The sequence below is a fragment of the Diadema antillarum genome, unplaced genomic scaffold (genome assembly GCF_040938485.1).
Source record: "Diadema antillarum isolate AM-2024a unplaced genomic scaffold, OU_Dant_1.0 seq00000178_RagTag, whole genome shotgun sequence".
Lineage (NCBI taxonomy): Eukaryota > Metazoa > Echinodermata > Echinoidea > Diadematoida > Diadematidae > Diadema > Diadema antillarum.
Window position 1 is genome coordinate 128,655 of NW_027271245.1, and position 63,562 is coordinate 192,216.

General features: G+C 37.3%; 2 protein-coding genes across 2 annotated transcripts in view; one reads left to right on the forward strand and one right to left on the reverse strand.

The window, feature by feature from the left end:
* Positions 1-617: 617 nt before the first annotated feature.
* LOC139728414 (protein DENND6B-like) lies at positions 618-31,967 on the reverse strand. Its single transcript, XM_071639359.1, has 16 exons — positions 31,781-31,967; positions 26,865-26,903; positions 24,857-24,899; positions 23,928-24,043; positions 15,888-15,968; positions 14,419-14,524; positions 12,350-12,492; positions 11,058-11,174; positions 10,091-10,248; positions 7,967-8,058; positions 6,647-6,715; positions 5,596-5,660; positions 4,654-4,797; positions 3,351-3,460; positions 2,627-2,804; positions 618-973 (listed from the first exon to the last, which is right to left on the reverse strand). Exons 1-16 carry the CDS (start codon positions 31,964-31,966, stop codon positions 851-853), a joined length of 1,770 nt encoding a protein of 589 aa, XP_071495460.1. The 5' UTR covers position 31,967; the 3' UTR covers positions 618-850.
* Positions 31,968-48,901: 16,934 nt separating this feature from the next.
* LOC139728435 (beta-glucuronidase-like) overlaps positions 48,902-63,562 on the forward strand; it is a 25,873-nt gene continuing 11,212 nt past the window's right edge. The window contains exons 1-9 of the mRNA XM_071639378.1: positions 48,902-49,230; positions 50,172-50,354; positions 50,880-51,055; positions 51,806-51,948; positions 52,640-52,833; positions 54,602-54,742; positions 61,274-61,449; positions 62,422-62,571; positions 63,494-63,562. The exon at positions 63,494-63,562 is cut by the window's right edge and continues 19 nt beyond it. Of these exons, the coding sequence (XP_071495479.1) occupies positions 49,015-49,230; positions 50,172-50,354; positions 50,880-51,055; positions 51,806-51,948; positions 52,640-52,833; positions 54,602-54,742; positions 61,274-61,449; positions 62,422-62,571; positions 63,494-63,562 (1,448 nt within the window). The 5' untranslated portion in view covers positions 48,902-49,014. The remainder of the gene's footprint in view (positions 49,231-50,171; positions 50,355-50,879; positions 51,056-51,805; positions 51,949-52,639; positions 52,834-54,601; positions 54,743-61,273; positions 61,450-62,421; positions 62,572-63,493) is intronic.

The following is a 63,562-nucleotide window of genomic DNA, read 5'->3' on the forward strand; positions in this document are numbered from 1 at the left end:
TTACCTCATACAGTCTTGATGAACATCTAAGCTTATTCTACAAATTTCCCTTCTAAGTTTTTTGGAGCTATTGACATATTGTGGGACACCAAAAACCAAAATGACAAAAGAAGACATAATGTTAATAGTGCAGTCACCCATAATTCCTTAATCATTGCATTCATATCACAATGTGACAGTCAATATAATTGACAAACACATTTCTTTATCCTCTGTGCTGCTATAACTGAATTTGATTTAAGCACCCACTCTCAAGAGAAATACAATGATGTGGCAAAGGCCTTACTGAATGTGTGGACAGAATAAACACAACATTTTTTCTCAAATGACTTTTGAAGTAAAATCTGCATAATCATACAAGCTCAATCAAGAGCAATGAGGATTACAATATTATTAACATTTAACTTCCCGTTCAGATTTCCGTGCAATAGATTTTACATGCAAATCAGGTGACAGTGAGAAGAAAGGAAGCTAGAAAAGAAATTCCACTCAGGCTTTGAAAAGGGGGAAAAGTAGAATTCAAACCTTTGCAATGACAACAAAAGAGAAAGATGCAGTGGAATATATCTCATTGATAATGCCGGCATTGGTGCAGCAAGTAACACACAAAAACTGTGACTCCAGTCATTACTAATCAGAGAGTTGTGCTAGAGGTAATGCTGATAGTAAAAACATGTAGGATTACACAAGACATGATCTGTAACTTGGCAGTATACTAAACAGTGGCCTGCACTTCATCAACTCCATCGCTTGCAGGGCTGGATGGCATGCATTGACCCCATGGGAGAGCATCTCGCACCTCGCATCCGAGACGCAGATGGCGACGTAACACACGTCAAGGTGCGCCGCGTCAGTGCCTCTGCAAGACACTCTGCAAATCCTCCGGCAAGTTGGTGATGATGGACGCGATGTGGGACTCCAGCTGGGCTCTCAGTTCTGGCTTCACTGTGATGGTATTGTCACGTACGCTGGCCTGCAAAGAGAGTGTACAGCTTGTGAAAGGCACACGCATCTTTTTCCTCTTCTTCGTATGGCACAACGTGCCTTGTTGATATCATTTGCTGATCATTACTTGCAGGCCTCAAATTTCATCAAATTTGGGTAAAGGCCACTTTTTTGGGGGGGGGGGCACAAGTAAGTAACAAAATATTGTGACTGTGAACGGTTTGAATTTGAAAGGGGCACTACGGCCAGTGGGAGGGGCATGGCGGCAAATTGGCAATGCTCGGGGATTATTTCAAGCGCTGTACTTGCCACCTGGGGCATCATTCTCCCATTTTCTAGTGTGAGTATGTGAATGGACAACTTCACTAGGTTAGCACCCTGCTCTTTGCGAGGAAGTGAAGTGGATCTTATAAGTACATGAGTCATGACTCCGTCAGACACAGGTCCTTCATTAAATGTTCTATCCAAGGGACAACGTCTTGGGGGGAACAACATGACGACTCGCAGCACTGCTCAGATAGGCTGAGTGAGAATCAAGCCTGAACCATTTGATAGCAGACAAACATGCTTCCAAATGAGCCACATACCACTCTAAAGTACACATAATTGTCATTTCATGGATGAATGTTCCACAAAGGTAGCCAATGCTATTAAACAGCAGATTTTATCAAATTCAATCCTTCATTTCAATTTCTGATTTGCAACTATGCTGTATGCAAAGACTTCCATTGACAAATATGCACAAGCACACACACACACACACGCAAATCAAATGCCCAAATGGAAACTATTGAACCCCAAATGCATTTTCCTGGCCCCCAATGTGTGATATTGTATGATACAAGTATTACACGGTACATTGTATCATTAAATTCAGTCCTATGCCATGACTTTCTTCAGAACATACCACTCAAATAATTCTGGAGATCTTTTCACATGAACTGAAAGAAATTGCCTTAATTCAAAATTGCAGCAAAATAATATTGCATTGAAAAGGTCAGTGAAAGTAAGGAACATGCATCAACATCGTTCATATCCCCATAGAGACATCAAACATAGCCAAAGACATCGAAGATCGATATTTACGCCATAAAGCTACCAAAAATAAAAAAGGAACACAACTGTAATCAAACACACAAAGTCAATGAATATTCAAGTAGAAGAAAACACCAGAAAACATGAGACCCTGTGGGTCTTGCACTTACCAGAACAATGCTAAGTTTACCCTCCGTGCATTCTCACAGTCTATTATCTAAGAAGAACATAGCAAACTTGCAGGGCTTTGGGGGCTTCTCATGGGCATGGTGTCCATTTGTATACCTTATATGCCAAATATTTTTTGCAAGGTTTTTTTTTAAACACATGAATATAATAACTGTGATCCCCGACATGAATGTTATGTGCACACGTATATTTCCCCGTTTGGGTGGTTATCCGCAACTGCGAATTTAACCACTCAAGAAATTGTCGGGAAACTTGAGAAGAATTAGACTTGCTAATAATATGGCATATACAGTACTCCATCACACTGGCGATAATACCTTTGGCACGGGTGAGCAAATAAAAAGATTCCATCGCACTGGCGATAATACTTTTGGCACGGGTGAGCAAAAAAAAAAAAGAAGAAAAGAAAAGAAAATAGCTGGTGAAACAAATAGAGCAATGGGCCACCTGGACTCACCATCTTTTCTCTAAGTTTGAGCAGCAGGTCCACGACCTCTACTTCCTGTTTGTCCTTGACCCAGTCTACAATGTCTGCCTGACATAGCGCCTCCAGGTGGAGTGCAGAGAGCTTGAGGTTCACTTCATGCTGACGCTGCTGGAACCAGCCCTCAAAGTTTGACGACCTGAAGAACTTCCTGCCATGACATCACAATGGACAGTCACAGACTCTAATCTAAGAATTATGAAGTCATACACTTTTCTTTCCCTAGTTATCAAAGCTGAAAGTGCTCTGTTCAGTGTTGTGTTTGTTTGTTTGTTTGTTTGTTTGTTTGTTTGTTTGTTTGTTTGTTTATTTATTTTTTTTAGGGGGTTCTATGAATCAAGCCCTCGAAGTTTCAAGTGAATGCCATCAATGGCAAGTGATATCAAAATAAAGTACATTAAAGCCTAGCATAAGCTACACAAATGTTTCTCAGGCAGATATCATTCAAGGCATACGTTCAATCTTATATTCCAGCTACTTTTTAAACACATGATGGTTTCCTAGATATCCTAGGAAATCATTGATTTTTTTTTTTAAACAAATAATCAAAGTAGAATCATATGTAACAGTTTGTAATCACGAAATCATGTCAAGTGCACATAATTGATGTCTGTTCACAATCCCACTGATGTGGTATCTCCCAAGGGCTGCTCCATGGAAAGCAGAGACAGAGACAGCGAGAAAGTACAGGACTTACTTGTAGAGTCCAACCCAGTCACCTTTCAACCCTGATGTCAGCTGTGGCCCAGAGTGCTCCAATGTCTTGAGGAACTCCTCAGCATCAAACGGCTTTAATCTGGGTGGATGCTGTGAAGTCACATGGTGCAAAAACTTGAGCTAATTTCATGGAAATCCCCACCTCACCAGAATTTACTCTTATAACTGCCAGTGATTTCTTGGGTACGGTATGTGTCTGTATCACTTAAATCTGTACATATTACCAACATGTCTGATTTCAAACTTGATGTAAATATTGAAATATACAATGTAGTTCACATGAATGCAGTGAACCGAGTTTCACAGTATATAACACTCAGGCTTTTCACTTGCTGTGTTTATTCATAAATTGTATTTGCTGCTCATATGTTATTGATTCCAAGAGACACAGCAGCAAAGGTCATGCAACACATTTACAAACTGTATAATTTGCATACAATGTAATATCTATTATCTGTGATATGCGAAACGAGTGCGATGCCCGTAATTCAATCGTAATGTGATCCTGTTTTGATATACCACAAGAATAACCTATCAAGAATAACCTATTAATGAGTTGTTTTTCCCTCTGTTTTTTTTTCACAGCTGGTTAAACATCTTCCTCTCACTTGCACACAAGAAATGAAAAGAGAAATCCAAGTCCAGACTACATAACTACCTCATGATTTTTGCAAATAACAGTGGCACATTAACTTGACGGGACTCTCGCTAAACTGCAGTCATTTATTTCTGTTTGACACTTACCATCAGCTCTGCTTAATGAAAACTACTTTCTTCATAAGTATACTTTTCTTCTATCTATCTATCTCTCTATATAAAAAAAAAAAAAAAAAACTTCCCTATTACAAGCATATGATACAGGTATGGGTATGGGAGAAGAAAGCAATGGAGGAGTCATTGGGAAATAGAAAAAGCTCTGTCTCTTGGTACCAAAGACAGCCAGCCAACAGGCAAGCAAATGGAACCACTATGAGACTGTCACCACCAACAAAACAGTGATGTAAAACAACAATAATAATAGTGAGGACAACATCATCATCATATCATCATCAGCATCATCACTGTCACCACAACTTCCATCCTCCTTCTTATCATCATCATCTTTACCATCTCATCAACACCCACGTCTCATTTTTATCATTATTAAATCTTACCACTATCATCATCATCATCATCATCACCAACATCACTATCACAATTATCACCATCTCAACCACAACAGTACTCAACACCATCATCTTCATCTTCACAACTGAACTCACATAAAAGATGGAGAAACTTACCTTCCAGGGCGAGATGTTCCTCTGGAGGGGCATGAGGCTGGCCACATAGCGCTCCAGTGGTATCATGAAGCTTTGGGTCAGCTCAAGCAGATGTCTCCTCAGCATGGCATCCTGGGCCTCTGTGGGTCTCCTCGTCTGCACTCCCTGTAACCATGGCAACAACAACATATTCAGCACACAAATACACAAACAATGGTCATGTAGGGCATGTTTTGACTTCATACTGAAAATTTATCAGTCTGTCAAGATGATCAGTGTCATGAATGACAAGTAACCGTATGCCATTGTACAAAATTTACAATGAAAAATTTTTGAAAACTTAGTGACTCCTGCTGTGTAACTCCCAAGATAAAAAACTAAATGACATATTTTTCAGGTCCATGAGTTTGGTATGTGATAAACATGCTTTCACAGTAGGTAAACACTTTTGGTAATATTTGATTCTTGAATCAATGGACATGGTGATGTGAAGTCAAGACAATTTTTGTCTACACTTGTAAATGTTTAACCCAAAGTCATAGAAAGATCTAAAGGCACTCAGAGGAACAAATAATTGTATAGATAGAACCAATGGATGTAATTAGAATCACACTTTCGTAATTCACAGGAAAGGCAGGGGGTAAGCTAGTGAATAAAAGTAGGTGTCTATGTATGAATCGTAACAGTGCAACACCCATTACATTTCATGTACATGTACTTGAAACTAGGAAGGTGTACTCTGGCACCCTTACAGTCCTCGACTTACTAATTCTTCTTCAGCACACTTTTGTGATTACCTTCATTTCAGCATCAATCACACAATTTTATTCATTTCAACTTTAAATTGTTCTAACAGCTAACTCAGCTTTCCATTTTCACTAAAAATTTGTACTACAATGTCTCAGCTTTGCTCACTTTTTTTTATAACTTTTATGATCCATTTTTATTACTTGAATTTCTCACCTTGGCTAACTTTTTGAAGATGGTCTTGTCCTTGTTCAGGAACGGCTTGTACTGGGTGTAAACACCTGGCCAGAAAAATTGCATAATGATGAACATTACTTGCATCTACAGTACTTAAAACATGGTCAATAGAATGCAGCTTGTGTGCATTCAAAGCAGAACTATTAAAGTACAACAATGAAAAGAGCAACTACCCCTAAGAAATGACTTCACATTTTATTTTGTAGAAGTAGCATGTAGAATGGATGTAATTACGAGGCACAAAAGAATGAAATGAGAAGCAGCTGACATGAAATGAAACGCCAACCACCAGCTTGATAATGACCCAATTTTGCTCTTGTATCAAATGAAACAAGAAAACCCATCAGCTTTTATTAATGCTCCAAGATCCCCACAATATATCATGGATAAGTATAACATTGATACATAACACAAAGGTTAAAGGTGTAATGCGAATTGAAACCACAACATGAAGTAACCAAGACACCACCACCAGAGATATTGAAAATGGCTCCCTCATTCTGAATTCTACTCAAGTTCCATACAACCTTGAATCAGTCAACAAACAATACAAAAAGTTTTGAAATTCACTTTACATTCAACAGCATTATCATGAAATGTCTTGGTACTATACTGACAATCAATTACTAGCGTACCAACATGGCAAATCACAAAACAAGATATTCCTCAGTTATTTCTGAAATGACAGTCTACAAAAAATATGGACTGGAAGGGTGTTGAAATTGACAGTAGCACATTAAGCATGTCCTTTTGATGTTGCTTTTTCTATCTTCTTGCTTCTTTCTACACCAATGTGTTGTGGGAGAGTGACTCTTCAATGGCTGCAGTTCTAACTACACAAGTGTTAAAGATATTCTGTGGAACATAATTAAGAAATGACTGAATTCTACAAAAGTAGATGCAGTAGTGTGACAAATACTCCGGTAAGCCCTACAAAGTAAATGGGGAACACTTTGTATTGTATGTATGATGCTATACTGGCATTTCTACCCTCTTGGAGTGGCTATTGGGCTAACATAACACTTCTCACCTGGTTTTGACTCAAGGGTTTTGATACTTCCAGGCTTCTTTGGTTTAAGTGCTTTAGAGTTCTTGTCACCTATCACAAGTAATAATATGATAAATCATAACATACACAGATGAATGTGAGGGATGGATGTCAGACTCCTTCCTGGACAAATGCCAGGGATGCCAAAACAAACATTATGATGCACAGTATAAAAATCAGTATAAAACATATTTGAAGCCAAGAATTAAATTATATATAATATGTTTAAATAAAGAAAAATTCAATATTAAGCTCGCTAAATGTTAAATCAAATAAGAAAAAAAAATCACTTCAAAAACATATTTCCCTATAACTGATGAATAAAAAGCATATTAGATATCATTAAAGCATACTACTAATTAGTTGGCAGCTCTGAAATAAATACTGCACGAAATGCATGGTAAATGTACATGCTTCTATCTATCACTGCCCATAATGCCAAAGTGACATATTCCAAGTATGTTGAATATCTACGAATAAAATCTAGGCTTCAAATCATAAGGCTTTCCCTAGGTGGACATACATGTACAAGCAACACTACCATGTTGAAATGATATGACATTACTTATGACCGTAAAGCGTGTTGTATTAGTCTCTAGCATCATGCAGGCTGTGTATTTGAATTCTTAATTTCTACTAGCACTACTAACCCATTAATTGTCACTGCCATAAGAAACATGAAATCAATGCACATGTCTGCCAATGGTGTATAAGCAAGAAATACCCATTAAGAATGGCATTACCACAGCATGGTCTTAACGGTCTTCCGCCCAAATAAAGTGGTCCCACATATGCCTGTCCATGTAAGTAGTTTTGTAGCATACGTATTGCACGGTTAATTTTTCATTTGGTTTGTATCTGTTAGTATATCCAAACAAGAATGCATGAAATCTTATATTGAAATGACTATTTTTTTGTTTTTCTTCTAATATTAGAGATATATTCACATTGACGGTTTCTCTTGAAATATTCTCCTGCATAAAAATGTAAGTCTGCACATTGACCTCGGAATGATTCAATTTGACAAGTTTCATGATTGATAGATGTAAAAGCCAACATAATGGTAAGCTAATGCACTACCATTTTCTTTTATAACAAAGGCATAGGCAGCACCATATGCTTTTCACCACATGGTGGTTAAAAAAAAATGCACACTGACATAAGTGACAAAGCAAGCATTGTGGCAAACCCTAATACATACATGTTACAAGCAACTGTTTTTATTTTATCTTTGAAAACTCACATATGATTAACATTACATTATTTGCCAAAGTGTGAGTACGAGAGGATGTGTTCACAAACCTGTCACAGGCTCCCCTATCCTCAATATATGGGGCCAGTGTTGCAGAGTCTTGGCAAAGAAAGGGTTGGTGACTCCCAGGATTACAGATGGTCTACATCGTGAGGCGACAGAAAAAGAAGAGGAGGAATAGTTGGGTTTCAGATTCACTTTCAGCCCCATTGATGTCTACATGGGATGACATATATTGCCCTATAGTAATGGCATTACAAGATAGGGCGATATGATTGTGACTTTATCAATCTATATGACTTTAATATATCATCAATATATAATGACTTTATTATATTATCAATATATAATAACTTTCATTATAAATCAATATCATTAGTATATACTGATTACATTATATATTACACAATGTACATAGATGGGGGTCACTGATCAATTGTGACTTTGATATCCTCTGGTAGACATATAGCTGAAGATTCAAAAGAAAAACATGACAAGATACATTTCAAACACTGACATTTAGAAAGATGATATAAATTCTACAAGTAATATCTATAAAAATTCTGCCAAAAAGGTTAATTTGAAACACTCAGCATTCAATCATTTCAAAACTATCAACGAAGAGCAATCAATTAGGGAAGAACATAGAAACAAAACTAAATGCTAGGAATGAATTCCCGGTCACATGATAAACAAGGAAAAGTAGAAATTACGCGGTGCGTAATATGTCCCCGCCGGAAGTAGCATTTTGTAGCAAAATGTACAATACAGGTCAAAAATCAAGGTCAAAGGTCAAAATTTTGTGTACAAGTTTTGAAGCCCTCACCTAGTGCCATCACATAAAGCAAACGGAATCGAAATCGGGTTAGAAATGGCGAAGGAGTAGCATTTTGTAGCCATGCAATGTACAATATAGGTCAAAAATCAAGGTCAAAGGTCAAAGAAGTCAAAGGTCAAAATTCTGCATAAGAGTTTTGAAGCCCTCACCTAGTGCCATCACATAAAGCAAACAGAATCGAAATCAGGTTAGAAATGGCGAAGGAGTAGCATTTTGTAGCTAATGTACAATATAGGTCAAAAATCAAGGTCAGAGGTCAAAGAAGTCAACGGTCAAAATTCTGTGTAGAAGTTTTGAAGCCCTCACCTAGTGCCATCACATAAAGCAAACGAAATCGAAATTGGGTTAGAAATGGCGAAGGAGTAGCATTTTGTAGCCATGCAATGTACAATATAGGTCAAAAATCAAGGTCAAAGGTCAAAGAAGTCAAAGGTCAAAAATCAAGGTCAAAGGTCAAAGAAGTCAAAGGTCAAAATTCTGCGTAGAAGTTTTGAAGCCCTCACCTAGTGCCATCACATAAAGCAAACAGAATCGAAATCAGGTTAGAAATGGCGAAGGAGTAGCATTTTGTAGCCATGCAATGTACAATATAGGTCAAAAATCAAGGTCAGAGGTCAAAGAAGTCAACGGTCAAAATTCTGTGTAGAAGTTTTGAAGCCCTCACCTAGTGCCATCACATAAAGCAAACGGAATCGAAATCGGGTTAGAAATGGCGAAGGAGTAGCATTTTGTAGCAAAATGTACAATATAGGTCAAAGGTCAAGGTCAAAGGTCACAGCTGAAATTCTGTGTAGAAGTTTCAAAGCTCCCATGTAGTGCTCTCATATAAAGCAAACAGAATCAAAATCGGCTCATAGATGACAGAGAAGTAGCAAATTGAACATTTTGATCACACAGGGACGCACACATGGACACACAGACACACGGACGGATATACGGACACACACACGTACGGAGCCCGTTTCATAGTCCCCTGCTCGAACTCGTTCGGCGGGGACAAAAATATTGTCATCATAGACATACAGCTGATCATAAATACATAAACACACACACATACACACACACACACACACACACACACACACACACACACAGAAAGTATGAATGAGACAATAGATAAATTTGAAACATTCACCAATGTATTATTTTCTATTACAAAATATGCAACAGCTTAAATTGTAATCCAGCATGTCACTTACACTGAATAGCTCAACCCCTAAATTGTGAAGTCTCACTAAAATGACAGGAACAAACAGTTAAGTCTTTTTAACCTGTGGCTCTGGACATGTGTTATGCATTCTGTCTGCAGCTTTGACTTCATCTGAAGGCTACTTACGGGGCTTGCGTTCTGGTGGTGTATTCCTTGAACTCGCTGTCGTGGATGGTGAAGTAGGGGCGGTAGTCTGGCATGAATCTAAGGGGAGCTATCATGCCCACCAGAGCGTGGACAGTTTCGGCACACATGCTGGGGCTGGGTGCCATGACAACCAACGTCTGCAGGAAAGACGTGAGAAAAGGGGCGAATATCAAGGCTCCTAAGATCTATTCATCTCATTATCGATACATGCAATCTCCCATTCTCATCCAGTCCCTTCTTATCTTTGACTAGCAAACTTTACTGCCTATAGTACATGAAACTACTATCATTCCTTTGGAGTATATGGACATATTATTATTAACATATGAGCTCCTTGTTCTTCAAAATGCATTATGAGAATCTTATGATGAAATGGTTTGGTCTTTGACTTACAATTGTGAGTTCTGCAAATTTCTTTTATTTGCCAATGATCATGTATCAGTGCAACCAATGGAAAACCATTCTTCATAACTTTTGAATGCAAAGACAGTTTTGACATCTGAAATATGTTGAAGACACTATAAAATATCTGAAGATCTGTCATTTCTTTAATTGTTGCATTTCTCAAATAACCTGCTACAACTGGACTCATATAAAACAATCATGATCCAAAGAAACCATGGGATTATATGCTTGACAAACATTGAATATATCAATGAAAAAAATCTTAAATGTGGAAGAAGCAATGGCTCAATAGTTAAAAAACAACAACACAAATTTGCTGACACATTATCAATATTGTCATATTTCATGTGGACACTTTCTTGCCTTGGAGTCTTCAAATCTATATCAAGCACAGTTTGTGTCATCAAGAAGGCCCAGGTGAATTAGTGAGTTGCAGATGGAATCACTCAATGCATTCCTATTGATCTTCATATTTCAATGAATTCAAAGCTTACAATGACCTGCCCTACAGTGATATTATCAGAGATGAGCAAATCTCTACCTCTCCGGTGAGTACCAGCTCCCAGAGCAACTGTATGTGAGGTATGACAGGGTGAAGGCATCGGAACATCTCGGGCTCGCTGATGGAAGGCACGACAGTCAGGGGGGAGCCCATCAACTGTAGAGGACAGAGACGAGGGGGCAGGGACACGGGGGCAGGACAAGAAGGTGGGGGCAAAGGGGTGTGGATGAGGGGGCGGGAACAAGGGTATGGGGACAAGGGCACAGGGACAAGAAGGTGGGACAAGGGGTGGGAACAAGGGACAAGGAATGAGAGAAAACAATTTGACATGCTGGCCATCAAAGCACATGTGTGAATGCAGTCATGGGTATCAAGCAAAGAATCAAGGGTTGGTACATGTAGTATCTGTGCCATTATAGTGATATAAATGCCAACAGCTAGTTTCCTTCATCCCAATGGCATGTCAATCACAAAGATAGTCAAGATTTGACTTCATTTGTCATAGTTGTTTTTGACCAACTGATTTTTATGAGGTACAGTGATGGCAGTCAAAGAAAAGATAGGCCCAGGCTACTATGGACAGAACTATAATCATTCCTGCACTTTGTTTTTCTGCAAGAGTATCAAAGAAGACAAGAGTATGTACAGTACTTACATATTGCTGCCAATTAAACATCACTGCTATCACACATTGAACTAAAAAAAAAAAGAATTAGGTATTTCATAAGTGAATATAGTGCACAAGCACAAATGTTGAAAGATGTGCCATATTTACACAGATAGTAGTTCACAGAGTGTATACAGTATGAAATCATATTTCTTTTAATCTTATGCATTACATCTGTGTCAATGTATCTGTCTTTTCAACCTACTCATCAACAATTCATCATGATTTACCATCCCTTCATATTTGCACCCTAAATCACGAATTTGCAATGCTGGCATTCTGTCTATCCATCAAGAAACTCATCATGTGTGGAAGAGCCATACAGTATATTTCGTGAGCATACCATTTTCGGGAATCAGGAATTGTAGAATTTTTACACGTGGCTGAATTCATAATTGAGAAACACAGAAATGGAATTTTCAAAAGAAAAAATATCAGTGTACTTGCAAAAATTGTCACAATAAAAATAGAGTGAAATATACATTGTACGGCACATGCATAGATGAGTACAAGTCTGCATACCACTCAAAACCCCGAGACAGTTGACATCAGTCATATCCCTACAATCTATTTACATATGAAATATGGTTGAAATGTTAACAGTGGGCATAAAAGGGAGAAATGTCACCCTTGGTGGCAAATACGTATTTGTGTGGACACTGACCTCCACTGGACTCTTGGCAGAGGCTGCAGCACTAGGTTTGTCCTGTCTGGATGGAATGCGGACCTGCAGGACACAGCCCATGATTGGTAGGTGGAGGGTCTTCCCTGGGCAAGGTGCTGGCCACTGGTCAATATCATGGCATGCTGCAGTGAGAGGTGCCCAACATTCACATCACATGATATGTCTTTCAAAATTTAGCACTATTAGAATGTGACTTTTCTCTACTACCTATGGAAATACATAATCACATTCTATATCAATATTTTTAAGATCTAATACTATCAAAGGTGATATACATGTACAGTTTTATACAAACTGCAGTTTTATGCTGTATACATGACTGTGCATGCAGGAAACGCATGACTGCAGAAGTTTCTAATTTTTGCTCTAGAATGGAGACATAATGATCTGAATAAGAAATGTGTGAAATAATGCTGTTGGTAAAGGCGAAAAGGCAAAATATCACCCAAACAGGTGTGCAGGAAGTATCACAATCTCAGAGCATACCTGATCATGTTTACTATGTGATATAACTGACTGCATTAACTACGTGATATCTGGCCACAGTGGTGAGAGTGGATCTCATGCAGCTTGTTGGCTGCATGCAATTCAATACACCTGCTAGGGTCCTATACGATCATCAATAGGTAACATTCTACCCACCCAATACTGAACAGGGAGGGCACTTCTGGAATAAAAGTTGGGTACTGCTATCAAAATGGTTATGTAATTTTGGTCTCAGAATACTGAAAAACAACTCATCATCCCGGCAAATTCACATCAGTCAGACAATCTTGTAGTGCCTGTTGACACTGTGAAAGCAATTTCCAAATGGTGTAAGACGACTGTTAGGCCCTTCTGAGAACTACATGTATATTTTAGCTTTAATACAATTCCACACAAATATGCAGTCAATCCTACTTATTGTGTTGTATACATCGGTACATACGTTGTACATATACGTACATATACAACATGAATGTATACAGCACATGCCTTTGAAGTATGGGTGTATCCTGTTTAACTGTTTTTCAATATCCACACCATAAACATCATGCAGAAAAAAAAAGGTAACACACATACAGTACATCAGTTCAATACCTCCTTCATCAAGGAGTATTTGTTAGTTGGTAACATATCAAAGCATATTATGAAAAGTGCATACAGATTTGGAAAAAAAAAGGAAGAAACAAGCCTTTGACTTGTCCAAACTTCTATAAAGTAAAATGTTTGCAGAAGGCCATAGCTCTGATATCTAAACATATGGGTATTTAAAGGAAATAGATGATCTGACTACAGTTTAAAAGGGTATCATAAACTGTAAAGCACTGCCATCAGATACTAATCTCCTAACCTTCATGCCTTCAATACAATAGTACAAGTGTAAACGACAAATTGTCATTACAACACTCACTGAACCTTGGCACTTAGTGGTTATGTAACATGTGGACAGAAGTTACTCACATACTTATGCCTCTAATGACAAGTTAATTAGATGAATAATGCTCTGTAGTCTTGTGCTTTGAGGCATGTGACTATGTAAGGGTCAAGTGTATTACCACAAAATTTGATATTCCCCTGTATTAACAGTTACAGTAGAACTAACATTTTAAATCAAAATTTCTTTACTCTCACTCCCTAAAACTATTATGTTTCATCATTATTCATGTATATCTAACTAGTAGCATGACTTGGTGCCTGATTACAATGCTGACACTATGGTATATCACCTTTAGCATCTGGACATGTCTTGCAATGTCTACCTGTACTTTTATACTAAAAGATGGCAGTAGATTTCACGCTTTTCAAGATCAATGAGTGAGATGATAAAGCAATGAAATGAACCAGACAAAGAAACATACATATTAAACATCAACACTCAATCCGTGACACACACATAATTATACACACACAAAATATACAAGCACATACAAACAAGGGCAGCTGCAGAGTGTTCACTGATTCTTTTGTTGTTTGTCTGTTTGTTTGTTATTTTGCTATAATCTGCCCAAGTAGAGTGAAAATCATAGATAATACCTCTTAGAAAGACATCACACTTATGACCATACCTGCTTCTATTGATGGTTCTCCATTATCAAAGTACTCCGGGGCAATAAGACTGGCCAGTTGAGTGAACAAGGTTGTGAAGGGAACCATGCTGAGAAGGACTAATGACTGAAATCAACAATAATTATGTCAAAAACATCAGTCACTTAATGCTTTCTAACAATGTTCTCAATGTCAATCACATTATCTCAACGAGGATATTAATATGGATATGAGCATATTCATGTGAGTACAAGATGGTACATGATACATCTATGTACATGAACCTTTTTTCACTGAGTTTTACATCTGATTTGTCCAAACATGAGCATCTAAATGCCTACACTTTAGACCACAATATTTATTAATATAATTCAGACATGTCCTGGCTATTTACCACAATCTAGCAATTACATTTATCCTCAGACAAAAGTACTTGTAGATCTTTGCTCACGCTATCTGCGGTGTTCATCTTCAACACATTTTGACATCTCAGCAGTGTAAGATAAGAGTGTGGGATCCATGCGCAAGTATAAACACCTGTTGAAAGATTCATTAGCCAAATTTCCCTGAAATTAATCACTAGCTCTTTCAGGGAATCCATTACCGGAAAACCACAAGAAGGAAACTGGCTACACTGCCTTCAATTGATGACAGGTGCTTTGTAAAGGGGTGGAGAGGGGTAAGCCCACATGTGCACTACAGCTCCTTTGACAAATTTTCATGTTGGCCAAATCCAAGAGTGCCATACAATGCAATGGTCATTTCACAGAGTTCATGTGCATACACTCGTATATCATACATATCATGTGATTTAGAAATGGTAATGCCTGATTTGCTGCATAAGAATTAAGATTCATCACTTTTCTCATTTATGGATAATGTAGTGATAATATCGCTCAATGATACTTATCAAACTGCGTAGTAGTATTGCTGGTTCAGAAAATTCTTTAAATTTGGGTGTGTGTGTTTGTGTGTGCCTGTGTGTGTGTGTTTGGGGGGGGGGGGTGGTAATGGAGTAGGATCTAGAGAGGTTGAGTGGCTCTACTACTGAGGACAATGTACACAACATCCCCAATTGTCTTCCTGACTACATTGGCAACAGTCTTCGCTGGCAAAACAATAAATTTAGCTCAACTTTTCACACACATCTGACAATGGGAAATGAAAGATGATTAATAGCTGATTGATGTATGCTGAGTAAACATTGCATACCATATGGCATCTATACACACACATGTACATGTAGCTATGCTTTGAATGTGTTTGGTAATGAGCAATTCCTTAATAGGTGCCTACAAAGAGTACAGGTTCAGTCATCTTATGTTTGCCAATTAATGCTGATTAGACTACCTCCGTACATAGTCAAGTTTATTCAGTGAAAATTCTGATACCTTCAACAATACTCACGAACAAATAAACTGTTGATGTGTTTGCTATGTGATACGCATCAAAGATCATATAAATCAACATCTGTACTTAAAATACTTACCTTCTGAAAATAGCCTCTTCTTGATGTCTTGTCTTTAACTTGCCTGAAGTACACATACCCGTACAAATGAGCAGCATCAGTCTGAAATAGAATAATAAGTAAAAAGAACCACTTTACATACCAAGAATAATTTTGTCCAAGTATGACAAAATATTTGACAGTAAAACATAAGTGTTCCTGCAAGCTTCATGTTGGAATATTCCTTACACAATTAAATATTTCTTTTCAAAAAATAATGACAATTTTGAGAAGGAAAGTATAAGAAGCTCTTTAGGCTCAATTGAACCAGGACCTGCATTTTATCTTTGACCACTTCAGTCATACAACCGCAGCAAGCAGCTACAATAGTTAGATATTTTCTGTGACTGAAGCCCACTTTCAAACCATTCCTACAATTTTTCATTAAAGGGGAATTCCAGACCAGTTGAAAGTTAGTCTGAAAAGGAAGAGCAAAATATGACCCACGCAAAAGTGAAAATCTGATCAAACTTGGATTGAAAGTAAGTGTAGAAAAAAGTAAGGAAAGTGAGAAAGTAAGGAAGTCACAAAATTTCAAAGATTTGATATTTTTTTGTACAACAGTTCTTGAGCAGTGGATATGACTATGTAAATGAGTGAGCTGATGATGCCATCACCTTACAATTTTTCACTGATTTACAAAAAATGGCAAAAATTCAATTTTTCTAGTCTAATAGTGTGAAACATATAGCATATCTGGTTGAATATCTTCAAAATAATGATTGCTGAGATATATCAAGATTTGATCCTGGGGCATAATTGCATTTGATTACAAAGAAATAAAACACTGGAAATTTCATGATTTTATGTCCATGCTATATAGGTATGGCAAATTGTGAGGGGGTGACATCATCAATTCATATTTGCATATTCATATTGACTGTTCAAGAACTTTTTTGTGAAAATCAGCAAAACTTCACATTTTCATAAATTTCTTAATATTCATCCAATTTTGATCAAACTTTCACTGTTGTGCTTGTAAGATTTTACTCTTCATTTTAGACTATCTTTTACTTGCCCTGGATTTCCCTTGGTTGAATCACAAGTCATACAACCCTACCACAACTATCCATGACAGACTATGCTCAAATTTGTGATTTGTCAAGCTTTGGTGTGTTACATATCACAAGTAGTTGTGCAACTCATGGGATAGGCAAAATTCCAAGGCACGCAGAAAGGTGATTTCAACATAAACTCAAGTCTTCAGAGCAAGAAGGACACATAATGTTCTTGGGGGGATTTCAATGAGACAGAAGAGGAGAAAAGGAAACTCAGGCTGGCAGTGAGAGTCCTTTGAAGTCAGAAATGCTACATGTACATTCAGCCAATAACGCTGACAAAAGGCCCTAACAGCATCCCTGGAGAATGATTATCAGTCTAGGCACTCAGTGAAATGGGGTGACGTTCAATGCAAGAGTGACAAAATTATACAATTGTGAGGTTGTGCATGGAAATACTCTTCTCAGCAAAAGAGATATAGAATAAACATGATACTATAGGACAGAGCAGTCTTTCAGGTACTTTATCATATTATCATATCTAAGGAATAAGAGAAGAAAAGGATCCTTCAAGATATACAGCGTACAGTAGACATGGCTCTGGGTATGCTGGTGGGGCTATTTTTTTCTCATAAAGAAACAAGTTACATTTAATTATAAACAACACAGAAAATTACAATGTAACTATCACACAAAAATTACAATATTGTATGTTATAACTTGGGCTAAATACGTTTAGATAACCATGTTTTCTTCTTGAATGATGTTGCACTTTCATCAACAAAATCAAAAGGTGTACAAACATGATGGCAGACTGGTACTGAGGCTAGTACTCAATTGTCCGTGCTCCAGTTTTGATAATGTTGGCTGATTAATCTGTACAATGAACGAAAACTCCTTGGCATTGTGTTACATGTAATGACGCAGTTCCAGGGCAGTGACAAACTCCTTGTGCTTCAATCGTAAATCAAACGAAAATATGTTTTCTCTACAGACTCCCAAAAGAGTAATCTAACATCAATCTCAAGTTGCTTATTCAGTTCAGGTGTGACTAATATGGGCCAAAGTATGATTTTGTGTGTGTGTGTGTGTGTGTGTGTGTGTGTGTGTGCGTGTGCATGTGTTTGTGTGTGTGTGTTTTTGTTTTTGTTTTTTCAAGTTTTTTCAAGTTTTTTAACAACTGATGAGCAGCTGAGAATAGTTGAAAAAAAAAGAAGGCATGTACACAGCTCATTGACAGAAATAGCAGTGGTAATGAGAGAGCAAAAATGAAAAAAAAAAAGGCTGTGTAGAGAAAAGAACTGCACAGTTTTATTGAGTTATCTCTCTTCATAATATTGTGAGAGCTACACAATAAAGATGGAGGAATATGAAATTATGCTGAGGCTACAGTTTTGAAGCATCTCTCTCCATATCACAGATTGTACATACCCATATACAGTTCCTATGCAATGTATCATGCATAGGGATTTCTTAGTACTGCCCCATTCAGTCGCCTTGGTGTTTAAAACATATGTGTGATCTTTGCTGCAAAGGAGGAAATAACAGCTTGACTATGAGCATGCCAAGTTCCCATTTCCTACTATGAATATTTTATTGGAAGTAGTGTCATACAATTTGTGTTTCAATACAGTGTGTGAAATTCCCGATTTGATTATACTCCTTCTCTTCATTAGTAAGGAATGGCATGATGTTCTGCCCTGCCTGGTATTTTAATGTCTGCTGTGAAATATACAATGCAAAGTATGATTGATATCTAAAGAAGAACATACGAGTGCAAGGAAGTCAAAAGACAACAAGGTCACATTGCTACAAATGAGTCAATAGAGAGGAATACCAAATGACTGACTGCATTCATCATCTTTTCAATGTTTGAAACATGTTTCAATTATACCCGCTATCAAAATGTATTTGCAAAGGTCTTTCAGACTGTGTTTTGCGAGTTGTTACATTCCTCATCTCTATCGTGAGTCGAGAGGAACTCCTTATCACCGCACAGTTCCATTGCACTGTTTGACCCAAGGAGCAGAGATCATAAGATGGCATAGACAGGGAGAGCTATACACTCATTTCAAAAACAACTTTGCATTTTGATCTCTCCAGAAACACATTTCTGGTTCAAACGCATTTGAGATTGCACTTTTTTGGTGTTTCAGAAAGATATTTCTTATCTCTAATAATCAGCACAGCTTTGCATAAATTCTTGTCATTTATAAGAATCTCCCCGAAGTCATTTGGAAACCTCAACTCTACACCAGAAGTGGCTTGATAAGTGCACCCTCTGAATACACATGTCTCAAAACTGTGTATAAATCTGTTGTATGGGCAATGTATAAACCACCATGTGTACAGACATGTGCATATGGAAATTTAATATTGATATGTATACAATGCTATAAAGCCCCATTACTCAAATTGCAACACTATGACCTCCACCAAGGAGGTTATGCTTTTTACTGGCATTGGTTCGTTTGTCTGTCTGTTAAAAACAAAAATCAAAAAGTTGCAAATGGATTTGGATGAAATTTACAGGAAAAGTTGATAACAGCACAAGGAACATATATCGGTTGTGATCCAGATCACAATCTGGATGCAGGATTTTTTTTTTTTCTTTAAAGATTCTATATCATCGGCGAATAGGGCCAATAAACTAGGGAATTCAAGTTACCAAAATTTAGGGAGCACACATGCACTTGAGGGGCTGCAGGAAGCTAAAAGATAATGACACTAAAAAATCTTTTTAAAAAAAGGAAATCTGGGGATCATTGGGAAGTACGGCCACTTAATACTGCATCTTTACGGGTTAAGTGCTTGGCAGAGGTCTGTACTCTCTGACTGCTTTTCTAGTAGTTACATTCTGGTAATAAGTGTATAACTGTACTGAAGTCAGATATCAACAGAATTTGACTGTACATGTAATGATTGCTAATTTCACCAAGTTTTGAATGATAGATTTTGACTTCTATTCATTTAACAAAGATTTTTTGTTTTTGTTTCATTAACCTTTTCCAATTCATATATCAACCTGTTACAAAGAAGAAAACCAACAGTATACACAGGTGGCTAAAAAGCATCACATACATATTTCTCCAGGGCCTCATAATAAGCGCAAAACATACAGTATCTGGGGTGCAAGTGATTCTCTCAATCATTCACATTTACTCATACTACGTTACTTGGATGGGAGATACATTCTGCATAATTTTATGAGCACTCTAGAAAGCATTATTTTGTACATACTACATAACATTAATGTATACATTCCACGCACATCTGAACCACAATAAGGCCCAGCCTTGAGCAATGATGCAGCCCTGCTGATGTCAGAGATAGTCAATAAAGATCTCCCGCTCCACTCCATATTTGATTGGTTCTTTTTGCTGGGGCAATTGATGCATCAGGCAGAAGTAATGCAATACCCACTTCCATCGTCAACAAACGCCTGCAGTGCCATGATCATCTCATTCTCCCCATGTTTGTGTTACAGAAATCTCCTATGTATGCATACACACTCATCCTGCAACTTGACTCCCATAGTGTATCTCTTATCATGCACTCCAGTCATAGAGAGTACATGTCCCTAGCAATCAGCTGACATTTTATAATTTCATATAGATCTTCCTTTTCTTCTTTTTCTTTTTTATTGGGGGGGGGGGGTATTAAGGACAGGGAAACTGATTTGCAAATTCCTCATGAATTTTGTGTAAAAGTTTGTAAATGCTCAAGGCCAATCTTCATTTGTATATTACATGGCACTGCTGTCATTAGATGTCAAAATTTCTGAAGTTTCAAGTTCCACCTTTTTTTTTTTTTTCAGGGACATACAAATGTGTAGGTTAATAATCATTGTCATAATGATGATGACTACTATGGTGATGGCATGCATCATAATTACATTGTACAATGCTTGATACAACAATGATATTCAATTTTGCTACCACTATTGCTATAACAACTACTGTGGTACTACTCTACTACTACTACTACTACTACTGCTACACTACTTTTGTACTACTACTACTACTGCTACTACTACTACTACTACTACTACTACAATCATGTATACTGATATTGATATAAAATAATGATACTATTAATGAATAACAATTGCATTTATCATTGAATTCATCACTATAATGAAAATGATAAAAGTCAACATTGATGCTTTTCATTAAAAATTTGGTCATCACTGAAGAGATGAGTATAAAAACAATCAATAAGAACATTACCAAAATCATCCATGTAAACATAGAGTTGAATTATTCTCATATAAGGTACCATATCTGTCAGCAGTTGAAACCTGAATCAAACATACCGTCATGTACAAGTCTTTCAAGTCCAAATCACTTCAGCTTCTCTTCAAATATGTTTGCAGAAAAAACAACAACAACAAGAGCCATCTCATTCCCAAGACAGCCATAGTCAGCTTCACTGATAGATGGACTATATCAATGCATCTGCATCCAAGGAGGTCGTTAGTTGCACCACACAGACTTCTATATGTACCTCAGTAACTGTTTCTGCCCACTTTCTATGATACGCTCACTTGTGAAAAAACACATCATAGGCAAAAAACATACAGTGTAGTATAAAAGGAAATTTCAATGATTCATTGCCAGCTCTATAATTCAGAGACAAGGCATACTTTTGTTGCTACATAGTATAGCACTCTGAATCATTCCTAGACTAAAGAGCACTTTCCCATCAGTGTGCAGTTAAAACAGAACAAAAGAGGTAGGTCTATTCACAAATGGAGTCTGCAGTCACAGTCTAACTGACACAAGCAGTATTGTGAGTGATAGGTCATGCAAATGAATGCAAGGTCCAAAGGCACTGAAGTACAGGAAGCCAACTGGGGGAAAACTAATCTAGCTGTAGAAGGCACAGAATACCAAGCACCACTGATAATGAATTAAACAAGGTCTGATAACTTTGTGTTCTAAATATTGCATTATAATCAGATATCATATACAGTATGAATTTGCCCACAATATTTTCTACATACAGCTGCATATCACATTAAAAAATTAGTCCTATCAATGCATTAGGAATTTTTCCATCATATGTTCCAAATGTCATACCTGCTTTCCATGAAAACTCTGTCTCAAGTGCAAAATGATCATTAATATCAGATCATTGTACATGTACATGTAACAAAACAACAAAATCAAAGTTAAAAGAAGAATGACAACAAAATTTACAGTACCAAAGACCACTGTGCACAGGTAATGTGCATCTCACAGGACCCTACATTTGCAATGATACACTGTATGTAGTCAGGGATGTACATGTGGAGAGACCAACAAAACGAATAGGTAGGGGAAATACAGCACCTTACCCTCATTTTTCAGTTTCTACGAAAGATGAAATGGAGCAGTCCTTAATTGACACATTGTGCATTTTTCATCTCAAGGGCTTTACCAAACTTCTAATTGTCAGTGGTGCATTGACTTTTTGTTTTCGCTTCGCTTTGTTTGTTTTCTGTTTGCTTATAACACTGTACCTGTAAATGCAGTTTTCAGTACCACACAGTACCACGTATTACAAAATTTGCATGTAACGAAGTACAACACTGAGTACAGCACATGTGCCATCTGATGTCCAGCACAGAAAAAAAAAACAGTCCTAACACTAAAAACTCACTTACATATTTGTTCATTGAGCATATAGATGTATTACTCTGTACAACACTTCTATCCAGAAAAAAAACAACAACCAAAATCTAAACTCTTACATATCGTATAGATGGCTCTGCTTCTATAAATCTTTCTAATTCAAGACAATTTGATGTCCTCATTTCTACTTCAAGTGTCAGCAGAGCCGCCAATGAGCAAAATGTCATGGTCTGCCCCAGGGCAATTCACAACGGATTATCATGCAGCTGTAGAAAATCAGCTACGCCCACTTTCAAGGCATTGCTTACATTGAATACAACAGTAGGATGTATATGGATGCATCCCTCCCCCCCCCCCCCCCCCCCATGGCACTTCATGAAAGCAGCAAAACAATATTCAGTTTGTTGTGTAAAGCAGATGAGGCAAAAGAAAATGATACTGAAATACATTTGTGATTTCAACCATTCACAATGTCTTAAACAATCAATGTTGAAGATTGCGTACCACGAAGGCATGTCACGAAGCTTACGTGTGTATATTTCAACTGTAAGAGCTATAACACCCATCATGTATTATACACATATATGCCTTGTACGTGTACATATAGTGCATCATAGAGGGCTGACAGGACCATACACCTTCTATGTGTACATGGTTGTACAATTATGTGTCTTTGCCATTGGGTATAAAAAGATAACTGAGGCATCTATCCTAGATCTTGGTTACAAGTAACTGTTCAGTTTAAAGCTTTTTTTTTTGTGAACATAGAATGTTCACAAACTGCAACATGCAAGATAATACTGTGGTACTTACATTCTATGTAATACTCAGTAAAAGGATGCTGGTAAATTTCTATATGAAAATTCAGATATAACTTGCCTGTCAAAGATAGGCCTCAAACAAAAAATATTGCAAAATTGCAAAATATGTGTAGAACATCAACTAAAACTCTGGCTTCAAAGCTCTATGATTCCTACGAAACATATAGATACTTTGTAGTAAAACTAGTAACATCTGAGCCAAGTGTTACACATACACAACAACTAAGCTGTAAGATATTCTGTTCAACTACAATACTGCAATATGATTTTTGCAACGACCTTTATAGAAATGTAAATGACCATTTGCAGTAAGATAATGATACACAACCACCTGCATCAGAGAAGAAAGTAGCACCCTTGATCACTGACTTTTGTTTCGTGCTCGGTTGGGCAAGAAGAGTTTCACATGTTTTTACTTCCGTGGAATCAAGACATCAAGTACTGGAACATACAGCAAGCAAAATCTCATGCTTTTATTTTCACACTAGTTTCTGGTTGCACAAAATGTGCGAAAGTTTCAACACTGCGAATATTTCCACATTAATAGTAAGTACAGTAGCTACCCTCATGCTGGATTTGAAGTCTAACCTGTAATGTTGGAAGGCAATTCCGGTTGTACTCCAGTCTCTCCCTGCTATAGACAGGCTCCCTCTTGCCAGGACAGCGTCGGATCCTAAAGCTGAACTCTGTGTCACCCATGCAGCCTGCAACACAAGAGTACAGTAGATACACTAGTATTAGCACCATTCACTCTATACTTCTCAGATGGTTTGAAGGCAACCAAAGCCCAAATATAAATCGGGATGGAGTGAAAGCAGCAATAATCAATAGTAGAACACTATATTAGGGCAATTACCCTCAGACGACAATCCCCCCCCCCCCCAGAAACATTTGCTTACAATAAATCAATAAGATATAATAGTCTTCTACTTTCTCTTTGCCAAAAAAACCACAAAACATAATAGACAGATAAACTAAAGACAATACAAACTAGAAAAGCACTCTGAGAACGCAGACCTCCACCAAGCAATTACTTTCCACCATGATCTTGCTCTTCCGTAGAGATCAGTGATTTCCACCCACTGAAAAATCGCCCGATTTCCCAATGTACACATGTAGAAGCCTTTGTTACGTCATAAACCTTCAGTTGCACAGCTCGCTTCGCCCTAGCAGAAACTAGAGCATGCACTTTAGTGCGCGTGATGCAAACCTCAAATACGCGCAGCCTGAATTCCCAAGTTCATTGACCCTACCTGCCAAAATATCAAAAATCCTTCATAAATTCCCCCCAAATTCTCCGATCACTACCAAAAGTTAATCGTTTGGTCCTTGTGTCATTTTCAACCTTTCTTGCAAGTTTCATCCCAATCCGTTCACTACTTTTTGAGTTATTTTGTGCACAGACAAACAAACAAACGAACAAATCAACGGTAACAAAAACATAACCTCCCCCCTTGGTGGAAGTAATAAATGTAAAGAACTCAACAGAACTCAACATACCAGAACATGAAACCTACCTGAATTAGAGTCTGGAAAGGACAGGTAGCATATATTCATCTTCTGCAAATGAATATCAGAGAATAAAACCACATGAAATCCTTACAAGTTTCCATAAATATGTCTTACAATATGTACTTACAATTGATGTACATGTCTATAAAGTTATTGCAGTTACAGCACAGTAAAGTAATACAGCACTTACATTACTCATGAATGCATCTGTAAGATGTTCTGAAAAATTGGTGATCAATACAATGTATACTGCTAGTAGTACAGCTGTACTTCAAAACTTGCTTTAGTATGCTGTTTGCACCTAATGACTAGAGAATGGTGTAATTAAACTCAGAAATATAATCATTAGGCCTACACATTCCACATTGCATTACACTGTGCCTTGTCTAGTCAACATTGTACAGTGTAAATGTATTAATATCTTGAAAGGGGTGGTCACTTTTGACACTCAAGCTAATAACATTCAGATTAATGGAAAAATAGTTGTTAATGCTATATACCTCATGTATTTAGATTAAATGATAAATGTTTAATCAAATGTGCTCATAAGTTACTAATATAGCAGAACAGCAGATGGCCAGACTAAAGAAACAGAGCTCTACAATGTACATGTACATGTGTACATTGCAATAGACCATAAAAGGGGAAAAAACGGATGGAGTTCAAACAATTAGATAATATTGCAGGTCTCCAATTTCATTCATGCAATGAATTCTCTCCATATAGGAAAAGTACTACCTAAACTCTCATACCGGTACATAAAATATTCAGTGCATGAAAGCCACAATTTTCTTGACACACCTGGAATACACAACCTACATGTACTGTATGAACAGGTACAAAGATTATCAGAATAACACATAAACTGGCAAGCATGATAGAAGTCTGTACTACAATAATACATGTGCCAATTGTATCAATTAAAGGACAAGTTCACCTTCATAAACATAACGATTGAGAGAATGCAACAATATTAGTAGAACACATCAGTGAAAGTTTGAGGAAAATTGGACAATCGATGCAAAAGTTATGAATTTTTAAAATTTTTGTTTTGGAACCGCTGGATGAGGAGACTACTACAGCTTGTGAGTCATATGCGTACAACAGTATAAAGAAAATATAAAGAAAATTCAACATATTTTCACTTTTTTCGCATAATAAAAGAGCACTTGACTTGCCTCTTTCTAAAGGCAGGGGGAATGATATTACCCATAACATTTGTCGGTAACGAGTCGGGGGAATGTGTACTTTTTTCATAAGATGAAATTTTGTGAAATTCTCTTTATATTTTCCTTATATTGTTGTACGCATGTGACATCTAAGTTTTTCACACACTGCAGTAGTCTTCTCATCCAGCGGTTACTGCACAAAAACTTCAAAAATTCATAACTTTTGAACGGATTGTCCGATTTTCCTCAAACTTTCAATGATGTGTTCTACTAATATTGCTACATTCTCTCAATCCTTATGTTTATGAAGGTGAACTTGTCCTTTAAGTGTATATTTCTCAAAATGTACCATCATTCCAAAGAGCAACAACATCCGTTCCCCGGCGTCACCTACAAGAGTGACTAATACTCTCCCGAGGACGTACTCGTATAGTGCACACCTGTTCAATTGAATTCAATGCATACAGGCAATTGCTGCATGCCTCTATTACCTGTCTCTGGAGCATAATGAATTGGGCAAATTGGACTGTCAAACCCACTGAATTGAATTTGCACAAATTTAATAACCCCTCTACACTGGCATGATGATATAACAGTGTACTTTAGTACTGGAATTACAAAGTATGGCAGTGAAAATGTTCCAAAAATGATGAAAGTTTTATTTTGCATGTATTGTACACTTAAAGAAAATAACACCTTAATACAATTGAACTCCTGTGCACGCTGAGATGCTACTCCCCAATGCTTTTATTTTCTCAATATATTTATTCACACATTTGTGAAGTAGAAAACATATTTATTTATAATGAAAAAAAATTGTTGAAAGAATATCACAGCTGCTTACCTCTTTTTCAGTGAGCTTGATATGACTGGGATATATAAACTGTAAATAAAGAGAAAATGGAAAAAATGTTATTTCTTTTTTTGTAATGTACTTATCTGAAAATAAAAGAGTGACAGGGCATCTCAAGTATCAACACTGTTCCTGAGAAGCCAGGTAAAATGATATAATGGCATCTTTTTTTTTCATTCAAAATCATAACAGACTTCTTTAGGGCCTTTATGCTATGCATCAACTTCGCTGAAAAGTACAAGTATCAGTGGCAAATCCAATTATCATAATCATAAGCACATTCCTACACGGTTCAAACCATGGCCACTGACCAAGCACACCTTTGGCCAAATACAAGCTGTAATGACCACTTCTGATCTGTTTGCAAATTTTACATTTTGTATGTGGATTTGCATGCATTTGTCCGATTTTGGCAATATCTCTGATCAAGCATTAATGTCAATATGAAAGTACAGACTGTATACGGATTACTGCTGCACCCCTAGCCTATCATGTAGAGTCATCCATTCTTGCTTTCACATGTACTGTACTGAGAGTGCTAAATTACAAACATGATTGTAAAATTTGTTTGTACGATACGAATCATCGTTCGTTCACACGATATTGAAAGGCTTTGCAGATTCTGCAGTTTTCAATTTCAGAGCGAAAAGGGGAGGCTTGGCTTTCTTTCCAAGCTCACATCAAACTTTTGAGCCGTAAGTTGCGGGCGCTTCGAATGCAGCGCAAACATTTGAGGAGTGCAGTCATTCTGCAGAAGTGGTTAAAAGGTCACCATAAGCTCTCCCCCCCCCCCCCCCAAAAAAAAAAAAAAAAAAATGATTGGAGGTCAGTTACAGGTACGCTCACACAGTTGTTTTAGAGCTTAATTCTGGTAAAGCGGGATTGGAAAACACCTCTGGATCACGATTTGAATTACCATTCAAATCACCCTCCACAACTGCAGTTTGCATTCACACTGCAAGAATGCTTAAATGTGAAACACTTCTAATGATGCCTTACTACATGTACAATCATGTTTTGTGAAAGCTAGGTATGTCATATACTCCTATGTAGGTTGTGATCATTGGGTATCAAACTACCTTCTTAAAACTCAGATATTTTTGCTTTCAGTGAAAAGTAACTCACAATCAGTCAGAGACAAAAGGTTGAATGACTGTTTTGTTGCTGCTGTATCTATACATTTAATAGCAAGCCAGTGATATGTCAAGTTGAAGTCTGCATAGAAAACAAAATGAACTTTGGTGATTTGCACGGTGTTAGCACTACATGTACTGGGTACTACAATGCATGCATCACATGTGGGACTTATACAATATACTCACTCAAGGGGCACCAATAAACAGTAAACACTACAGTATGCATTACCTTAGATTGAGCTCTGCTGTTTGTGTTAGCAATTTAAATGCTTTTCCCCCATTGACTAACACCAGCCCCTAGGGATTATCATTTTCGTCATTTCAAGTTTAGTGCTGGTGTTAGTGTTGCCGTAATGTACACAAACACTCCAGACATGGCTACATAAATCTGAACCTGGGAACAAAATTAAGATAATTGTGTTTCCAAAAAAGGATGAAATTTGTGGTATTTTAATCTGTCTACTTTACAGTTGTATCATGTGTCTAAAACTAAGCAGTCATGGATGCAAACTTCTAATATTTGACTGGAATCACGAGCAATCACTTTTTTTGTCACGCAATTCCTACGGACTTCGTGGTGCTGCGATCCCAACACCTCGTGCTGGGGAACGATAATTTTGATCGGTATTGTTTCGTTAATCTGACCGTCAGTGTTGAAGCTCGATTTACAGCAGTTGGATGGGAGATAGCACTAGCACTAGTATGAGTACTACAGTAGCACTGAACTTGAAATCACCCATTGTTTATTTTTAAAAACATTTGACAGTAGAAAAAGAAGAATCCTACTGACAATTAATTTCTTATCCTTCATTTGTTTTTTACTTCTTTTCTGTTCAGTAGATGTAGTCAGCAGGTACACAACAAAAAACATTTGATGTTAATCAGAAAAAAATGGCATTTAATCATTCATTTTCCTACCAAGTACATTGTGTATGCACTGCGGCACTGCATTGTCAGAGACTTTTAATGTGAGTTGAAATTTGTGAATTTCATAAACATGCATAACATCAGTTTTCCTCCTGTAAGGTTTTTTGCCTTCTGCTAGAAGGTACAGTACAAATGTACATTTAGTTAAAGGCATTTTATTAAAAAAAAAAATATTTTTTTTACTTTGTTTGCTCCATCAAAGCAAGTGATTTACATAAATATAGGTTTTGAAGTTTTTGAGTTGATAATGAGAAAGAAACCACGGGATATAGTACACTTGAAGGATATTTTGACACACGACAAGAAAAAAAAATCACCATCATTTGAATGACAATATCAGTGGAAAATGTCATGTGTGGTATAAAATGTACAAAAATTAGAATCACAATATAAAATACTCCTAATTCTACTACAGAGGTGAAATCTATTGAGAAAATAACGCGAATTATAGTACAGATTCTAGTATAGTACGCCTTGACCTCCAATACATGATGTGGGTGGCAGTGCCTACATGACCTTCCAATCACTTCCACCGATATGTGTAACTAGCAGTCCTGCATTGCACCACATGTGTAAAATAATTAATTCATACTGCCAGTTGATGTATGGGCAAGTTTCATTTACACTTGTGTACGTGGCAAAATGATTTAATAGGCCATGCCTTCCAAGAAATAACATTCAAATCACAGTTTTTAGTGTACCTTGTGTACGGTGCGATCATTGTAATAATGAATTACAATTTGTACAATCATTCCGATCATTTTCAAACATGCTAGTAAAAAAAACAAAAAAAAACCCACCAAAAAAAGGAGTTTTCTTCTGTGTGCATTGGCTCTTGGCGTACACTGTATATTTAGCCGAAGGTTGTTTATGTTTTTGCTTTGAACAGATTGAACACATGCATCGAGAAAAACAGCCAATTCCAATTCAGATCTAGATCTGACATATGGTTACCAAGCCATGGTTACACCTCTAACTACTGTACTCTATCATTTTAATATGTTTAAATATTTTTAATATGTTTTAATAATGTTTTTAATATGTTCCTGTTTTTAATATGTTTTAATATTTAAAGATAATATAAAGTTTGTACCTCAAAAGTTTCCCTGAATTTTTGTGTTTCAGGTTAAAGTACAGTGCCTTTCATATAACTGACACTGTGAGTGTGAGACTTTACTCGCCCCAAAGTGCTCTCATGTCTTAGTAATCACGCAATTAACTGCGACCAGCAGCCCCATACGCATAGCATAATGGGGTTTCGCATTGCAGCATTCAGGATCATGACAGATTTAGTATCGCGCGTAAATATCAACTTAAAATCCAAAAATTTCTTCAATTTGAAGACTTACCAATTAAGTTGAAGTATTTAAAACAGGCTTCAGGCAACGTTTGGTTCTGTCAATAGTCCCTTTCTGTTCGAATTGACTGAATGTGACTCGGTCGAGAGGACCTTGGGAGAGCTACATACACTGAATACTACGGCCAGCGCATGCACACACGAACATCTTATCCGTTCATGGATTTGAAATTTGTGCGCATGTGATGTGTGCCCATGCGCTGGCCGTAGTATTCAGTGTATGTAGCTCTCCCAAGGTCCTCTCCACCGAGTCACATTTAGTCATCAATTTGAACAGAAAGGGACTATTGGCAGAACCAAACGTTGCCCGAAGCCTGTTTTCAATATTTCAACTTAATTGGTAAGTCTTCAAATTGAAGAAATTTTTGGATTTTAAGTTGATATTTACCCGCGATGCTAAATCTGTCATGATCCTGAATGCTATACAATGCGAAGCCCCATTACCCTATGCGTATGGGGCTGCTGGTCGCAGTTAGCTGTGCATACACGTGTTTTGTATGGGGCTGCACACTGCTGGTCGCAGTTATCATGCAATAATGGTTTCGTACAATACAGTGTACGTGTACTACCTCGCCGCCGTACGGCGGCGGCTCTGGTACAAAACCATTATTGCATGATTACTAAGACATGAGAGCACTTTGGGGCGAGTAAGTCTCACAGTGCAGTGTTAGTTATATGAAAGGTACTTTAACCTGAAACACAAACTAAGACAAGGAAATTCAGGGAAACTTTTGAGGTACCAAAACTTTATATTATCTTTAAAACTGCAGAAGAGTTTAATATCTTCAGCAGTTTTAAATTTAAATTTACATGATCATGATGATTGCAAAATAAGGGCGAGGCGAGGCCCCTATAACCTATGTAAATTTGGGTGCTGTTTGTTATTCCGAAGGTTCGCTATTCCAAAGGTTCGTTAATCCGAAACACACAAATTCCCTATTATAGGCCAAAATTTTACCTAACGTTAGAGGTTCATTAATCCGAAAATAAATAAAGGGTTCGTTAATCCGAACATTTGTGGCATTATTCTGAAGGTTCGTTATTCCAAAAATTCGTTCATCTGAAAATGAAATTCGGAATAACGTTAACGAACCTTCGGAATAACGAATCTTCGGACTAATAAAGAGCCTTCAGAATAATGAACCTTCGGAATATTAAACGAGCTGTAAAATTTAACTGTAAATTTATAAGGCTTTGGAAAACAATTAACAGTCAAATTTAACTTAATTATGACACTTAAAGCATCATCCTTCAACATTTCATTACATTAATCTATGCTAACGCCACTTGCTACTGAACGCAACGTAAAGCTTGTGTAGTGGCGTGGCCAGGCAGTGAGTGCATCTCAAACATTAAATAACCAATTTACCAAGATTGAAGATTCAACGTCATTATAGCATGATAGGCATTACACCACAACAGAGACAACGCATGGGACTGGAGATAAAAGTATACCGGTACTCGCTTCAGATTGACACACTGCTTACCTCCAGGGCTTGTCCCAGTTCTAAATCGAACGTCACGACACAAAAACAATGGAACCATTCTGAAAACTTATCCCATGGCAGAATTGGTTGTGATGTGTCAGAAGAGTTTTCACCAACTTCATCCATATTTGCAGTGGAAAGTCGCCGAAAATTGTCTTTGTTTTCTTCGTCTCGTATGGTCGCCATTGATCCGCGACATCGCACTGAAGTGATCGATCGATACTACGATAACACTTCAGCCGGTCGGTATGCGTATGCATGAAACCGTGTGTGATGAGAAAGAATCCCTCTGCTGGTATGGTGCGATCAGGATAAAGTACGAATAATGTCAACCGTGGACTATCAAGAATAATCCGTTCTCATCTTTGCTAATTATAATGTGATTCAAATGAGCACAAATTTCACACGAATACCTTTTTTTCTTTGTTTTGAAGAATATTTTATTCTTCATCAATGGAAATCACAATTCAAACAAATTATATTTTTATACAAAACTCTCTGCACTCATTAAAGTATCCGTTTTCGAACAAAATTTTTACCGAAACTTAACATCAATTAATACATTTTTATACACTCTAAGACATTTTGATACACTCTAATGCATTTTTTTTTATTTACAATCGATATACACATCTCTTTTTTTACTGTTTTTACACTATTAATCTCTCACTCTTTCTGTAATTTTAACCCTTTATTACATTACAAATTTTCTTGTAATAAAGTATTTTCGTGAAAATACTTTCTTTTCAACACTCATTCAATCAAACTCAATATCCGTTGATTGAAGCTTATTCTTAAAAAAAACACACACAAACAAACAAACACAAACCACCCCGACCACCCTTACCCCCGTTCATATTATTTTCCCTATAAGACGGAAATCGATGTGGTACAGACGGTTAGTTAGGCCATTCTGATATTCTTTGCATGAAAACAGAAATAGGCCTATTATGTAAATCACTAATCGGGTCTAGGGCAATTACTTAGTACCCCCTGCGCAATATTATTACCCCCGGACCCTTCCCCAAGCCCTAATCCTAATCCTAATAATGAACCTAATCCTAACCCTAACCCAAATCCTAACCCTTAACCTAACCCTAACCTTAATCTTTACTCTAACCTTACCACTAACCAGTATTTAGCCGGGAAGAGGGGGGGGGGAGGGGGGGGGGGGGGTAATTGCCCTCTGGGAGAAATTGCCCGGATATATACGCACTAATCAGTCTCTAACTGCGAAAATCAGACAATTTAGAAACGCGTCAAAGGGTTTGATCATTAATATTTTATGAGGCCTACAAAATAGATTGACTGCATGATTTCATGGAGATCTTTCTCTGCACTATAATAACTCCACCATGAGCAGTCTACACTTTGACTGTGCCGTAGGCCTACTCACTCAATTTGTTGAAATTTTGTCAACCTTATAGAACATCAGTCTCCTTTTTGCTAGCTTGAAGTGCCTGGGCTGCAAAGCAGACAAGCAAACAAAACGAAAGAAAGGAACAAACAAACAAGCAACAAACCATTGAGATTCATATTTTTGTTCGGTGACGACACTATACAAAGTGCAAAAGTTTTAGGTCGATCGACGCCTTGCCTCCCGCCTGCTTATTCAGATTCAGATCTATTCTTTATGTCATCACTTCATGTAAGCCTACTGTGCATGCTCTTCGAACATTACGAGTGTGGTCCACATAGTTTTTTTTTATTGTTTATATTGAATAATTGTAATTATTTTTCGTATATTCCATGCCTTAACCTATTATACTATTGAGGTTTGCAATTATTGTAATTAGTGTCTTGAAACCTATATAATTCAAAGATTAAAGCACAGTTTAAAGGCCAAGCACCCCCCCCCACACACACACACATTAGACACCATCAGTCCCAGATCAGTTCCTCCTATCCTGCACCTGATGTATTAGTTTTCTTGTTGTCTCCCTCTGTATACAAATTGCATTTGTAAGATCGCAACTGCTGATCTATACGGTACATTTTTAACAAACATGTCGGGGAAAAAGGAACCAGCGGGAATCGAACCTGTTATACTGACAGGTTTAATTCCCGCTGGTTCTTAGTTTACCCATGCATATAGATTCATCCTGATGATGACGTATAATACAGAAGAGGAGGGGCAAAGAAGGAGGAGAAAAAAATACTATCGTTTTTTCATAAATATACACTACAACTAATACACATGCATTTTTGTCAGCGCTTGCACTTTGGGGATTTCTCAAAGCGCCGTCTTGTTTTGTATTATCCGGGCTATACTGTCGGCGGTGATGATGATATCAAAGCGCAGCAAATCATAATTATTCAAAATATTATTTTGACTCTTTTCACAGAAACAGGTGGATGAATAAATTGTTTAACGAGCGGGACGAAAAAACAGAGAAGAGAATCACTTTCAGGAAAAAAAATTCAAACAGATAATGTATGATTTTAGTCACTATGGGCATCAACAAGAGAGGAAAAAGAAGAAGAAGAGAAAGAAGAAGGGACCAGTCATAAAACCGGTATATTTGCTGTTTGCATGTTCACTTTTTATATAAAGTACCCTTTTTTTGGGGGGGGGGGGGGGGGGGTCACGGCAGAAAAGCGAATTCTGCCGACACTCACCTTACGTGATGATACACGTCTTATCTGTGTAGGACTTGATCATCCAGATATATTACACCACTCCACACTTGGAATTCCTAAGAATCATAATAGCTGGATTTTTTTTTTTTTGTCTCAAACAATTCAAACAATTGAAAGAAAAAAGTAATGCAAATTTAATGTGGAGATGATGACATGCCCTCATCATTCTTTCCGAACACAATATACATGTGTGCATGAAGTGAAAACGTAAAAAACCCTGTTTTAACTAGCTGCAACTCTTTCTCTCAACGTCACCATTGCTATTATGTTATTTTTCCCTCAACAGTGAATTGATGTCAAGGGTTTCGATTTTGTGTGATTATCAGGAAAACTTATGAAAATGTAAATTTCCGTATCTATCGTCCTGTTCTGTTCCTTTTCATTTCTATATAGACACATGTACTTGTATATATATATATATATATATATATATATATATATATACATATATACATGTATATATATACATATATATATATATATATATATATATATATACATATATATATATATATATATATACAGGTCTCATTTACCCAGGGTATTAGTCTCTTCAGTGTTGTCATTGCTCTAACAGAGGGCCCTGTTATCATTATTACCCTAGTTGCCATATATGTACCCATTTATACACTCTTAAAAGACCCGAGTCAGAACTGACCCGGAACTGGGTCCTTTGGGGTCATACACCGTTCCAGGTCAGAAATGACTTAGAATTTGGTCATCAAGACCCCCGAATGGGGTCATCCTGACCCGATTCATGACTCTGAATGGGTTATATCTGACCACATTCCTTGTCATTTCTGACCCGGAACGGTGTATGACCGCAACTGACCCAGTTCCGGGTCAGTTCTGACTCGGATGTTTTAAGAGTGTACACCTGGATGGGTCGAGAGGGACATGGTGGGTAAAACATCTTGTCCAAGGACGTAAGCACTGGGCGGGATTCGAACTCAAGAGTCTGAAGTCTTATCCACTATGCCACAGCGTCCCCACTCTCCTATAGGCCTATGGTTTTTATTATATCTCATTACAGACTTCTTAAGAATTTCAATGCGCTTTACAGACTAATGTCACTAATTCAGGCCAATATAAAAAAGAAAATAATCGAAGATTTTCTTGTACTGTCAGATGAACTCAATTATTATATTCAATCTTATTTATTTTAAGTTAATCAAAGTCAACTCAAAAATGGAGTGGTCAACTGACACATCTCCCTGTTCAAAGTGTTCGCGCCTTTTTGGGGTGAGCTAAAATAATATATTCTAGTTCAGAGTGATTGATTTCCTCTTTCACACTTTTTCTTTCAATAGTATATTTGACTTGACTCTAAAATAAGAATAGAATAAAATAGATAATGAATTAGCGAACAATAATTATGGCAAAAGACGGTCGACTTGATGCCAGGGGCTGAAATGGTTTTTGTATGGTTCTGGCACGAAGTTTAGAGGTATACACTATGCGACTATTAAGTCCCGGTCGTGTGCTCTGTAACTTATAGAGATAGGAAGAGTGCCCCCGGCAACCGGACCGCCACAAAAATTTGTTTCTTGAAAGTTTAAGTACTATGATATCTGCCGCAATTCTAAGATGTTGGTTACCTATAACAGCATTTATCGCTGCTGCCAATTTCTGCAAGATGGTCTGCGCAAACGGTATAAGTCTTCATTTTAATAATAATATGTTACACCAGCTAGTCCTCTTTCTGTATACTTTCACTGGAAATGAATGATCAAACCACAACTGTGTAAGATATACTACAAATTAAGATTTTTTTTAAGGCGTTCACGGGAGTGAAAAATAATTATGAATATTCAAATCGGTAATCCTCCAATCGCCGACTGAAGTCTCGACATGAGGGGGAATCCCACACAGGAGTTTATTCTGGAGTTTTACATCATTATGCTGGTAGGTATAGCTCCATTGTTGCAGCCTACAGCGCTGAAGGGATGGTATAGTATTGGTTGAGGTGAGTATTCAGCTTTTAACTTTTGGGGAGATACCTATAGAAACCACTCTATGAAATATTAAAAAGCACACAATTCTAAAAGGAATTCAAAGTTTTTGGAATCGTTTTTGGAATGACTCAGACATCCATAAAACAAAGTGAAAACAAGGCGATCCAAATAAAAGGTTGGTCCTACGTTTTTAGTGTTGCTCTTCTTGGGATATATCAGCCTCACAACCAATTTTCATCAAAAACCCTCTTGGAATTGCATGTTCTTTCATAATAACGTCATAAGAGGTTTCCCCGTTTGTCATTATGTCACAAAAAAAGAAAAAAAAAGTTAGAAACTTGAAATTCAGTCTAAACCAAAACTATACTATATCCCTTTAAGTCAGTGCAAGGGCCGGGAGCTGCTGAAGTACTTAATAACGGTCGAGAAAATGCATGAAATGCAATGTTGGTCACAATCGCAGAATCACAGTAGATGACGTAACGATGTCATCGACTCTCATGCTTCCATTATTAGAACGCGGGAAATTCATTCATTTTTACTTTTGAAATGAACTGAAAAAAAAATGACATTTGCACAAATTTGATCCATATCAAACTCTGTAGTGTGTATGGTGACATCTCTCTATATTTAACATGCAACATGTCTGCTTGCCTATAATATTGTTTGTATAGTATTAGGAACCGTGTTGCTCATTGCACTGTCACGGATATCTATGTTACAAAATTGACAATTCTTGTGTTGATTCGTATCCTCTCCTTTTCTTGGATAATTTATTTATTAGGAAAATAAAAACCTCACACAATTCTTTTTCCAATTTATATGAGTTCAATATTCCCTTATAAATGTTTTATATTAATAACGATTTTAATTTCATATAAGTATACTGAGTATATATATATATATATATATATATATATATATATATATATTGACACAAATCTTGCACATATAGACGGTGCTGGTGTTGGGTAGCACCCCTTTAATCATCGAGCTTTCGGGCGAAAAGCCCTTCTTCAGGATCTATACAGTCAATGACAACAACGTATAAATAAAATCAACCTAGGTATAAAATCATACTAAACTCAACTAACCTCATATACTATACATTTCAAAATATACTCAACATAAAACATACCTCAATTCAGCGCATTTTGTAACAAAAACAAATCAGCATACTATTACTAAATACAATCTCAAAATAAAACTTACTGTGTTGGTGCTGAGTGTGGTCTTGTAGTGTTGTCTGTGTGAAGGTTATGGTCGGGTGTATCTACCCAACACCAGCCATGTCTATATGTGCAAGATTTGCTGTCAATAGATTTACTGTTCTTGCACCGCCCCGCCATGTTGTGGTTAAGTCCTTTGATGTCAGTATATATATATCAGCAATTTAAGCCATGCTTTGCATGATCCTCGTACTTTTTTTTTCAGAAGAATTTAACCATATAACTGTTTCCTGAAAAATCAGCGAAACTTCAAAATGTCATAACTTCCTTATTTTTCAACCGTTTTTAATCAAAATTTTACAGTTGAACTCGTAATATTTTACTCTCTCTTATCAGACTAACTTATATTTGGACTGAATTCCCCCTTCTAGACCATTTTGTGACATATTTATCACGTCATTTTTGCGGCTTACCTAACGTAAATTTTACGTCAGTTTTGTGACGTGTTCATCACGTCATATTAGCGACGTATTTATGACGTAAATTTCACGCCATTTTTGCAACGTATTTATCACGTCATGTAGCGACGTATTTATGACGTACATTCCACGTCAGTTTTATGACTTTCCATCACGTCATATTAGCTACGTATTTATGACGAAGAATTCACGCCAGTTTTATTGTGACGTGTTCATCACGTCATATTAGCGACGAATTTACGACGTGAATTTTACGTCAGTTTTGCGACGTATTTACCACGTCAACATGTTAGCGACGTATTCATGACGTAACAGAATTTCACGTCAGTTTTGTGACTATTTATCACGTCATATTAGCGACGTATTTTATGACGTATAATTCACGTCAGTTTTGTAACGTGTTCATCACGTAATTTCAACGATGTATTTATGACGAAGGCCTAAATTTCACGTCAGTTTTGCGACGTATTTGTCATGTCATGTTAGCGACGCATTTATGACGCAAATTTCACGTCAGTCTTGTGAGTATTATTTATCACGTCATATTAGTGACGTATTCATGACGTATAATTCACGCCAGTTTTGTGACGTGTTCATCACGTCATATTAGCGATGTATTTATGACGTAAATTTCATGTCAATTTTCCGACGTATTTATCAGGTCATATTAGCGACATATCTATGACGTAAAGTTCACACCACTTTTGTAATGTACTTATCACATGTTAGTTCAATTCAATTCAATTCAATAAAGGTTTTAGTCAGTCATGTATCGCAGCCAGTGGCTGAATTGCACATGTTTACAAAGATAAAAGATACAATCATGATTATTAATTCATATAAAACAACAAGAAAATTGAATCTCCTACAAAATACACTTAACTAAAACTGAAAATATTAACTTAAACTTAAACATTGAAAGCTTAAAATGTAAAAAAAAAATTATTATCAAGATAATTATCACTATTAATGATAAACAATAGAAAAATAATGTGAACGTATATTCAATCATCAAATTACAAATTACTAATTACATTTCTATCTATATACTCCCGAGTTCAACAATTTAAAACTTAAAAAGACACTATAGCTGATGGCATAATTGCACATATTTCTATAATAAACATAAATGTAATCACTATTGAAAATTGAAAATCACTATTGAAAAGCGACGTATCTATGGCATAATATTTACGTCAGTTTTTGCGATGTATTACGTCATATACAGTATTAGTGATTTCCCCGATAGCAGACTGATGATGTCTTAAAGACGTCAATATGACGTCTTTATTAAACCTTCTTTATCGTGCATTAATGACTATAATATGACGGAGATTTTACGTCTATAATTCTTTCATACGGCTAAAGACTAAAGAAAGATGTGTTTTCTTGGATCAATTTTTTTTTTTTTACTTCTTGAACAACGATAAGACTATTTGTGGCATGTTTCTATATAGAAATAATATTTGATGTCAATTGGACCCGGCTGTACAGAAATGACATATTGACTAGTTGATTCGACTTGAAAACAACGTAACGGACTGGCACATTGAATAACTTACCAGTTGATGACTCCTTGGAGCAATTAAACAGACCAAACAGGGCAAATTCATACCAGTTGGACTCCAAGCACGGTACTTGTCAAAGGTGGCAGATTTACCAGTTTATTTCATTGTAAAAAATATCAAATGAACTGGAATACTAAAATGTGTCAGTTCATTTGAGGCTAAACAACTGGAATAAGCTACGAAACCTACTAATAAAAATCAATAGGTTTACATACAAAATGATTTTTATTTGTGTGTGTGTGTGTGTGTGTATGTGTGTGTGCGTGAATAAAGATTGGAGTTTTCAGTTGAATCGTAATTTCTGTTGGTTTTTATATCTATCATGCATTTTCATTACGAGACCATGTACAAATAATAAATGCAATTCCAGTTGGAACTTGATTGCTGTTGTTTTTTTTATATCGATCATTGATTTCCATTAAGAGAAAATGTACAAAATATTTCAAAGATCGAATATTAAAGCCGATATTTTTTCAACTTTCATTTTTTCATATGACATGAGTTCTATACCTGTCTAAATGCGTACGAGAGATAATGTAATATGCAAAGGCTAGTGGCAATAAGTAAATACATTAACGTATAAGGTATTCATATTGAATTCAAACTTAAAATGTGAAAGAAAATGTATACTTAATTGTAATATTCATTTTTCAAACTTCTAATTTTCTTGCATAATTCAAATCTGTTTATTAGACAATTGAAGACTCTTCACTTTTACTAGGAAAATAAGGAGTACTGGTTACTCTACCTGAAAACAAGAAATACAAATAAACCTTTCAAGATTAAACCAAAACGCAGCTGTGTGCAGGGGAATTCTATAGTGTCGGCATTTTCCCGCCACTTTTCTGGTGTGTCGATAAAGACATACAGTGTAAAGCCAGTGGGGAAAGACAACAACGACAAAAACACCAGCACAAAAAAATAAACAAAACAAACAAAACACGTTGCCATTGCTATCAACTTTACCCTCACATCTGCATAGGAGAAGCTACTGATACTGTTCATTATTGTCAAATTAATTTCTATGGATCGTTAATCCGAATATGGAAAAAAAAGAAAGGTTCTTAAAAACGAAACAAGAAAAAAGGCGAGTATATTATTATACTTAGGAACCGTAGAAATAATGAACCTCAATTCTTTTTCTAATCTATACAATAAGTTAACTTTTGATTTCACTGACGTCTTATGACTTTCCTCTTTTCTTATTTTGTATGTACAGACAGATTCATGTAATATATAAATATACAAGTATGTGTGTGTGTGTGGGTGTGTTTTAACTTTATCTCATAGGGACTTTCTTTTTCATTTTATTTGCTTGATTGTAAAATCTTCATTAGAGGAAACTCGAAAATAGAATTGTCAGCTGACACATCGATACCTCTTCAAGGTGTTCACGAATTTTCCAGCAAAATAATTCTGTCGAAAAGTGATTGATTTTCTTATTTACAATTTTTTTAGCATATCAAAGCTTGACCAAAGAGAAAAAAAGTAAAGTAATCAAAATGACAAAAGACGATCGAGTGATGCCAAGGGCCGAAATGGTTTTGTAGTTTTTGATTTCTTGGTTTTCGCAAGAGGTAAATAGCCAAACTCCAGCAGTGTGTGCTGAGATGGGTTGCCCTCTGCATGTACTTACCCCTCTGTTCAGGTGGTGGGTAAGTGTATACAAAGGGTGACCTACAACACCACACACGTAATGGACAGCTAATACGACTTACTATAAAGTGACAGAAAGGAGGCCCTTGGCATCCGGACCGCCATGGCGACCAGGCACACGTGTGTTTTTATACCATAATTTCTGCTGTAATACTAAGGTGTTGATTATCTACACCACATGTTAAGGCTGACGTTGATGCTTTTTGCGTGAATGTCTAAACTTATAGTATGCAAAATTACGTATTACAACTCTTTTTATCGTGATTTTAATCTCTTGGAAATGAATGATCAAGCCACATTTATTTTTTTTCATGGTGTAGGGCCTATTGGATTTGCATAACAAGTTCGCGGGAATTGAAAATATAGTTATGAATATTCAAATCGGTAGACCTCTTATTGCCGACTGAAGCAAGACATGAGGGGAAATCCCACACATGTATTGATTCATTCCCTCATAAAGCTGACACGTTCTGTTCTGAAGTTTATAATTGCAGCACGGCGTATATGTAACATTTTTTAACTTTCCTTAAAATATCAGAAACAACAACGAGACATGTTAGATATTCACATTATCATCATTACCTAAAAGACTATTACAGTAACTACACTGATACCAATATTGCTATCACTATTTAATACAATTACAATTGTGTTATGGGATTTACATCATTGTTATTGCCTGATGGAAGCTTCCCAAGATTGATTCCAGAAATCATCCGTTCAGAGCAATGACGATTTGTTTTTGAACGGAGATTAAAGACTCATAATCATAAAAGTGTGGATATGTATATCTGCGAATAAAGAAATTTATACACCCTTGAAATAAAAGAATGGATTAACGTAAGAGAGTAATAATGCTTATAATAGTCATAAGGACAACGAAGACGTATTACTTTGGTCGCAACTGGTAAAAGGTTGGTCGCACGTCATATTAAGACCCTTAAATGACGTAAAATCTACATCTGTTTTGCAACGTATTTATCACGTCATGTAGCGACGTAGTTATGACGTAAATTTCACGTCAGTTTTGTGACTATTTATCACGTCATATTAGCGACGTATTTGTGACGAATAATTCATGTCAGTTTATTGGGACGTGTTCATCACGTCTTATTAGGGACGCATTTATGACGTAAATTTCACGTCAGTTCTACGACGTATATTATCACGTCAACATATATGTTAGCGACGTATTTACGACGTAAATTTCACGTCAGTTCTACGACGCATATTATCACGTCAACATATATGTTAGCGACGTATTTACGACGTAAATTTCACGTCAGCTTTGTGACTATTTATCACGTCATATAAGCGACGTATTTATGACGAAGGCCTAATGTCAGTTTTGTGACGTATTTATGACGTAAATTTCACGTCAGCTTTGTGACGTGTTCATGACGTCATATTAGCGATGTATTTATGACGTTCATTTCTTGTCAGTTTTGCGACGTATTTATCACGTCATTTTAGCGACGTATCTGTGACATAAAGTTCACGCCAGTTTTGTAACGTATTTATTACGTGTTAGCGACGTATCTATATGGCATAATATTTAGGTCAGTTTTTGTGATGTTTTACGTCATATACAGTATTAGTGACTTCCCCGATAGCAGACTGATGACGTCTTAAAGACGTCATATTGACGTCTTTATTAAACCTTTTTATGGTTCGTTAATTCGAATATGGAAAAAAGAAAGGTTCTTGAAAACGAAACAAGGAAAAAAGCGAGTATATATACTTGGGAACCGTAGAAATAATGAACCTCAATTCTTTTTTCTAATTTATACAATAAGTTAACTTTTGATTTCACTGACGTTTAATGACCGACTTTACTCTTTTCTTATTTTTTGTGTACAGACAGGTTCATGTAGGCCTAATATATATATATATATTATGTATATATACGTATATATATATATATATATGTGTGTGTGTGTGTGTGTGTCTGTCTGTGTGTGTGTGTGTGTGTTTAACTTTATCTCATAGGGACTTTCTATTTCATTTTATTTGCTTGATTGTAAAATCTTCATTAGAGGAAACTCGAAAAATGGAATCCTCATCTGACACATCTATACCTCTTCAAGGTGTTCACAAATTTTCCAGCGATCTAAACAATAATTCTGTCGAAAAGTGATTGATTTTCTTATCTACAGTTTTTTAGCATATCAAAACTTGACCAAAGACTAAAAAAGTAAAATAATCAAATATGACAAAAGACGGTCGAGTGATGCCAAGGGCCGAAATGGTTTTGTAGTTTTTGATTTGTTGGTTTTCGCAAGAGGTAACAGCCAAACCCCAGCACAATACGAGGTGAGATGGGTTGCCCACTCCATGTGCTTCACTACCCTCTGATCCCTCAGAGGATAGGTAAAGTACATGCAGAGTGCGACCTACAACACCACGCAAGTGGTGGAAAGCTCATACAACTTACTATGAAGTGACAGGAAGGAGGCCCTTGGCATCCGGACCGCCAGGACGTCCTGACACGCGTATGTTTTTATATCATAACTTCTGCTGTAATACTAAGGTGTTGGTTATCTACCACAATGTTAAGGCTGGCTCCAACTGTAGCATAAAGTTCTACTTGAATGGGTCAAACTTACAGTGTATAAAATTACGTATTACAACTCTTTTTATCCTGGTTGTAACCTCTTGGAAATGAATGATCAAGAAACAATTATAATTTTTTCATTAGGGCCTAGGATTTGTATAGCGAGTTCACGGGAATGGAAATTATAGTTATGAATATTCAAATCGGTAACCCTCCAATCGCAGACTGAAGTTGTGTCAGAAGGGGAAATCCCAAACAGTTACTATAGTATCGATTCATTCCCTCATAAAGGAATGTTTTTGAACGTGGATTGAAGACTTCACAATCATAATCATAAAAGTGTGGAATCCTATGTATATCTGCAAATAAAGAAAGGTATAAACACCCTTGAAATAAAAGAATGGATTAAACGTAAAATAGTGTTAAAACAATTATTCGTAAAGAGAGTAATGATGATTATAATAGTCATAATGACACCGATGATGATGTATACGGCTCTACTATTACTCTACTACTGCTGCTGCTGCTGCTGCTACTACTACTACTACTACTACTACTACTACTACCTGGCCCATGTGTCATTCCCTTACATTTTATAATGTACCTTTATGTACGTTATATTGCAACACGGCCGAACGCATAATTACAAATAACAACAATAACTACTTCTTTAATAATGATGACAATAATAATAATAACAATAACAATAACAATAACAATAATAATAATAATAATAACAACAACAATAACAACAATAATAACAATAATAATAACAATTAGAAAGGAGAAGGAGAAGAACGATACTAATAATGGTTTTGAAAATGTGCACCCGGTATAGCCCCAACAGTGTACGTATTGTGGATCTCCCAAAGGATCTTGCCATTACTATACCCTATATACAACGTTTCCACGTTGAATTTTCATTATTTTTTTACCTGGGAGGTGGAACTTTTCCATCTCTATGATTCAACTTCCATAAAAGGAACATTTTCTTTCTTTAAGCAGCAACGGATTGGAGAGCACACATCGTGAATAAATGCCCTGTTTATGATTATGTCTTTTGTTGACGGGTATTGTACGATGTTCATATGTCTTCCCAATAACGCTTCCCGTCAGGAGTAAAAGAAGAAGAAGAAAATCACTTTCAGGAATCAGCAATTAAACCTGTGAAATAGACCATCCATGATTTTCCTACATTATGTCATTGTATTTGCTTGATTTCGTTGTCTTCATTTGATTTTAGTCAAGTCGAAAATGGAATGCTCAACTGACACATCTACCGATTCAAGGTGCGGTGTGTTCACGAATTTGACTCATGAGCTAAATCAATATTCTAGCGCAAAACGCCTGATTTCCTAATTTACAATTTTGTGAGTATAAATAAGTATCATTAAAGCTTACCAAAAAAGAAAAGAGTGAAGAAATCCAGTACGGCAAAAGACGGTCGAGCGAAGCCAAGGGCCGAAATCTGTTTGATTTCATGAGATTATTGTGCGTGTACTTCGCAGAGAGGTATGACTAGCAACTGTAACATTACCGAGCGTGAGACATGAGAGTTGAGTTTGATTGTGTAAGGACATACCACAAGCTCAGTGACTGTAAAGTTGAAGTTCATAGCTCAATTACTTTTCCGACGCATATGGGAGTGTGAGTGGGGGTGGCCCTTGGCATCCGGACCGCCAGTGGTAATGGGTGGAATGCATGTTTTTATATCATGGTATGTACTGTAATACTAAGGTGTTGGTTACCTACCGCATGTATCGCTGCTGCCGATTACAGCATAATGTTCTGCATGAACTGTAAAACCTGTTCATTTTTATTCCACATGATTTATAACATTATGTATTACAAGTCATTCTATCTACGTCTACAAGAAATACGGTGCTCAGACCACATTTGACAATTAATAACGTGTTCACGGGAATGGAAAATATAGTTATGAATATTCAAATCGTTAGACCTCTTATTGCCGACTGAAGCAAGACATGAGGGGAAATCCCCACACAGATATCGATTCATTCCCTCACAAAGCTGACACGTTCTGTTCTGCAGTGTATGCTAATTGCAGAACGGCGTATAGAACACCCCCCTGAAAAACAACAAAACACCAACTACAACAACAACAACACAACATGTTTACACACTGTTTTCCATTACATTATCATCACTACCTCCACAACTATCAGCAGCTACACTGATACCTATATTGCCATCACTATCACTTACCACTTGGGTTTATATCATTATCATTCAATGATGACAGCTTGTCAAGGTTAATTCCAATAGTTATGCTTTTAGTGTGATTGTAGTCAATATTGGCATCAACCAAAAAGGGGCAAATTATTAAACATGGTAAACTTACACATTTTATGCATGTCCGAGTTTTTTTTTTATCATTTTATTATCATATGAATTACTTTTTCTTCTTCTTCTTCTTCTTCTTTGTGGAAGGAAATCGGATTCCGCCACCCTTGATATTTGGATGATTGTGCCAAAAGTCGTCATTTCAATGTTAGCAAATCATAGTTCTCAAAAGTGTTCAAAATTCTTCTTCCACAATTTAGAATTTGCTTGCAATACGTCGAAAAAGTCTGCCATGCAGACTTGTCTGGTTGACGCGATTTGCTAGGATAATGAGTTTTTTTGGAGTTGTTGTTGTTGTTGTTGTTGTTTTGACATCAAAAGTGTAAAATGATTTCGACCGAATGCAGACATTTAATCTTGAAACGCTCTAACCATTTACGTAGAACGTTAACGGGATGATCGATCGTGCCCTAGCAAATGTTGATAGGTGAGCGATTTGAGAGCTATTTTTTTTTTAATATGCAGGTAGAGATTATGTACAGACATTGATCATGTGTAGAGCACACACATACACACACAAATATATATATATATATATATATATATATATATATATATATATATATATATATATATATGTATATATATATACACACACACATATATATATATATATATATATATATATATATATATAACTAACGTATAGAATAGATAGATAGATACTACATGTTTTATGTTTATTGTTTGACCCTCTATCGATAATGGATTTGTGTATTTGATAATACTATTGCTGTGACAAGTACTAGTATATAAATGCAATTATTGTGTAACATATTTTTGTAATGCATAATAATTAGAAGTTTGTCACAATGATAATCTCATAATTTATTTTGTAATATGCGAATTTATACACAGTAACGAAATGTTCAATATGTAATCGATTATGGATGATGGAATCGAAATATTTTTGGGAAACGTTATTTCCAATAAGCTGCATGCGATTTAGCGCGGAAGATCGGTTGAGAATACTGCTGCTGTCCGAATTTTTCGCTTAGCGATAATCGATTATTAAAAGATAACGGAGCATCCACCTTTGGGTACTTTTTGTTTTAAATAATATTTAGTTCTTCATCAATGGAAACACATTGTATAAAACAAATATACAATATCTTTACATTCATATCAAAATCCTTATACTCTGATGATCATTTCGCATGCAGTTCATTACTGTTTCAGCTAGAAAATTGGCAAAGTAAATGATACTACGCAGTATATCATTTGACATTGCAACATATTGGGCACATCTTATGGCGTTTTCTGTGTCATTCTAGATTTGCCAAATATTGCAGGAAAGCACAGCTCGTTTATGTATTTATCTTTATAAGTATTTAAAAACAAAATCCATGGCGCTTAGAATGATTTGATAATGTCAATGGCACATCCAAAATGCCTATCTCAAATGAACAATTTTCATTTTGATAAAAATTATAATCTTAGAGTAAAATCATAACCATTAGCCCACATCCAATTATACTCAAAACTTCATTCCATACGTACTTCTACATTCAGTAGCAATTCCGTCGAAGAAATGGGTACTTTTCATTTTTTAAGTAATTTTGTGGATCTTTTTAAATTTTCTTTATTTCGTTTAACACACGTGACGTGATGAACTGTTTAGTCTTCTCGTCCAGTGAGTAGCTTCACCTAAACTTTAAGAATTCAGAACTTTTCAACGGATTATCTGATTTTCCTCAAACTTTGCTGATGTGTTCACTTTCATATACATGTGAATTAAGAAAATGAAGCAGTGTTAATAGAACACATCAGTGAAAGTTTGAGGAAAATTGGACAATCCGTTCAAAAGTTATTAATTTTTCAAGTTTCCGTGCCGCCGTCGTTGGATACAAAGACTACTACAACTCGTGATATCACACGTGTAGAACGGTATAAAGTATTAAGTATAAAGAAGATTTGACATATTTTCTAGTTTCTCGCATAATAAGTAACACTTGACTTGCCTCTTCAGTTTTAGGCAGGGGCAATGATATTACCCTTAATATACAAAATCTATGTCAGTGACATGTTGAGGGAATGTGTACGGGTTTTTTTTAAATTAAATTTTGTAAAATTTTCTTTATATTTTCCTTTTATCTTTCTAGGGACGTGACATCATAAGCTGTGGTAGTCTTCTAATCCAGCAGCAGCTGTGCAGTGAAATTCTAAAAATTAATTATACTTTTGAACATATTGTCTGTTTTACCTCAAACTTTCAGTGAATTAGTGTTCGATGATATTGCTGCATTCACTCAATCCACATGTATTATTATGTGGAAACAGATGTTTCTGCTTAAAAAGTATTATGAATGGGTTTTGGTTTCCATCTACGGTACTGTACATACATTGTACAGTACATTTTTTTCCCATTTTCAGAGACACTACGGTAGTGATATACGCTCTATAAGCACTGTACTATTGTATAATCTGAAGGTGGACTTGTATATAGAGGTTTTGCAATCATTGTTTGTGGCAGTTATCATCACCTTATAATAAATGATTTATAGTTGATTGGTTTTTGAAGGATACTGTCATAAGTAAGACTGTGAGATTTTTATTGATTCTTTCTATCCCTCTCGGGGTATATGAGAGTACAATCACGATAAACAAAATAATGCAAAACGAGTAAAAACGCTTCGAGCAATGAGTGACATTGTGTACACACGTGATCTATCATGTGACCCCTGATGACTGCGTATAATCATGTGACTACTGTACTATGTGACTGCATATCACAGCTAGTGGCTAGTGGCTACTTTCTGCAGTGCAGTGCAGTGGCCAGTGCAAGAAAATTTTTGCTTGGTTCTTCCAATCTTGTTCTGTTTTGATGAACCAAGCCCCCTTCACCAATCATGACGGGTTTTAGCACAGCGATGATCGTAATGATGTTCCTGTTTTCGGTCAAGGTACAAGGCAAGTCGGAAGTAAAAAGTGGCATGTTATCCGTCCGTGCATCGGAGTCGCGGGAAGTGTGGCCGCTGGATGGCCTGTGGAATTTCCGAGCAGACGATTCACCAGGCAGATCGACGGGTTTTGACGGTCAGTGGTGGTCACAACCACTCGCAAAGGTGACATGGAGAGCTTATTATCCTGAATGAAATAAGGATCGGCAGGATAGATAGACTTTAAGTAACCTGGCTCAGTCCGTGAGAGAACAAAAAAAAAAAAAAAAAATCACAGCGAGAATTAGAACTGGTAAAAATGGCTAATGTCAATAATACTGCGTTGTGGCCCGCACAGTTGTCCCAATAAATTGCTCATTATGATTTAACTAAATAAAAGTTAGAATGCACTAGCTCTAGTCTATTTAAAGTGTACAGTTGGAGGTCTGATTAAATACAATTTCATGACAGTACTGTATATGTATAAGCTGTTTAATAATAATATTTTTACATACACAAGTACAGATATTTTCGTGAATGAGGAGGTCAAAGACATGCATTTTCATGAGATGTTGTTTTTGCGAATTTACACTGACACTAACATAAAAATGCATTATTATTAGGTTTGCATTTTTTTTACATTCATGATCCAGCTGTGATTCGCGTAATTCGCGAAAATTTTAACCCTCACGAAAACAGCAGGCAGCTTATGCAATATTCAATCAAACATGCATTTCCTAGGATGTTTATAATTAATTAACATACTTAGCATCCATTACGGGTCTGACATTTCACAAATTCTAGGAGTCAGGACCTCCAGGCAATTTTGCGAGTAATTAAACTTGTGATTATGCAGTAAATTTACAGTACCCAGGTATTTATCATACAACTTGTTCATGTACTGTGTGCGTGCTATGTACCGGTACCAGTACATGCAGGAGGTCCTAAGGGTTCAGGCCACAAATTGGCACAATCATGTTGGGGGTCGTGCAGACTTGATATCTGCATACCTTCCTTTTGTGTGTGTGTGTGCAAGTAGCACCCAAATATAAAATCCAAGTGAAAAAAAAAATGAATAAAGAAAGTGTACTATAATGTTCCTGATTTGGCCTGTCTTCCACCTGTAGACTGGTGCAGTGATCGACATGCCAGTTCCTTCTAGCTTCAACGACATCACCCAGGATAGGATGCTGAGAGACTTTGTAGGATGGGTTTGGTATGACAAGGAGTTTCATGCACCAAAGACGTGGATTAACAGCAAACAAAGAATAGTTCTGCGTTTTGAGGGGGCCCACTACAATGCTATAGTGGTAAGCTTGTCTTGAACTTTATGTGTTGTAAAAGCATGAAACATTGTATTTCACTGTGTCTTCATTTGCTTTAATTCACCACTCATCTGTCGAATGGAGTTTCCTGTCAGCTATTGACAATGATATATTTCAAAAGATTATATTGAAACAACTATATTCCCCTATTTTCAATACCGTTTGATGAGTAGCGTGATGGTCAATAGATAAGTCTTTTGATTCACTACTTCTTGATTTCTTCAGAAGGAAGATTTTGTTTAGAGAAGAACATATTCCTCGTTTATCTTGCTCCCCCCTCCCTGTCCTTCTTATATCCGTTGAATTAGTATTATTGTCTCTCAGAAAACAGGCCATTGCTTACAGCTCATAAGAATTGTGATCAATCAGTAAAAAAACAAACAAACATTGATATATATCTCAATGCAAAAGGCATTGCTGTTTCTGTCTTGCCCAGATACACAATATCTCATGCTTTGTATATCATTCTTCTGAATGCATCTTTGATCACCTAACTTTGCCTGGATGCAGTGGGTGAACTCACAAGAAGTAACGAGGCATTCAGGAGGACATCTACCCTTTGAGGCTGAGGTGACCCCATACATACAGTTTGAGACACCCAACCGAGTCACAGTGGCAGTGAATAATACCCTCACACCACACACTCTTCCTCCAGGTGTCATCACATACTTTAATGATACAAAAATGTAAGTTACCCCGACACTACAATTGCATGCAACATATTTAGATTTCATGGTCTGTAGAGTATGATATAATAAGCAACATGAGGTAAGTGGTATTGTTACTATATGGTGATAATCTCGAGAACAATGGTGTAATTGTTGTTTGGTGAGGCTAATGCATTTTCAATATCCTAATTCATTTAAGACATCTTGCGTCGGTTTTAAATCCTTTTAGAAATACAAATTTAGATCAGGCATTGTGTGTGCATGTGTGTGTGCGTGTGTGTTTCTTTTTTCATGTACATCTGTGATGGTTACGACATTGCTTCCATAACATTGTCCTTTATTTCCTCAGTCTTAGTCTATTTTGTTTTGTTTTGTTTTGTTTTGTTTTGTTTTGTTTTGTTTTGTTTTGTTTTGTTTTGTTTTTGTTTTTGTTTTGATTTAATGGTGCTAGTATACTCAAATACCACTGGTACATCTTAAATCATCTGTAAAGTGTTCAATCTAACAGAATGCTCAAGGGATTTGGGAAAGAACGTCAGTGACCACACTTGTGAAAGTCTTAAAAACTCATGCAGCTGTTCAGATGTTGATCACATATTTGCTTCATTCAACTGAAAGTATAGGCAACATATTGAGCTACAAAGCCACACCACTCATTAGATGTCAAATTAATGTTAAGTTTATGTCTTCAGAGAATCAATTTACCCTGAACTCAGCCACATTTTGTTTCAGTGTCTGATAATGTTGTTTCATGATTCTTACCTTCAGGTATCCACCAAATTACTTTGAGCAGTCCTACCAGTTTGATTTCTTCAACTATGCTGGACTTCAAAGACCAGTCAAACTGTATACCACACCCAAGGCATATATAGATGACATCTCTATCAACACAACTGTGATAGGTCTTAAAGGTATAGTCTAATACATTTTAAAAAAGAATCTTACAGAAATACTTGTGGTTACCCACTTCCTTTCACAGTTATTCAGTTATTGGTTACAAATACCTTTACAGTGCAATTCCATGTATATAGAAGAAATGGTAGAGATATAAGATATCCATTAATTTGAGTTCAAAAGTGGATGTTTTGGAATTGCTGCCTATTTTCTGGTTATTACTCATGCTCATGATCCTATGTTCAGGAAATTGATAATTTTTCAGAATTGTACAAGTCCTGTGTGAGTGTGCATGTTCCCTTTTGATTAATTTTGCGAGGTCACACAAAGTAAAGAAATATGTTTCCATTTTTCTGGCTGAATGAAAGAACATTTTACTTACCATTTTCAGAATGCAGGGGGAAATGCTATATATAACTGTAATGCTATAACTGCTAACTTTTAAATGTCAAGGTTAAATCAGTGTATTTTTCACTAAAAGTGACTTTTTGTGCAATTCTCTTTATATTTTGTTTAGATTGTGTTCCTGCAGTGACATCACAAACTATTGTATCCAGTGATGGTGACACAGAAACTTTTGAATGGATTGTGTGATTTTCCTCAAACTTTCCATGCATTCTTCTAATATTGCTGCATTTGCTCAATCCGCATTGTTACTTGTATGTCTGGGTATCGTTCCCCTTCAAATAACCCTATGCCTTTTCATAGGATTGGTGCAGTACAATGTCACAGTTGGAGGAGTGAACTCTTCCAAGGTAACCGCCCTCGTGGATTTGCTTGAGGAAGATGGCGCCCAAGTAGGATTCAGCAAGGAGCTGGTTGCTGCACTGAATGTTCCAAATGCAAAGCTTTGGTGGCCGTACACCATGAGAAATGAATCAGCCTACCTGTACACACTCAAGGTATTTATCAAGATGAGGAGCACACTTCATGATGGAGATGTATTCTTCATATTTCGTTGTGCGCATGGCAGATTGTCGTTAGCGCGCTTCCGTGCGCATGGCAGATTGTTGTTAGCGCACTTCCGTGCGCATGGCAGAATGTTGTTAACCCTATGCGCACTCCCACACCCTAACGACAATCTGCCATGCGCACTCCCACACTGTAACGACAATCTGCCAGGCGCAGGGAAGCGCTGTAGCGACAATCTGCCATGCGCACGACGATTTTTGGTGATCAATTTTTTGTTTCTCTCTCGCTTTGATGCTTCAATAACTAGATGAAAGAGACTAAAATATGTCAAATATGTGTTGTTTGAAGGTTTGCATGGTGAAGTAAATGAGGGAGAAAGATTTGCGGTGACACCATGTGTATGTAGTCCTTAGCTGGATCGTTGTTTGGCAGAAGAGCCTAGAAAGAGGAGAAATGAAGAGGGAAGCGACATATGGGGGTTGTGAAGAGGGCAAAAAGTGAAGAGTGGGGGACAGTAATTGGCTAGAAGTTGAAGTTGCACTAGTGGAGACGGTAGAGAAAGGAACACAGAGAGTGGCAAGGAAGAATAGTGTGAGAATCAAGTAAGATGTTCGGACATCGTTAGAAGGGGAAAGGTGAAATAGAAGGGAAGAGGAAGATGAAGGAGTTGAATGTTGGAGAATCATGGAGATAGGGGAGAGTAGTAAAGATTCATGAAACCAAGAGAAGAAACGAAGTTGCCGAACAGTGGCTATGGAAAGCGGAATCAGTGGAGAAAGGACGAATAATCCTTCAAAGGAACGGTAAGTAGAGGAGAGATGAGAATTTGTTGAGAGAAGGGAGAGAGAGAGAGGGGGGGGCAAAGAAAAGAAGAAGAGAAGAACAAATTGAAATTCGAGACGTAAATTAGAGTGAGCTACTGTGGATCCTAGAAATAAATGCTGTGGAGGAGAGAAATGGAGAGGAAAATTGATGAAAGTTAAATCCTGAAAAGGTTTCTGTGGGAGAAATGCAAAAATGAGAAATTAAAATAAGGTTGACGTGTAGACCTGAGGAGAGAAGACAAGAGAAATAATCTGTAAATAGATGTGTAAATCAATACTAGTGGTCCTGAAAAGGACCGTTGGGTTGTATGGAAGGAAGAAATAAAAGAAAGAAAATCATCAAATATGATGAACAAGAATAAGTTCACATTGATTTTCCATCTTGAATATTACAATGATAAAGGGACATTGTATGTCCGTTGCATCTTGTAGTCACTTTTTGTAACCTTTCCTACAGATTTCCAGTAATGAACATTATAACTGAATGCACATTGAATTATCCTGGAATGACAAATTTTAGCATTGCATGTAAATGTGCATTTGTGCTTGCAATTGTCCGCATGCTAGTGATTGATAAAATTGCTTCTGCTACAGTCAACATTCAAGCATATCAGCATGTCAAGTATATATATACTCACTATAGTTTGACATCTAAAGGATAGTAGTCTTTACATTACAGATCTTTTTAATGGTTATTTTTGTATGCTTATGAAATATTTATGGGAATAGGAAGCTAATGTCAAAAATTTTGCAACAAACAAATGACAAAAACTATTCAGTACACACTCAGATGTATATTTACAAATTTGACTGGAATTGTGAGTACAATAAGAATAAATAGTTGTAAAATCAATATTTTGCATTCTTTCTGTAATGCGAATGATTCTAGAAAACGTAAGAAAGTATGTAGTCATCATTCTTTACTTTTTTACAGGTCACGGTCTTCTATGAAGGGGAGGCAGATATATATCGAATACCATTTGGCATCAGAACAGTGCGTGTGACCAACAAACAATTCTTCATCAATGACCAGCAGTTCTACTTCCATGGAGTGAATAAACACGAGGATGCAGATGTAAGAAGTCATCACTGGAACATTTCAAACTTTACAGAGATGAAAGTGTGTCAAGAAGACTACATGTGACCCTTTTTATGCCTCCGCAACGAAGTGGCCGGATGCATTATGTTTTCGGGTCGTCCGTCCGTACGTCTGTACGTCCATCCGTCCCGTTTTGTTTTTGTCGATATCTCAAGAACCGTGTGGTGGTTTTACATCAAACTTGGTATGAGGGTATATCCTTGGGGGATAATACTTTGTGTGGATTTTAGGGTGACAGGGTCAAAGGTCAAAGGTCACAGGTTATTTTGTGAAAAAAAAATTGAAATTGCATGTTTTTCTCCATATCTCGCAAATGGTTCAAGGTATCTTCATGGAACTTAGTATATATGCTTGTACCGATGGGCAGTGATTATCTAGGGAAGTTGGGGGTCATGGGTCAAAGGTCAGGGGGTCAAAGGTCAAGGTCAACTCCTCAAAATATCACTACTTTCCTTAAAATGCAATATGCCTGAAGGTTTTTTTTTAAAAACTTGATGTATGGCATGTATTACCCAATATATATTTTTGAGGAAGTTTCTTGCCAAAAGGTCAAAGGTCAAAAGGTAAAAGGTCAAGTGAAAGTGCTAAATTGCACTTTTTCCTCCATATCTCGAAAGTAACTCGAGGTATCATCATGAAACTTACATATTTTATATCGTAATTTCGTGAGAGATTACGTCATATATGAGATCCCGCTAGTGCGCGCGCCACTCAATTCGGTAGTCGCCGCCATCTTGCTAACACGCGAATTTCTGTGCTCGGAAAATTCGCCGGAATTGCACTTGAATATTCAAGTTTTCGTTCGAGTTGGATCGACGTAATAGCGAAAGTTACCTCAACGGGAGGTTTTGCCAGGTTTTTTCTGGTTTTAACGATCATTCTTCAGCTGAACAGCAACGGAATTTATGTCTTCGACCAACGTTCCAAACATGGGCGGCGCAGCCGCACCACCGCTGCTGACAGCAGTCGCGTCCCCGGCAGCCACCGGCGGGGGTCGCGGAGACCAGCACGCACAAGAGTGCAAGCAGAAAACTGCGACAGCCAAAGGTAAAACGCCTACTAGAGCCGGCAAGGCAGGTACTAGTAATAGTACTACTACAACAAGCAGTGCTAACCCTAGCGGTAGTACCGGTGCAAACAAAACAGTGAAACCACCTGCCAAACTGGCCTCTAAAGTTTCAACTTTGGAAGATAGACTCGGCAAGCTTGAAGGCCAATTAGCTGTGGTTGTTCAATTTGTGGAGGCACAGTCGGCAAAGCAGACACCAGCCCGTGAAGGCGGTGGCAATGGAAAGAGTATCAGGACTCGTTCTGAATACTCCCCTTCAGACTCGGCAGATATTGACTGCCATTATGATGATGAATATGCGGCACCATTTCTGGGCCGAGATATGGATGAAAACTCTGTGATTATCCAACCAGGTCAAGGGGATAGTCGTGATGACAAATTTGATATTGAAGAAGGCGAAGTTCCCCCTTCTGTAGTGGAGAAAGTGCCAAACATTGCAGCCAAATTTGCTGTGGCTGAGGAAGTTGGTCCCCCCATTGACCCAGAAATTGCTAAGTCTACAGCCTACCTTCTGACCCACCAGCTCGAGCCCAAAGTGGTAGATGAAACGATCACTAAATACCCCATTCCCAGCAACTGTGAGCTGGTGGATGTGCCGAAAGTCAACCAAAGAATCTGGAATGGGCTACCTGCCTTTTCAAAGACACGAGACCTCAAATTTCAGAGACTCCAAAAGAATCTCACGAGAGGCATCAATGCCTACATACATACAGTGTCGGCACAGGATATCACTGAACAGCAACAAGATGCACTAGCACTTCTGTGCAGTGCGAATTTCGAGCTAAATTCCTTGCGTAAGGAATTCATGAAACCAGACATTGGTTATCAATTCCAGCATCTCTGCAAGCCCTCTACCCCGGTCTCCAAATTCCTTTTTGGTGACGACCTGGGAAGGCAAATGAAAGACATAAGAGATGAACAAAAAGCAACTGAGGGTGTCCTCAGGAGTGAGCATAGCAGACAATACAAAAAGCAGCGTTTCAGCCCATATGACTATGGCAGGAGTGCATATGGCAAGGGCAGGAGCAAGATTACATCAGGAAGCTCAAATTTGCCCCAACAGTACCGCGACGCGGGCTGGACTACTTCTCGTGCAAGTACAAGTGATGTCACTAGGCCTACAGGTGCAAAAGGACCGTGGACTGGAGCTACCAGCCATGCTTTTTTAGGCCAGCGCCCCAAGGGGAGGGGGAAGCCGTCGGCTCCCCACACCTTCACACATCCCAGCCAGCACCAACCGCACTGCGGCAGCAAGCAGGGCTCAGGGATGAAGAGAGCACGATAACCTCCAGTTCAACTGACGAGGTAAACATGACATCTGATTCTAGTGATTATGCAAAGCTATGTCATAATAATGTAGAACCTATGGTAGGAGGTCGACTGAAGCAATTCCTCCCAAAGTGGCGCAAAATTACTTCAGACCCACATGTGCTAAATGCTGTAAGTGGTTACAGGCTTGAATTCAGTAAAGAGATGGGTGCACCATCTAGAACTAAACCCCCTTACCTTTTTCGGTGTGATAAAGCCGAAGAGGCTGATATTGATCTTGAAATTTCTAAACTCCATGACAAGGGAGTAATCGAACCGTGCCAGATGGAAACTGGAGAATTCGTGTCTAATATTTTTACACGGCCTAAAAAAGACGGGGGTACACGCGTTATCCTAGACCTGTCTGATCTCAACAAATATCTCCAGTACCAGCATTTTAAGATGGAAAATATCCATACTGCTATTGAACTCATTTCAGAAAATAACTTCTTAGCTTCAGTCGACCTTCGGGACGCGTACTATACAGTACCTGTGCACCCAACACACAGGAAGTTCTTAAAGTTCTCCTGGAAAAATCAACTTTGGCAATTCAAAGTACTGCCTAATGGCCTGAGCACGGCGCCAAGGTTATTCACTAAACTACTGAAACCTGTATTCACATTACTGAGAGAGCAAGGGCATGTAGTAATTGGATACCTTGACGATGTACTCATTATTGGAGAAAGTGAGAATCAAACATTGCAAACGGTTTTTGAAACCACTAGCATCCTTGCACAACTTGGGTTCTTGGTACACCCAGAAAAATCAGTACTATGCCCCACTCAAGAAATACAATTTCTTGGTTTCATTCTCAATACTCAGGCCATGACAATTCGACTGCCTGATAACAAATCAGAGGAAATACAGTCCTTGTGCACTGAACTTATGCAAATGGCAAACCCCAGTATCAGGCAGGTGGCTAGAATTATCGGGAAAATGGTAGCATCATTTCCCGCAGTCCAGTATGGACAGCTCTATTACAGGGCTTTAGAAAGGGACAAAATCAAAGCACTCAAAATGAATAAGGGGCATTTTGACAGAAAAATGAGCCTATCTTTGGAAGCAAAACAAGAGCTGCAATGGTGGACAGACAATGTGCAGTCTACTTTCTCACCCTTACGACACCCTAAACCTATGCTCGAATTGTGCACGGATGCCAGTGGCAAAGGCTGGGGGGCATCTGATCATACCACCCATACAGGGGGTAGATGGAATGAAGACGAGCTGCAAAAAGCCAGGGAGAATAAGATTAATTATCTGGAGACCCTGGCTGCTGGCATGGGACTCAAGTCCTTCTGTTCTAATTCACAAAACATTCATGTTTTGTTACGGCTAGATAACAGTACTGCTGTTGCGTACATTAACAACATGGGAGGCATTAAATCCTTTGACTGTGATCGGACAGCCCGAGAGATTTGGCAGTGGTGCGAAACTCGTAAAATTTGGGTCACTGCAGCACACTTGCCAGGAAAGCTGAATGTGGAGGCAGACCGCATGTCTAGAATTTTCAATGACCGCACAGAATGGATGCTTGACCGCACAGTTTTCCAAGAAATAACTATACGTTTTGGGACACCAGAAATAGACCTATTTGCCTCCAGACTTAACAAGCAGGTAGAGAACTATGTCACATGGTTGCCCGACCCACATGCCAAGGCTGTTGATGCCTTTACTCTCGATTGGGGAAAGTGGTACTTTTACGCATTTCCTCCTTTCTGCTTAGTTGCTAAGTGCATTCAAAAAATCAAATCTGATAATGCAACTGGGATACTAGTAGTCCCAAAATGGCCAAGCCAGCCATGGTTTCCTCTCCTAAACAGGATGATGAATGAGGAACCACTTGTTATTCATAGGAGTGAATCCTTACTAACATTGCCAGTTTCTAACACTCCTCACCCACTAAACACTCAGATTGATCTTCTTGCTTGCAGGTTCTGTGCAAGCCCTTCAGAGATGCGGGATTGAATGCACGGATAACTGCTGTAATGGCCTCCTCTTGGAGAAAAGGGACTAAAAAACAGTATGCAGTGTACATAAACAAATGGAAAGCATTTTGTGACAAAAAATGCAGCAACTACTTGTACTCGGATGTTCAAGCTATCCTGGAATTCCTGAGTGACATTTTCTTCGATAAAGGGGCAGGTTACAGTGTCATAAACTTAGCACGGAGTGCTCTATCTTCATTTGTGATTCTTCGAGATACTATGTTTACAGTTGGAAACCATCCCTTTATCCAGAGGTTTATGAAGGGAGTCTTTCAGCTACGCCCACCCAAGCCTAGATACATGGAAATGTGGGACGTTAACCTTGTTTTCAATTTTCTTCGTTCTTGGTCCCCAGCGCACATTTTGGACCTGAAAAAATTGACGCTTAAATTGTGTGTGATTATTGCATTAATCTCAGCACAAAGGATTCAATCATTACACTATCTAAGCTTGGATGGTATGGTGTTAAGAGATAATGCAGTCACCTTTCACCTTCATGATCTCCTAAAACAGAGCAAGCCTGGAAATTACTCACACAGTGTCAAGCTCCAGGCATACCCGCCAGACAGGAGACTTTGTGTAGTCAGGTACTTTGCAGGAATACATCAGCAGGACCCGCAGAATCAGAGCTAGTGAACGGTACCTTTTTGTTAGCTACAAGAAACCGTATCACAGGGTATCATCTCAAACAATCGCTCGCTGGATTAAGGAGGTTTTGGAGGCTGCGGGTATTGATACAGAGATCTACAAGGCGCACTCTACTCGGGCAGCGTCTACCTCCGCAGCCAATAAGGGAAATTTCCCAGTATCTAAAATACTTGCGCAAGCCGGTTGGGCCAACGAAAGAACCTTTCGCAAGTACTACAACAAGCCCTGTCCTGCTGAGAAAACCTTTGTAGAAACAATTATCAAAAAATAGACTGTGAAGCCCTAAGATTTGGGCAGACATGTCTTGAACTGCCTGAACTTGTGAACTCTTGGAGACACAATATCTCTGTAGCATTCAACCTGAATGAGATTTGCAATGGAACCTCTTGTAAGGTATGCTTCCTACCCCTTTTCGGGGGGGTTGCCTCGAGAATGTAACCACTGGCTTTGAAATCTCATATATGACGTAATCTCTCACGAAATTACGATATAAAATGGAAGATTAAACGAGAACTTACCGTTTGAAGTTTAATATTAATTTTATGAGTAATTGGAGGGTGAGATTCGTCCCACCTCACCCTCCCCCAAATTTCAAACGGTAACTTAATCTCTCGTTATCTTCCTACATCAGTGGTCACATTCTTGCTTCTAATATTGAGTGGCGCGCGCACTAGCGGGATCTCATATATGACGTAATCTCACCCTCCAATTACTCATAAAATTAATATTAAACTTCAAACGGTAAGTTCTCGTTTAATCTTCCATTTATGCATGTTCTACCTAACAGTGATTCTCTGTGGAACTGTGAGGTCAAAGGTCAAACGAAAGGTTTAGATAATGCTATTTTCCCATTTGATACTGAAATTATACTTTTTCTCAATACCTTGAAAATTACTCAATGCATAAACTTATAAAAGGGTCAAAAGTCAAGTAAAAATCATCAGTTCCCCAAATACCTGCACTCTGACATTTTAATCATTCATCCAATTGAACCTAGTTCTAGGAAAGTGAACATTCAGCACATTTGTGTCAAACCTGTCATTTTAATATTTTGCCAATTGTGTGAAACTGTCATCACACATTGTCAAGACATTGTACTATACACCTATTAGGAGAACCATGCATTATGGCGGAGGCATATCAGTCGCCGTAGCGATATATCTAGTTTTTGTCATATATAGTGGTGTAACAGAATTTTAAGTGAATTAGTATACAGTTAGATAGATACCATTACTAATATTTCATTCTATTCTGTCTCATGAGATATCTAGATAATATTTTGCAAATCATGGTTTGTAAAAGGATACTGTCTTTCTTCTAAACTGCAATGTTTATGAAAGTTAGCCTCATGAAAAAAAAAAGAGTAATAGTTCGCAGAAACTAAAATGCAGTCTTACAAGTTCCCTGAAAAAAAAAAACACACACCCAATAGTCACATAACATCTGTTATCATTTATATGTATGGTTTTTTCTGTGGTTGTTCTTCACATAAAACAGATCCGTGGCAAGGGTGTGGATTACCCCCTCATCATTAAGGACATCAATCTATTGAAATGGCTTGGGGTCAATGGCTTCCGGACAAGCCACTATCCGTACTCGGAGGAAATTATGGACTTGTGTGACAGACACGGCATTGTGGTCATTGACGAAAGCCCAGCTGTTGGAATGCACTTGTAAGTTTTGACAGTTTCGTCAGAAATTTTGCTTTATCAAAAAAAAATGAGAAAAAGAAAAAAGAATAGCTCAACAATGTTAAGGAAATTTGCCTGATCATGTTATACAAGCAAAAGGATGGTCTCATGACTTAATCATTAACATATAAAATGTGAAAATAACATATGTTTACCCTTTTACCAAAATAAGTTTTCAAAGACTAGAATTATATATATATGGGAGCTAAGGGATGGAATGAGTTACCTGCTACTATCAAAGAATGTCCTTCACTCTCATCTTTTAAATGTAAATATAGAATGTTCTTAATCCAAAGTGCAGCTGAATAATTCTTGGGATATTTGCCTTTTTGTTTTGTTTTGTTGTCTTTTGTGTGTATTTGTCCTTTCTTACTTGCAATTTTGCATTTATATGATTTCTGATGGTATAGATATACATGTACTCTCAAAAAGTTGTTTATGGTCTTTTTTTTTATTCCAACACATGCTAAGTATATCTTTTTGCATTATTCTGTTGTTTTTAATGTAAACATAATGTCCAGTATGTTATGTCCATGTACTTGTGTTTCTTACATATTTTTAGCATGTAGAATAAATAAAATTGAATGGAATTGAATTGAAAATGAGTGTTTGTACTGCACCTCAAACTCCAAGAGGAAGTAGTACAAGATTTCAGTGTTCCCTAGCATATTTCAGGTATGCTGGTAAAATAATGTAACACATCACTTTAACATGTGATATTTTAGAGAAAAACTGAAATCCACATTTTCTTATGTCAACAGTTTTTCTGGCATGATATATTTTCTTCTTAAATAAGGGGCCATATTTTCTCCTGCAAATATTGCAAATCACATTGAATTTGTCTTGGCAGGGGAAGGAGGTGTCCAAATTCTGTTGTCTCATTCTGCTACTGCACAAGGAATTTTGCTCTGACAAATATTCAAAACAATCTTTTTGAAACCACTCTTCTACCAGGAAAGACAACTTTGTGAATGAAACTTTGGAGCACCATCGTCAAGTCATGGCCGAACTGGTCAGGCGAGATAAGAATCGGCCATCTGTGGTCATGTGGTCAGTGGCCAATGAGCCATTCACCACTCTCGCCCCATCTGGACCTTACTTTGAGTGAGTGCTCTTGATCAGAAGAAAAATGGTTGTACTGAACCGTGTTTTAAACGCTTCACTCACATAGAATATTTTATTATAGTAATTTCATGGAAGGTCTTTCAATTTCACACTGTTCACATTGTATGTGTGTGTTAAGTCATGTTATTAATTGCTACACTACTTTTGCCATTTTTCCTTATTTACAGTACTCACAGTGTGTATATGTGCATAGCAATGGCAATGGCAGTGGTTATTTTCCATCATTTATAGACTTATTTTCCATCATTTACAGACACTATGACCCGAATTCACGAAGATGGTACAAATGAAACCATAGTTTAAACCATGGACAAAAACTATGGAGCGCCAAGCGTCACATGGAATATTTCGTTATGAAATCAGTCATTTCGTCTATGAAATGATTATTATGTGACAAAATGACAAAATCTTGTAACTAAATGAACATTTCGTTAACGAAGTGGTCATTTTGTCAACGAAATGACCAATTTCCTAACGAAATATTCCATGCAACACTTGGCGCTCCATGGTTTTTGTCCATGGTTTAAACCATGGTTTCATTTGTACCACCTTCGTGAATTCAGGCCTATGTGGGTAAATGGGATAGTATGGTGATGAATTCCTTATATTCCTTCCCTTGCTCAAAGCAGGGTTGTACCAAAAATTATGCATAGAAATCATAATGATCCATTGATTAAGGAGGCTGGCTGGAGGGGAAGGGGGGTCAATTATGCCTAATGCACCATTCTTAGTCATCAGCATATTGACTTTAACAATCAACATGATAACTAAATGTCACAATAATGCATATATGTGCAAGGCTGCAAGTTAAAGTAATGATGTAAGTTAAAATCAACACTTGAGTGTTCTTTCCACAGATGTGTAGAATCTTAGAACTCATTTTTCTGGCTTTCTCTTGAAGAAATGTCATTGCTTTCACCCGTGAGTTGGACCCGCATCGACCTGTGACCTTTGTTGCCAATGATCACAC

Bases quoted from the DNA above. Each gene is read 5' to 3' on its own strand.
- LOC139728414 (XM_071639359.1), bottom strand. From the start codon at position 31,966: ATGGCGACCATACGAGACGAAGAAAACAAAGACAATTTTCGGCGACTT. The intron at 26,904-31,780 runs GTAAGCAGTGTG...CTTTATTTACAG, and splicing joins AACTGGGACAAGCCCTGGAG to TTTATATATCCCAGTCATAT. The intron at 5,661-6,646 runs GTGAGAAGTGTT...TTTTCTGGCCAG, and splicing joins AACCCTTGAGTCAAAACCAG to GTGTTTACACCCAGTACAAG.